We start from the raw sequence: 72,089 nt of genomic DNA on the forward strand, positions 1-72,089 counted from the left end.
ATCCATAGAGATAGGTTAATGATGGATAGCTATATAAAGAAACAGAGTTAGAGACAGATATAGAAGGACAGATACAGAGCGAGAGGAAAATACAGATAGGTACATAGATGAATAGATACATACATAAAAAGATGGAGAAATAGAAATTGTAGATAGATGAATAGATAGATACAGAGGGAGAGGAAGATAGATATAGAGATAGGAGATAGGTTCATAGATTAAAAAATGGGTAGACAGACACAGAGACAGACAGACAAATAGATAAATAGATGGATAGATAATTTACTAATCACTTCATATATGCAATGGTGTTAAGCCCAATAAAGAAAATGAGAATTCCTTTGATTCATCAATAATAGAAATAAGTTATCAAATTAGAGTGCAACACAAATCTGAACAAAGAACTCCATACAGTGAATAAGTGGCCATCTCACCTTTGTTGGAGACCCTTTAATGAAGGAAAACTCACAACCCCTTTTAGCTTTTATATGTTTCCACTTTTAGATTGTTGTTATACTTAAGTGGCTTTCTCTTACATTATCCTGATCCCTTTTCCAATGGACAGTCTTTCAAATACTTTTTACCTTGTCACCTCCTTATTCCTGGGTATTTATGTTTCTTCTAGTGAAATCTATAATAGTGTTGAAATCCTTTGCCATGACATCATACAGTTGATTCACATTGGGTTTGAAGTACATAAATAACTCTGAATCTATCTTCCTGTTAGGGAAAGATACCTTAATTAATTTTTTATCTATTTGGTTTATATAATGTAAAATTCATGTATTACATGTGGCTATACATCTCATCTTCATCTCTTGGCTTCTTTAACGTCTTTCAGGTATCAACTAAGATCTCACCTTTTTAATCTTTCTCAATTCTCTTTAATCTTAGTGTTTTAACTTTGAAACTACTCCAAATTAATCATATATATGTGTATATATATATATATATATATATATATATCTTTTAATTCTTTTTTGCATGCTGTTTCTCCCATTTAGACTGTGAACTCCCTGAGGACAAGGACTGTGTTTTTTTTGTTTTATTTGTATCCCCAATGATTAGCACAGGAGCTAGCACAAAGCAGGCACTGAATAAATGTTGGTGACTTGATGTAAACAACTATGGGTCAATCAGACCATATCTAAAATCATCAAGTTGTATCTTTATATTTAGAAATGAAAAATAGGGGTGGCTAGGTGGCATAGTGGATAAAGCACCGGCCTTGGAGTCAGGAGTACCTGGGTTCAAATCCAGTCTCAGGTACTTAATAATTACCTAGCTGTGTGGCCTTGGGCAAGCCACTTAACCCCATTTGCCTTGAAAAAAAACCTAAAAAAGGAAAAAAAAAATGAAAAAGAAAAAATTCAATGCTTTTGGTCATTTTTTTCATTTCAAAGGCCAGTTCCTTAATAGACCTGCTTTATTTCTGTTTTCATATTCACAGCACTTAGTTTACCTGTTGACATATAGTAGGAACTTAATCAATGAAGGCTGATCAATTGATTTTTAGTTCAGTTAAAATGTTGAGCCTATTCGAATCTAGCCAGAGTAAACAAAGAAACTCAAAGAAAATCTGGAACTTGAAATGTAGTTTAGAATGGTAACCCTTTAAATTAAGTAGTATCAGTAATAAAACTTAGGTTTGAGAAAGGAGTTGAAGCATTGAGACAAGCATCCTTATCACTTCAACTATCCAAACACTTCCAGTTGTATTACTTTCACATAATACAAGTTTTCCCAAATGCACTAGAAGATATGGGACATCTTACCTCACAAAGACCCAAGGACATTGAATATAATTATGCTCCCACTTGAGGAAGAAGGGGAAAGCAGATGGCTTCCTCTCTCTCCTCACTCAGTCTTCAAATCTCTGGGTAACCATTATTTTGCTATCCTTGAACCCCAAGGGTATTTATTTAGGCATCAGTATGGAACAATGGCAACATCATTCTCAGAACAGGAAGACAATTGTCCAGAGAATGCTTTCAATATATACTGTGGAAAATAGCCTTAAGATTTCCACTCCAAATCAATATTATATTCCACATCATGGCAGTGAGGAAGAGGGAAACTAGTTGAAACTTTGCCTTGTGTAAAGAAGATATTAAGGAGCTTTCCTTCAACACCAATGAAGGAATTCTTTAAGGATTAATAATAGCTAGCAACTATATAACACTTTAAGGTTTACAAAGTAAAAAAAGATAGATAGATGACAGATAGATAGATAAATAAATAGATAGATGACAGATAGATGGAGAGAGAGACAGAGAGAGAGAGAGAGATGGGTGAATGGATGGATGTATAGATGGATGGATAGATGGATGGATGGATGGATGGATAGATACATATCTCTATCCATCCATCTATCCATCCACCTGCCCCCTATCTATCTATCTATCTATCTATCTATCTTTTGTGATGTCATAATAACCTTTTGAGATTGGTATTTATTATTATTATTATTATTATTATCTCTCTTTTATAGATGCAGTAACTGAAGTTCAAAAAGGTTAAGTGATTCATCCAGGATCACAGAGCTGATAAGTGTCTGAGGTAAGATTCAAACTCAGGTATTCTTGAAATCAAGTCTAGGATTTAATCCACTATGCAACCTGGCAGCCTTAATCAGTTTGAAAGGATAAGGTCTTGGTCATTGAATAAAGACAGGACACATGATATAGAGAACAGTTAGTAATTTGACTGAAAGATTCAGTCATGTCCCTTGGTCATATAGATATGCATGTGCTCAAACAGTGCATATAGAAGTGAATATAGTAAGTATATATGTGGTATGTATTCATGTGTTTAATGTACATATATTTATGCATATTTACAAATGCAAGTGGGCAGCTGGGTGGCATAGAAGCTAGTTTGGAATGAGGAAGGCTCCTCTTTAGAGTTCAAAACTGACCTTAGCATTTGCTAGCTATGTGACTCTGGGCAAGTCACTTAATCCTATTTTCCTCAGTTTCCTCATCTGTAAAATGAACTGGAGGAGGAAATAGCACAGTAACTTCACCAAGAAAACCCCAAACAGAATCACAAAGAGTGGAATATTATTGCAAGTGATTGAACAATAATGTATATGCAAACATATATTCAATTATATTTGCATGTACACTTATGTGTGTGTGCAAAAGCAAGAATTCCAAAAGTTGGAAAAAGAAAAGGATGGAATCAACAATCAGGGAAAAATTCAGGTCTCTTTTCTTCTCCTTCATCCAAGAAATACTGTATCCCAGAAAAAGACATCTCATTTACTCTCCAGATTTAACCATCAATGGATACTGTATTTTGTCATTGACTTTTTCAGTGTCTATTGAGATAATCATATGATTTCTGTCAATTTTGCTATTGATATAGTTAATTATGCTAATTCTTTTCCCAATATTTAACTGTTACTGAGTACTTGATGTAAATCCTATCTGATCATAATGTATTATTCTAGTGATAACTTGCTATAATCTCTTTGCTAAAACTTTATTTAAAATTTTTGAATCAATATTCATTAGGGAGATTGGTCTATAATTTTCTTTGCTTTGACTCATCCTGGTTTAGGTATTAGCACCATATTTGTGTCATAAAAGGAATTTGGCAGGATCCCACCTATTTCTTCAAATAATTTATATAGGATTGGAGTTAACTATTCTTTAAATGTTTGGTAGAATTCACATGTAAATCCATCTGGCCCTGGAGATTTTTTCTTAGGGAATTCATTGATGACGTTTCAATTTCTTTTTCTAAAATGAGAAGACATTTCATTTAGTAATTATGATAACATTTTAAAATAAAGTTGAGAGAACACAAAAGTACTCCAGAAAGACACAAATGCAAGAAAAGAAGCATCTCCCAGGAAAAGGACTCCAAATAAAAGAGAAGAGAGTTTCCTATGTACTTAAGAGAGAGCCAAGCTTGGAAATCAAGAACTGATCTTTAGAAAGAAGCCTACAGAAGAAAAGGACTCTGTAGTCCTTCAGGTCTAGAGTTATGAACTGCCTTAAATCATAAGGGTTCTCTATGTAGTTATCTCTATCTTCATGCTCCCTTTTCTTTTTTTAAAAAAATATTGTATTTGTTTTGAATTTCACAATTTTCCCCCTAATCTTGCTTCCATCCCCTCACCCCCACAGAAGGCAGTCTGCTAGTCTTTACATTGTTTCCATGGTATACATTGATCTAAGTTGAATGTGATGAGAGAGAAAATATATCCTTAAGGAAGAAACATGAAGTATAAGAGATAGCAAAAATGGCATAATAAGATAATGGTTTTGTTTTTTAAATTAAAAAAATAAGTATTTCTCTGGACACTGATGGTATTCTCCATCACAGATACCCTAAGATTGTCCCTGATAGTTGCACTGTTGGAATGAGTAAGTCCATCAAGGTTGATCATCACCCTATGTTGCTGTTAGTGTGTACAATGTTTTTTCTGGTTCTGCTCATCTCACTCAGCATCAGTTCATGCAAGTCCTTCCAGGCTTCCCTGAATTGCCATCCCTCCTTGTTTCTAATAGAACAATAGTGTTCCATCACATGCACATACCACAGTTTGTTAAGTCATTCTCCAATTGAAGGACATTTACTTAATTTCCAATTCTTTCATGCTCCCTTTTCTAGAGATGAGTGTATTTATGGAAAGAGAGAACTCCGTTTTTAACTGATGAGGTGGATTGTTTTATAGCTATTGTTTTTATGTTGCCACCTTTGCTAAGCAAAAATTACATCTACTATCTGATCATTAATGGGAAGAACATTGGTGGAAACACATGAGCTATAATGTTATGTGTACAGACTTGAAGCTAAGTTAGCAGTCAACTTCTAGAAAATTCAATCTACCTATGAGTATAAATTGGAACAGAAGAGGGTATTACATTTATAATATTTCCCCAAACTCAACAGTATATACTTTTTTCATATTTTTAAGCTGAAATAGCTTATAAAGTGCTTTCCTTCAGTTGCTTTGTGTTCAAAGTTCCTTCTTATTTTTAAATAATTCTAATATAACACAAAGAAAAGCAATTCATGATGGATCAGAGGCCATTCGTGAGTAGGTGATGTTTTAACCATCACTATCTGTCACCCGAGTCTTTCTTTCATAGACTCGATGAAAGACACAGGATGTCTATCATGTGACTTCTCTAAAATGCCCTGCTTCTTATCTTTTCCTGAGTTTGATAGCATGTGGCAGACAGGAGGGCACCAGGAGATTGCTGCTAAGTCCCTCCCCATACATTGAATACATTGTAAGATAAGGCAGAAGAAATCTGGCATTAAGTATCAATTCTTTGTCACACTATTAGATAACAGGTAATGTGAAATAGAGGGGGTGGGTGATCTTTAGGGTGCCTCCCAGCTCTCAGATTCTATGATTCCATGGTGATTTCCCCCTTGCTTTTAAAAATGTAATCAGTGGCATATGGTGTGACCTCAAAAACTTAGATGGGAGGAAACTTGCAATTCCGGGCTTCATAGAGTGAGAACTAAATTTGGGCTGAATCAGGAAAAAGCCTATACCAAATTAAATGATCCATAACACATTGCCCTTTATAGGTAGAGGTGCAGCTTCTGAGATATCAAGAATAGCTTTTTGGGAGAGGATGATCATCAGTGATTGTTACTTTAACATACTTATAATAAACTTACTTTAACTCTCAAAAAAGAAAACTTAGCTTTCGTCCCCACCCAATGTTAGTGAGAGATTATATTGAGATAGCACATGATCAAAGAAGTCCCAGTTTCATAATACTAATAGTACTACTACTACTACTACTATTACTAATAGTGTTTGTCCTTTATTCTCGAAGAAGACCATGACATCAGATGTATTGCCAAGACAAGCACATGAACTGGATTTGAATGAGAGGTTATTGTGCTAAGTCACCAGCCTCAGTTTCCCCTCCAGAGTCATCTGAGTCCAGTGGCCAGATATGGATCAGGATGACAGGAGATGGACTACGATGCAAGGTAATCAGGGTTAAGTGACTTGCCTAAAGTCACACAGTCAGTAGATGTCTGAGGCCGGATTTAAACTCCGGTCATCCCTGACTACAAGGTCAGTGCTCTATCGACTGCACCCCCTAGTTGACCTCCCAGATTCATATATCTGGAGCCAGTTCTGGCCATTGAACCCAATCCTCTGACTTTACATGAAGGAATGGTAGGCTCAGTGATTGTGCCCAAGGTTACAAAGAGAGCATCAGAGGTGGATTTTGGACTCAATCTTTGGATTCCAGAACCAGTGTTCTTTTCCAGTGTAACAGGATGATCAGGGATCCAAGGATAGTGCATGGTGACAGAATTAATTAATAAGAATTTATCTGTTTTTCCCTTGACGAGACAAACACCAAGTCCTTTGACTCAGTAACAGGTTAAAACAACAGGAGGAATTGCATCATTTAATTAAATATGAATGCCATAAAAACAGACTGATCCTTAATATCTTACCTTTATATTGTTCTAGTCAATTGAATAAGCATTTATTAAACACTTACAAGCCATTATGTTACAGGCTGAAATGCAATGAAAGGCAAATATATTTTCTCCTCTCAAGGGGCCTACATTCTAATGAGTAAAATGACATATGAATAACTAGCTGCTTGTAAGTGACAGAAGGATAAGGGAAGGCACATTTATGGAGCACCTGCTGTGTATTAGTCTCTGTGCTAAGATCTTTAAAAATACTATCTTGTTTTATATACAAGGTAGATGGAAGGTAAAATTAGAGAGGAAGGCAATTTCATTTGGAAGGAGCCAGAAGTCTTGTGTAGGAGGTGGTCCAGGAGCAGTTTCCTAGGAAACTAAGAGCTACAATGAGAAAAATCAAGCATGAAGGAAAACCATTGCAAAGGTATAGTGATGAGCGATGGAGTATCATGTGGCAAAAACATCAAGGAGGTACGGGTAGTTTGATCCCAGGGAAAGGAATAAAGTATAAGAAGTCTGGGAAGGCAGGAAGGATCCAGGGTATGAAGAGAGCTTTAAAAGCTAACAAAGGTATTTATATTTGATTTTGGAGGTAATAGGGAGCCACTAGAACTTCTTAAATGCTGGGGAGGTGGGAGAAATGGTAAGACTTTTGCTTTAGGGAAATCACAGCAGCTAAGAGGAGGATAGATCGGGGAGCAATAAAAGTGTTACAAATCATGGCATCCAACGTCCACTTTATAGATGAGAAAACGGAAAAGCATATAGAGGTTCAGTGACCAAATTAAGACTAAAAGTAATTAGCAGCAAAGCTGGGGCTCAATCTTCTGACCCATGACTCCAAGTTTGGTAGGAAAGTTCAGAACTCTTTCTTGCTGGGTTTTCATGATAATTGCTTCGTTGTGGTTCTCTTTCTAACTTTGAATCTTCTTTGTACCCATATCCCCATTATATACGTATGAGTATACCCTAAAACTAACTTCTCTCTTTATATACTTTTTCTTGATAATTACATCAGCTCCTTTTGGGTCAATTATCATCACTCTTCATACTGACATTTGAATCTACGTATTCAACTCTCATGTCTCTCCTGGGCTTCAGTATTGGATGTATATGTATTGTACATCCCTACCTAGATATCCTGTAGGCATCTTGTAAGATTCAATCTTTTCAAAAGAGAATTCAAGCTTTTCCCCACCTAAATCCACGATTCTTCCTAACTTCTCTATTTCTTTTATGGTACAAGTATCCTTCCAATATCTCAGATGTATGACTTTGGAATTGTTCTTGACTTAATTCTCACTCACAACTTCTTTCCCTTTATTATATTCAATCCAAATCCATATTTCGTCAATTCTGTCTCCATAGCATATCCCAGATGTATGTCTTTTCTGCTTTCTTATCACCCCAATTCAATACTTTCTCACCTTTCACCTATATTATCTTCATAACCTTCTTATTGGTCTCCTTCCATTGTTTCTCTGCTCTCCAATCCATTTTACACATAGCTGCCATATTAATATTGTGAAAGCGTAGGTCTGGTCATATTACTCTTCTGCTCAAAAAGCTTCAGTGACTCCCATCATATCTAAAAAAATTAAAAATAACTTTTAAAACTCCTCAAATAAACCACCATAACAAAAATTCTGACCTGTAAAATCTTTTACAATTTATCTTTCCAGACTGATTGTCCTTTCCTTTCCTTCATGAATTCGTTACTCCAGGCAACATGGTTAGTTTTCGGTTACCTAAACACAATCCCATTCCCATCTCTATGTCACTGAACAAGTTTTCCCATATGCCTGAATTAATAAATTTTTATAAAAAGAAGCCAGAAAATAAGCTGGAATGAATCATGGGTTGGGAGCTTGAGAAGTTTGTTAAAAATGTTGTCTTCAAAAGAATAAAAATAAAAATAAAATCTTGGGTTTTTTTCTACTTGCAACTTTTGAGATCTTGGGATAACTGAACCTCTTCCTTTTCAGATTTTAGTTTTGCTCACTTGGAAAATAAGGGGATTGGAACAGAGGATTGCTAGGGTGGCTTCGGATCTAAAATTATCCAAAATTTTTATAAAATGTTTCACTTTTTCCCTTTGTTTCAAATAATGCTGTTCATTAACACCCATATCAGTATTTTTGTCCTATCCACATTCATCAATGTCTAAGTACATTGGAAAATGGAATCCCATTGCCAAGTACCTGCCTCCTAGAAATTATATTATGTCTTTTAGGAAAACGTGATCAATTATTTTAATAGTTCAAGAAGAAATCTTAAGAAAAGACAAAAGCGATTTTCAACATTCACTTTCTCTTTCACCTTTTGTTTCTGGACATTTTTGCTATGTACAATTATCCTATCTTACTGAGCAATCGTGTATTTTTATTAAGCCATCATGTGTCTCATCCCTAGGAATAACGATGTACCTTTTTTTGGTAGGGTATGGATATTGGGGTGGGGTCCAGATCTGTGATTTCACTAATGTGGGTAACTACCCAGTGGAGAAGCTTCATCTAGAGATCAGGGGTCAATAACCCATCTTGTCTGTAGAGGATGTTGCTTAGAACTTCAAGAGGTTACGTGACTAACTAGGGTCACTCAGTCAGTGTGTTTCAGAGACGGAACTCGAATCCAAGGCTTCCTGAGTCTAAGGTGGGCCCTCTATCCCCTATATCATGCTGCCTTACTATACCTTACCTTATAAACTCAAAATGGATAAATATATATTTATATTATACATAATATAAATATATATGCACATATATGTATATGAGTATATATTTATATAAATATACATACATATATGTGCATATATACATTTCTTTCTTTTTGGTAACATTATTGTTTTTTAAACATCATAGGACCCGTCTAATAGACCTTAAAAAATTAAAACATGAGGCAGCTAGGTGGCACAGTGGATAAAGCACTGGCCCTGGAGTCAGGAGTACCTGAGTTCAAATTTGACCTCAGACACTTAATAATTACCTAGCTGTGTGGCCTTGGGCAAGCCACTTAACCCCATTTGCCTTGCAAAAAAAAAAAAAACCTAAAAATTAAAACATGAGAGAAGCATCTGGTTTGCTTGAATTTCTCAATCCAATATATCTTCCTCAATTCAAAAAAAAAGTTACTGGGTCTCTGAGGAATCAAAGAAGATAGAGAATTAGTCAGTTGGTCAATAAACCTTTATTTACCACTGACTATATGCTAGGTCATAAGTGCAAGGAAAAGGAGCAAAGAAGGATATGTGCACAAGAGAGATACTTTTGAGAGGAAGACAATTTTGGAATGAGTAGGTATAATGGACCATTTCATGTGTTCCTTCTCCTTGGATTAAGCCAAGGTCAGGTTGAATGGAAAAGATTTGTGGATGAGAACTCATATTTATGCAGTGTTTTAATTTTAAAAACAGTTACTTCATCTGTCCTTGAAAGTAGGTAGTACAGGTGTTATTCTCATCTTACAGATGAGGAAACAGTTCAAAAGAGGTGATCTGCCCAAATGTTAAGTATCAAAATTGTGGCTGAAAGTCACATATTCTGTATCCACATTCAGTTTATTTTCCATCATATGTCTTCACTATCCAAAGGAGGAAAATATTTTTTAAATAAAACTGCTTTCTAAGCACTTCTTATTCCTGTTTACTTTCATTATTATTACTTGGCTTGGTTATACTCATAAAATATTCTCATGATCCCCAAGAGGGAGTGGTAGAGTGGATGGCGAGCTGACCTCAGAGTGAGGAAGACGTGGACAAGCCATTTGACATCTCATTTAGTCATTTGGTAAGCCAGTTAGTATTTATTAAGTATTTATTAAGTGTTTACCACTTGCTCAGTACTTTCAAAGTCCCTCGGCAGCTATTAAGAACCACAAATTGCAAAGAAGGTATTGATTTACATTGGGAGAAGGAATTTCCTCTTTGGGAATTTCCCACACCAATGAAATCACAGGTCCAGTCTACTAAAAATGTTCCCTAAATATACAACAATTGCTCCTCATGGTCCATAAATCTGCTGAGCAAGAGAATCTGAACGAGAGGATGACAGCTTTGAACTGTGCTATGAAACATTCATCCAGTTGAATTGGTCTACCAGATCCTTTTCTTTCTTGTCAACCTTGGATAAATGGATTATTGATTGTAAAACTATATAAGGGTTTCAAGAATCCTGAGAGTCTCTTGGTGAAGGATGGGAAAGGAGGAGATTATTTTCCATCTAAGCTAGCATTTCATCATTATTCAGAATGCAAATAGGGGAAATTTGGAACACCTGGGGTTAGGAAAAGCTCATTGTAAAAGCAGATTGTGTAAAGAACTTATATTCTTGATTAGGCTAGGGAAGGAACTTCCAGCTCCTCAAATGGTGCCCCCAAAGGTCTGCCATGGTTGAAAAATCCTTCCACTCATCTAATGCCATTGAGTTAAGGTCATTTTCCCAAACTGATTAGACCAAGAAACATCTTTAGTCTTGAAATATGCTGATAAGACTTCTAATGGAATGATGATGCTTGTCCTTTGTTTTTAAAGAAGATCATGAAGTCCATTTCCAAAAGAGAAAACAAATTCATTCTCATAAATGCATTGCCTCTGATAAGGCAAATATTCATTTCCATTAAAGAAGTACCACCTTCCTTCCCAAATACATTCTATTCCTTTAAAAAAAAAGATCAGGACATTAGAGAGTTGATGCTATGACATGTGACACCCTTAAAATAATGGAGTCTGAAAAAAAAAATTTGTACTTAATGTTAAACTAGACACCTGATAAAACTTTGTAATTTTTTTTTGATTCTAGCCTCTCTTCTCTCCAACCCATTTTCCCTTCTAATTGATAATCTCACAAATCGCCATTTGGAAGTCACAAGTCTGATCATGGCACTCTCCTAATCAGGAAAGCCTATTAGCTCCCTTTTTATTTTAGGATTAAATATGTAATCTATCATTTTACATTTTAAACCTTTCATGACTTGGTTCCAGCATCTTTCCACATGTATTTCCCCTGATTCTTCCTCCCATACTCCATAATCCAGGAAAATTAGTTCATTTGCTTTTTCTTATACAAGATGATCTTTATATATCTCTTTGATATTTGAACTGAAGTCCCTTCCCTCTAGAATTCTTAATCCCTTTCAAAGCTTAGCTCAGTTTCCTTCTATTACACAAAAATTTTTCTGGTTCCTTTGGCTGTTTATGTTCTCCTCCTACTTTCAACCTTCCAGAATTACTTTGTATTTATTATATTCAGGGAGTGGAGCTGTGACTTCATTGGTATTGGAAACACCCAGATATGGAAACTCCCTTTGCCAATGCAAATATGCACCCTTTCTCAAATTTAGAGCAGTGGGGAATTTCCTAGGGCTCTTTAAGTACCCTGATACTTAAAGGGAACACTTTCATATGCTCCCTTAGCTGCCAAGTTCATTGGTTCAGGCATAGAACAGCTTCTATAAAACCCGTTTATACATATATTTTGCTTGTCTCCTCCATTAAATAGTGAGCTCCTTTGAGGATAGGGATTATTTTTTGATTTCTTTATATCTCCAAATCTTAATAAATATTCACTAACCAACAGATTAAAAGGCTAAGTGATTCAACGGAGTCACACAGTCAGTATGTTTCAGAATTAGGACCTGAACCCAGATCTTAACTTCAAGATTACAACTCTCCAGTCACTACTCAAACTTGCCCCTTGTTAATTAAATATACATTGCATTTCTTCTTTACTCTTTTTTTTATTTTATATATACTTGTATTTATTTATGTAGCAAGTATGGTTTACTAACTCCAAGTCAGTGACTTTATTTTCCTCTTCGGTTTCTAGGGGCAACTCTGAGAAAATTTGTGTTTCTCCTCCAATATTATTGGGTTAAGCCCCCATTGGTGGTGTTTGACTACTGTTATCTATCAGTGAGAGCCTAGCAAGTTATTCTGTTTAACCAGTTGATATCAATGAATTTTCTTCTACAGGATATTTACCTCAAAGATACAGTGATAACAAAAGTACAAGCATTCCCTCTCCCCAATACCTCAGGGGCATATTCTCTCATAGATCACCTCAGTCACTGGAGAAAGTGAGATCAAACTTTGAGCAGTTTCTCCATAGTATTAGTCCCGTAAAGTTCAGATCCAAAGCAGCATCACTGTTCCGTGAGACCTCTTCTCAGTTTAAGTATAAAGAGTACGCTTTGCTCCTTAAGATATTGTATCCCTAAGATATGGGCTGCTTCAAAATTCAACATGAACTTGCTCCCCAGATTATGAGATTTCCAGATTCCTGGATTCCTGAATGATTTGCCTTCCTGATTTTTTGAAAATCCCATGGTTTTAGATTCCAAATTAATCTCTTCCATCTAAAAAACGAAGGACCATATTGTGCATTCTTATAGCCAAATATTTGCCTGAGGCTCTCTTTCACAACCTATCTCCTCCCCAGACTCTGTCTATTGGGAAGACATTCAAAGGAAAATCAAACTAAGAGAAAGAAAGGGCTGCAGCCAAATATAACCTTTCAAACAAATCCTTATTTCTGGTTCTGTGACTTCAGGTTACTATCTGGCAGATAGCAAACTAGAACCAGAATATCTATACATGCTCCAAAGTGTCCAAAATGCATTTCTATTGCACATCCACACAACTCTCATGAAAACCCTCCAGACTTTTCCAAATGGGAAACTGGCTCAACTGAATACACTGACATATTCTGCATAGCCACAGGGGCTGGTTCATTGGTTGCTCTCTCCATTACATTTATTTATGGACTGATGCATAACTCCAGGAGAATATAAATTCCTTAAGGGAGATAACCCTATTGCTATTTATTTACTTGTTAGCTCTCTTACTAGAATCTCCTTGAGGGGATGAATGATTCTTACCTTTCTTTGTACCCCCAACACTTATCACTTACTGTTATAAAGTAAGCAGATACTTGTTTGATTGATTGACTGAGGACAACATTGTTTTTTGCATTTTTCTGTCCATTCTTCTCACGAGTTCATGTTATACAATAAACATTCAATTATTAATGAATTAAAATGAACATTTATTGTGCATTCCTTATATATCTACAACATAGGAATCCTATGTGTATAAAATTAAAACATGACCTAGAATTAGTTTTATTTCTTCACTTTGTGTGTATGTATCCATGAACACATGTATAAAAACAATTTTATTTATTATTGTACATCTCTCTTTCTCCATATATACATATATATACATATGTATGTATATATACATATATGACTTTTTAAGAGCTCTCATTTTAGAGGGATGATATTCAGATGTAACCAATTTATATTCAGATGACATGTTCATTATTTTTCATGAATTCATGATTTCACATTTAATATTTTAAGATGGAAAAAATCTTCCTAATTGCTTAACAATTTTCTTCAGGGACCCCTATTCATCTTTTCTCAGAGCTCAATCAGCATTCTACAGAACATACTTTAGAAAATGCTGAGTTATGTCATTGTCTCCAGGCACTGGAGTAAATCATTAGCTCAGAGTCGGATAAACTGGAAAGGCGATTCTGGACAGGTATATTTTGATGGGGGAGGGGGAAAGCTGAGTAGGTCTAGTTCAGACCTTTCAGGATGCCTCCTCAGCAGTCAGGGGACAGAGCCCATGGTGGTGAGAGGCACCGCTATAAGAAATCTTAAGATCTTACTTGAGAGGCTGATTTGGGAGTCAGAAAGACCTGGATTTGCTCCAGTCACTTACTAGTTGTGTGATCCTTGGCAGAACAGCTAAACTGTGTGGATGTCAGTTTTTTCATCTGAAAATTGGATTCAATTATTTCCAACATCCCTTACGGCTCTAAATATACAGTCCAATGTGTTAGATACTCTGTAAGATGCTGGATACAGAGAATAAAAAAGACATCATTTCTTCCCTCAAGGAGTTTAGATTATATTAAGGGAAAATCTATTCAATGAAAGTTTATACAAATTATACAAAGTAACAATAGAGACAGAGACAAACAGAAAGACAGAGATCGAGAGATGAGAGAGAGAGAGAGAGAGAGAGAGAGAGAGAGAGAGAGAGAGAGAGAGAAACTACCATCTAGTAGGGAGGAGGTAAGGGAGGAAGGAGAGAAGGATCAAGAAAGATTTTGAATTAGAAGTAGCACCCAAGCTAAGCTTTGAAGAAACCTAGAATAACTAGGTGGCACAATGGATAGAGCTCCTCAGGAAAACCCAAATTTACATCTGACTTCAGATCCTTGCTAGCTGTGTGACCCTGGGCAAATCAGTGCACCCAGTTTGCCTCAGTTTCCTCACCTGGAAAATTATCTGGAGAGGGAAATGGCAAACCATTCTAGAATCTCTGCCAAGAAAACCCTACTTGGAGCCATGAAGAATAGGACTTGACTGAAAATGACAACAATAAGGGATTCTAAAAGGTAAAGATGGAGAGAGCATATGCTTCTGGTGTGACGGACAGTCTGTGCTAAGTCATGGAGATAAGAGATGGAATGACTGCTGAGGAGGCATCTTAGAAGGTCTAAACTAGACCTGCTTAGCTTTCCCCCCTCCCCCATCAAAACATAGCTGTCCAGAATCCTCCTTCCAGTTTATCCGACTCTGGGCTAATGATTTAATCTAGTGTCTGGAGACAATGACTTAACTCAGCATTTCTAAAGTATGTTCTATAGAATGCTGATTGTGCTCTGAGAAAGATGAATAGGAGTCCCCTAAGAAAATCATTCATATAGGAAGAATTTTTCCATCTTAAAATATGAAGTGTGAAATCATGAATTGATGAAAAACAATGACCATATCCATCTAAATGCTTTAGTTTATTTTGATGGGATCTTAGAATAGATGAAATGTATGTTTGAATCTAATGAGACTTTAAAAGCAAATTAGAGTCAGATTATGATGGACTTTATCTAAAAAAATTATTCAGGGAGTGAGGTTTCCAGAAAGGACTGAAGCTATATGATCATGACTATCCCCCCCACCCCAAAATAGATTTCCAATCTGCAGTCATTCTGTTTGAAGGATCCATTTAACATGGATGGCAGCTGTGAGCATGGTTGGAGAGAAGGGGACAAGACTAAGAGGTAGACTTGTAAAGTCTTGGTAACTAATTATATCTATTTGACAAAGGGAATGAGGGATTGAAGATAACTCTTAGGTGGTCGACTGATGGGGAAGGGGTGGTACTCTCAACAAGAATGGGTCCCTGGAAATAAACAATATCACTCTAAGTCAAACAAATCTATGATCATTCGGATGTGATATCTTGACTCCAAGCATCTCTGATGGACCTCTAAGCAGCCTAATTTATCATATACTATTTTGGAACTTCGCGTCACTTTTCCAACTCAACTCAACTCAGCAAGTATTTTTCAGTCTCTTCTTGTCAAAACAATAGATATATAGAAGTACAGCTGTAGTTGACAACACAACTTTCCCGTGGCAAACACTTCAAGAGATAAAATTTTGGAGTGGGGAAAGATTTGGGAAGGGGCTAGAGATGCTGAGACACTAAAAGATCCTTGCTGGGTTGGTTATCAGAAGGGAAGGAAACAGGGCAAGATGACCAAGAAGCCCATCTAGAGTATGGTCATAGGATCATAGGATATGGGCAAGGAACCATACAATCTGGTATGGCTATATTTAGGCTTCATACTAAGCTGAGTTCAATTATTTCTTCCTTTTCAGTTTCAGTGCCCTGTGCCAAAGCACTAAGATCCATGCTTAGTTACGACTCTAGCTAGATGAGTGCCTAAGGGTAGGAGTGAGGGCACCCAGAAAGAATAGAACTAATGGAGTCAACTAGGTGGCACAGTGGACAGAGCACCAGCCCTGGAGTCAGGAGGACCTGAGTTAAATCTGACCTCAGACACTTAATAATTACTTAGCTGTGTGACCTTGGGTAAGTCACTCAACCCCAATTGCCTTGCAAAAAAAAACAAATTAAAACAAGAATAAAACTAATGATAGCTGCTATTTTGAAACCTAAAACAGAGTTGTAGTGTTCTTACTATTACCCTTTGATCTGATAGAAGTATCAATCAATTCAGATTGGTATCCAAAGAGCTAGTCACCTTATCGTGGGATTGTAACTAAATCAATCCTTCTGCTTCTCCATTTGTAAAATTGTAGTCAAGTTTGTGCTCCCTCCTATAAAGACTTTTCATAAAGAAAGATCATAGGACAGCTATGTGGTGCAGTGGGTAGAGCACTGACCCTGGAGTCAGGAGGACCTGAGTTCAAATCTGGCTTCAGACTCTTAATAATTACCTGGCTGTGTGACCTTGGGCAAGTCACTTAACCCCATTGCCTTGCCAAAAAAATCTTTAATAAAAAAGAAAGATCATAAATGAATTGCAATAGGACCCTAGACCTAGAGAACAAAGAAACTTCATCAATCATCTATGACAACAACCTCATTTTACAGATGGGGAAACTGAGTCTCTGAGAGGTACAGTGGTTTGCCCAAAGTGACACAGGTAGAAGAAGATTTGAACCCTTATCCTATGACTTTAGGCATAGTGCTCCTTCCACTTTACCAGTCTTCTTGATAACTCTCATGTACTCTAGAAATATGAGCCAGGATTTTTAGTGTCTTCTGAGCGACAGTGGATACAGGATACAATGGATACCGACCTGTGAATCAACATCTGAGTTTGAATCCCACATCTGACACCTACTGACTTTGTGACTGGGAAAGTTCTTTAACTCCTTAAAGCTCTGGGTCAGATTAAATTATAAGCTTCAGACAAGAGAAAGATGATCAGCATGGAGTTTCCTTATTTGGAGCATTCCTTATGTTAATTAAATCATAAGGCCAATCTACCCATTTAATGGACCAGCATCATTGTTTGAAGAGCTCAAGCTCCATAGTTTGAAGAGTTAACTCTGAAAAATGCTTTATTCTTCACACATTACTTGGATAAAGTCAAGGGCATTATATTTTAAGCTCCCTTGGAGGGGATTTAGAAGGTTCACAACAGTAGACTGAATGATGTAAATTTATTCTTGAAATAAAAACTGGGCACAATTATAGAGGATTGAGGCAGGCTCCCAAGGAGGGCAGAATTCCCCAAGTGACAAGAATCCCTGCCTGAATGTCTTAGGCCACTACTAATATTGGCATCTAATATGTATGATCCATAATCTATTTTTATCTGGCCTCACCAGTCAGAAGTTGGGGAATAATTATGTTCCCTGTATTAATATCTTTGGGCAAAATAAATCATCTGTCTTGGTTATTTTGAAACCCAAGTGAAAAAGGGGAGGGGGCATGTATTTGTAAAATTAATGCTGAGATAGATTACTAACAAAATACCCTTTGTAATGTATAAACCAACATTCCAAGACAGAAGGGACTGCGGTGAAAGCTTCCAGATACCAAATGGCTCCACACTTTCCTATTAAATCAGCCTCTTCCAAGTCATCAGGAAACTGAAGATATATATACATATATATATATATATATATATATATATATATATATGTTTTTTTTAAATCACATAACTTTAAAAACTGTTCTTCCACCCACTCTCCCCCTCCTCTAAATTTCTTTTCCCATCTCTTCTTTACTATGCTGCACTCAATTCTCCCTCTGCCTCTTTGAGATTTCTTCAGAAATCCATTAGAGTTCTGCCTGGAGGAGTAGGACCATCAAGGGAGAACTTAGCCTTGCTCTACTCAGAGCAGATTTATTATTCAATGACCCTCAAAAAAAAGAATCTGTCAGACTTTTCCCTCTGGTCAATCTCTCTCCTTCTCCTTCTTTTCCCCAAATAGGGTGGTAGGATATAATCTAGATTTCAAACTAAATGGACCAGAGAAATCATCTGGGTTAACCTGTTCATTTTTGCATATGTGGAAACTGAGGTTCAGAGAGAAGTTGGGTAACTTGCTTACTGTAACACAGCTCATAATTGTATGAGGTGGTGTTTGAACAGGAGTATTCTCAGGTCCAAGTTTTGCCCTTTGTCTGGGCTCATATCCAAGAGTTCAGGTACTAATTAACTTTTTGGGCAGTTAAAGAGATGATTATAGGGACCAGATCCAAGATTTCATTGGTACAGGGAAATACAAATACAATAGAACATAGATAATGTTAATATGTGGTTTTCTAAAGTACTATGCATCCTACAGGGATGCTTATGTATAGATCAATGGTCCCTTGTTTCTATTTGACTTTTGACATCTCTGCTCTAAAATCCTGAGGTTAAGTGACTTTCCCTTGTCCAAGGTCACTCACCCAAAATGGGCCAGAGAAAAAACTTCAATTCAAGACTAACTGGTTCTGAGGTCACTGGTACCATATGGAAGAGAATCACTTCATAAGATTCCCTTTCACATCTAAAATAAATCACAGATGAATACCTACTTAAACAGAGCAGCAGTCTTTATAATTTAAAGTTCTATCCAATATTCAATTACTAAGCACTTACCATATGCAAGGCTGCATGCATGCACATCGGGTCTTCCTGGCTTCCTGAAACCAGGTCGGTTCTAGGCCATCTAGAGTAATAACAGCAACAAGAATGAGAATAATAATAAATCATTATTAAATCATTTTAAAACATTAATAACAATAATTTATATTTATATATTTTCTACTAGGGACAGGCACTGTGAATTAATACCTTCATTTGGTCCTCACAACAATCTCAGGAAAGTAGGTACTTCATTCTTTTACAATTGAGGAAACTGAGGCAATCAGAGGTTAAATGACACTTTCCCAAAGTCTAGTTAAAATGCCAGAATAGGAATTTTTAAGTGTGTACTATATATAAATATATATTTTAAATTATGCATATATATTTATATAACCATGCATGGGTAGGTGTATTTATATGTAGTATGTACATATAAAGTGTATTGTATGGCCTATGTTGTATATATATATATATATAATTCTATATAATATAGATAATACGAATCTATTCTATATACTATACTATACTATGATATATTATATAATATACAAATATATTCTATATAATATAGGCATATAGGTGGCATCTGCGTGTATGGGGGGGTGCAGGCTTAGTGGATAGAGCATAGAACCTGAAATCAAGAAGGCTTGAGTTCAAATCTAGCCTCAGACACTTATTAGTTTTGTGACCCTGAGCAAGTCTGCTTAACCATCTTTGCCTCAGCTTTCTCATCTGTCAAATGAGCTTGAGCCAGAAATGGCAAATCCTTCCAAATCTGTCAAGAAAGCTTCAAATGTAGTCATGAAGAATCAGACACGACTGAAATGACTGAACAACAAAAACATGTGTGCATATTCACATATATGTAAATATATAATACATATCTATACTGATACATATATACATAAATAAATATATTTGACAACTGTATGGGGGAATGGTTTTGAGAACCTGGAGACAGGGAGATCAAGGAGGAGTCAATTTCTATTGAATTGGTCCTAGCAAGAAGTAACCAAGGTCTAAATTTGAATGGTGCCTCTGGCAGTAAAATAGAGAGAATATACAGAAAAGGAATCATAAATTTAATTTTGGAAAAATCTTCAGACATCATCTATCCCAGTCCCCTCACTTTACAGATAAGGAAATTAAGGCCCAAGGGCCTTAGATTTAGGGATTTGTAGCAGGAAGGGTCTTAGAAGCTCCAACTTTTTTTTTTAATAGAGGAAGAAGCTAAGGTTGAGGGGGGCGGGGCGGTGATCAGGATTAAGCTGGAATTTAGCAGCAGAGCCAGGCATTGAACTCTCCCTCTGAAAGGTATCTCAAGTCTAGATTGTATATTTTCTACATATATTAGTTCTGAGATGTCTGGTAGAATGTAAGCTCCTTGAGGGCAGGGGATCTTCCATTTTCATCTATGTATCTTCAGTATCTGGCACAGTGTGGACATTGAATTAACATGTGTTGATTGAATGACTGAAATCTATCCTCTGACTCTCAAGTTAAAAATCATTTCCACTGTAGCACCCTCTCTTCCCATAGTTGTCACAGTTATTACTGGAAACCATTGCAGGAGATCTCACTCAATATAGACCGGGTGACCCAAAAATCTTAGTGCAAGACTTCCCTAATATTTTGGGGACTCCCTGTATATCCAAATTAACTGGATTTCATAGAAGAGAAATTTTTATTAATGCCATATGTTTCTATAAACAAATGGATTAGACTGGAGGAATTACACCCCTGCCCCCAAAGTTGGACATGGAAAAAATGCTATTTTAGGCTTTTGTCTCATTCCCTTAAAGCAGACCAAAGGCCCCTTTTATCAAGATGCCAGCATTTAACTAGAGTTACTGAACATAAAGTGACCTCAAGGAGAAGGTTAAGGGTGTGGGAGGGAAGACAAATATGTTTTCCTAATTATGTTTTCTTGAGATTAAACTGGATATCCAGATAGTTTTCCAAACTTCAGTGGTTTTGAAGTCAAGGAAGTGAAATAAGCCTCATTGGCTCAGAAGGGAAAAGAAATGAGAGATGAAGACCCTTTTCTTCTATCCATCAGTAGTTCCTTGACCACACCAGGGTGAGATTCCCTTCTTTCCAGCACCACCCATCTGTATCTTTTAATCCTATGTAATCCTTGACTGTGACCTGGAACTCCCTAGTGGATCTCCAAAGTGGATCTGCCCAATGCTCAGGGTGTCTTTCTCTAGGTCTTTTAGTATTTTATGGGTGTCAGAATGCCACCATTTATCCCTCCCTCTTGATTGATAATGAGCCTGCTTCCTTTTCTAATTGCAAAACCCCTTGATGATATCTATCATGCTATTTCCTGCATGCAAATCAGAATCATGTCTCAGGTCTATTTTCACTATGTAATTCTCCATTAGGCTTTTGCTTATCTGCCATTTTGAATCTTCAGAGACCATACTTTTCTATTATGCATGGCCATAAATCTTGGTGGAGAGAACTTGGGGGCTTTAAAAACTGAATTTTATGTCAAGGATTAGTTTAGGAATATGAAAAACAGTGGCAAAGGTACTCAGTGTCTTAGAAGTTGAGGACTGGGTTCAAATTCCAGCCTTGATACTTACTACATTTGTGACTTTTGGGCAAGTTACATGGCCTGCCTGGGTCTCAGTGCCCTAGACTTTTTTTTTTAGTTTTTGTAAAGCAATGGGGTTAAGTGACTTGCCCAAGGCCACACAGCTAGGTCATTATTAAGTGTCTGAGGCTGGATTTGAACTCAGGTCCTCCTGACTCCAGGCCCACTGCACCACCTAGCTGCCCCCTCTAGACTTTTTAAATTGCAGATCAAGTGCTGGTCTGTAATTAGTGTCTGCTTCAATTTCCTCATTTGTTAAATGGAGAAAATAACATTGCCTCTCTCACCAGGTTGTTGTAAGGATCAAATCAGATCATAGTTGTAAAGTCCAATGCCAAGCATATGCTAGGCACTTAATAAATGCATGATTAAAAGAAAAAAAGAATAATTAAAGGACAGCACATGTATAGATAATGGATAATTACTGTGTGATAAGAAGCAAAGAATATGAAGGATTCAGAGAAGCAGGACATGACTTATCAGAACTGATGCAAAGTAAAGCATGCATTAGGAGAAAAGCAATGTAAATGATGACAAAAGCAATATAAATGAAAAATAAACAATATCAATGATAAAAATAGAAACAATGCTCTGTAATCAAAGTTACTGAGCTTGTCCCCTCCATTCTTTCAAGACAAGTACAAAATACTGTTTATGTTGTCTGGTGTTGTTAGTATGTTAGTTAGATTTAGAGGACTAGTAGCTTTTTTCTGGTTTTTAGATTTTAGTGTAAAGGATGACTCTCATGGTAGAAGGAAGAGAGGACTAGATTGGGAATATATACATACATATATATATATATATATATATACGTGTGTGTGTGTGTGTGTGTGTGTGTGTGTGTGTGTGTGTGTGAATATGTGTACGTGTGTTAGGGGCAACTAGCTGGGACAATGGGTAGAGTGCCAGGCCTAAAGTGAAGAAGACTCATTTTCCTGAGGTTCAAGACTGGTCTCAGACAATTACTAGCTGTGTGCCCTTAGACTAATCCCCTATCCTTGTTTGTCTCAGTTTCCCTATATGCAAAATGAGCTAGAGAAGGAAATGACAAACCATTTAAGAGTCTTTGCCAAGAAAACCCCAAATGGGGTGATGAAGAGTTGGAAATCACTGAATTACAAAAAGAAAATAAATATATGTATTGCCTACATATGTCTGTAGATTTAAAACGATAAGTATCCATTTTTTTTAATAAAATGAAAAAATAAAGTCCTGAGACAGGAAGTAAGGAGTCCTTTTTTGAAGTTGATCTGGGATTCGTTTGAAATTATTATTCCCCTTTCCTGTTTGAAGTATATATTTAAAATCCTAGTTTGTTCCAAGGAAATCTTTCCCAATCCTTTTTAATTTCTCTGCCTTCCCTCTATTGATTATACAGCATGTATATACATATTCATCTCCCCCATTATACTGTAAGTTACTTGAGGGCAGGGACTATCTTTTGCCTTTCTTTATATCCCCAGTGATAAACATAATGGCTGCTGTATTTCTTTATAGCCACTTTTAAAAATGCTTATTGCCTGCCATATTTCTTTATAACCGCTTTAGAAGATTTGGGGTTTGTCTTCTTAACCTATCTTGGCTTAGCCTTGCCTGAACTTGTCCTTGTGCCCATATTTCAGCTGAGGAATTGAGCAATATGAGCAATAAATTCATTTTCTAAGCTTCCCTCAGAACAGACCAGAGGGGCCGTACCTTCATCTTGGCTTTGACATTTGGAGTGCCCACTATAGCTGACCCAGATTTAATCCTCCATTTGCCAAACTTACAAATGCAATTTGACCCCCCTCCAGTAACATATCCACCCAATCCCACCAGGATGTTTGTCCTTGGAAATGCCCTGAGCTATGGGATATCTGTATATGGTCCTCCAACTTTTTCATCTTCTCATGGGTCATTTGAATAAATTATATTTGCTCAGTGAGCCAGTAATTGAGTGTTGCATACAAGTGGTGAGGTTGTTACACAGATGTGGAATCCAGCTGTCTAATGTGGTCCTCTAATGTCTCCAACCCTTTTCATAGATGTTTTCCATTTAATAAATTCCAAATTCTATTTTTTGCTGAGTACTTTGTTTTCTTTTTAAGCCCCATGTGATTTTTTGAGGGAAGTTCTATGGGGGCTTTGCTGTTTCCCATGTATTCTTTTCCTAAAAGTAGTCCTATAGAGAAGACTTGAAAGGCTTCCTGGGGCATTTGTTTTAAAGAAATAAACAAACTGACCAGATGACTCCTAGATTTGTCTGTAGTCTCAGAACTGAAAAAAAAATTTATTCCAAGTGGCTTTAAAGATTTAAAAAACATTTAGAAGCTTAAGTCTTGAGCTGGGAGAGATATTTAAAAAGTTCCAGGAACTCTAGAGAGAATGTGAGCACATTAAAAAAGAAGATTGTCTTTGGATGCAACAATTCAGATCCAGACTTGGTTTATTACTATCTGTGTGACTCTGGGCTGATCACTTCCCTAAATTCTCTAGAAATCTATTTCCTCATCTGTAAAATAGATAACTGGGCAAATAGACTCTAAGGTCCCTTATAAAATAAAATCCAAAATCTTATGACCTCTGAAGTTCCTTTTGGCTTTAAATTATGGTGCTTCAAGAAGATGAGTTCAGATTTCATTTTTGAATATATACATGTGACCATGGGTAAGACCATTTCACTGCTCTGAGAGCCTCAGTTCCTACACATTTGCAAAATGGGAATGAATAAACTGCAGGGCTTCCCTTATAGGATCTTTGTAGGATTTAAATGAGAAAATGTATAGGAGACACTTTACATTCCAAAATGTATAGGAGACATTGTTATTAATTTTGTTATTATTGTTATTAATGTTAATAAGAAAATGTAATAAGAATGTTAATAAGAAAATTTAAAACAATTAATTAGCAACAATATTTGAAAACATAATTAATAATGATAATAATAACAAAGAGAGAATCTAAGTCTTCTCATACCACATCTACTGTCCCATCCTCTACACCAACACACTAGTATACCTAATATAGCAGCCTCAGTTTACTAAAATAAGTAAGGAATTTAGAATCAAAGGATCTAATTCTGGGTCTGCTGTTACTATGATCTTGGGTATGTTATTCATGTTCTCTTTCTTCATCTAGGAGGTTCTTGGACTAGGTCATCTCTAAAGTTCCTTCTAAAACCCAGTGTTAGGAAACTCATAAAAGAATACTTAGATAGAACAATCATGAGGATGGTCAATCAAATTTCTATAGTGCTTCAATGATTTTATACCTCTTGCCTTGCTATAGTTCATCAAAATTGAGTCAAGGTTGGACTGTCATTATTTTGAAAATGGGTAAACTGAAGTTCAGAGATATCCAAGAATTTACCCATGGTGACATAGCTACCAAACCCAAGTTCACATTTGTTATTGTTCAGTCATTTTAGTCATGTCTATCTCTTTGCAACCCCATTTGGGCTTTTCTTGGCAGATCCTGGAGTGGTTTGCCATTTCTTTCTCCAACTCATTTTACAGATGAGGAAAATGAGGCAAACAGTTCAGTAACTTGTCCAGTCTCACATTGCTAGTGTCGGAAGCTGGATTTGAACTCAGGTCTTCTCTACCTCCTGGACCTTGACCTCTATCCACTGTACCACCTAGGATTAATTTACTATAATGTTAAGGAACTTCTGGTTCCATGAATTCCGGAGGACTATACTTCTTGTCGTCTCCACTCTAGCAACCTCTGGACCCAGGGGTGTACTCTCAACTGGATTTAGTGCTGAGGAAGTCCAGTCTCTAGGGAAAGGGGACAAAGCTTCTTTTCCTAACTTTGAAGTTCATGACCTTTCAACTCCTGATGGATTAAGAGGTGATTTACTTCTAGCATTTAACATTATTCCAGAATTGTGCTAAGCACTGGGATTACAAAGAATGATGAATCCATGATCTCTGTGATCAAGTGCTTTCATTTGAATGGAGGAGACAACCTGTAAATAATGAGGTACATGCAAGATATCGATTAAGGTTTTTTGTTCAGTCATTTCAGTCTTATCTGACTTTGTGACCCCATTTGGGGTTTTCTTAGCAAAAACATTAGAGAAGTTTACCAGTTTTTTTCTTCAGCTCATTTCACAGATGAGGAAACTGAGACAAAAAGGTTAAAAGACTTGCTCAGGATCACACAGCTAATGTCTGAGGCTGGATTTAAACTCAGGTCTTTCTGATTTCATACCCAGCACCCTTTCCATTGCATCACCTCATTGCCTTTATACTCTTTACGTTCTACCCCTCTACCAAGTACATAGGAAGTAATCTCAAAGAGAAGCCTCTAGTGTTATGACTATTGGTGATTGGGAAAGATCCATTTGCAGAAGATGGACTGGAACTGCCTTTTACCGCTCGTTATGTTCCAGGTCACACAGTGGCTGATAATTAATACACGCTTGTTGATTGGCTCATTGACTGTATCTCCTTGTTGCCATGTTACTGATATAGGATAGGAAGGGACCACTTCAGGTCTACCATATCCAGGAAAGTATTGGAGCCAGTTCTCATTGGCTTTGGAGAAGAACATAAATATTCAGCATCAGAAATCAGCAAATATTATAAGTCAGAACTGAACTTACTGTTTTACTGATTGCCTGGACTTAAGCGTTAGTTATGTGAATTAACCTTAAAAGGATGTCCTGCCTGCATTTAGGAGGGGAGAAGCTATTTTTTAAAACATTTACCAGCATATCCCTAGTTACATCATCAAAACATCAAATCTTCCCAACCCAGGGTCAGTTCGTGACTGGAAGCAGGTCTCACAGTTCCCACATGGCTAAAAGTTCATTTTCTACACCAGGGGAGAGTCTCTATTACAGTCTATTTCAAAATTTCCTTGCTATTTCATTGGGATGTCCCTTTTGCATATGATCTATTGCCTATTGCTTGAAGACTCTTGTAAGACAAAGCATGGCTTAAGTCTCTTTCGTAACACACAAGTTACACAAAGATTGGTTGCTGTGTTTTTTCTTCTTGCTTTTCTTCCCCTCGCACCAGCCTCAGTTTATTTACTTATTACCACATCCGACTTTGCCTTTTTATTCCCTTGCTGCATTCTGACTAGAACAGCTAGGGCATCTCATCATTTTCCTCTAGTGCCATCTTGATGTGGTGGGCATATTTGGTTCAATGAATAGACTCATTACAGATTTTCATGAACCTGTGGACATAATGTACCACCTCTTTTTGGCTATTTCCACCAAACTGGAACTAATTATCAACAGTGGTGCATGATAGAACCTTCCAAACAATCACTGGGATTCTGTGGCCAAGGACAGATGCAATTCATGTGGAAAGGGAGCTGAAGGATCAAGGAAGACATATTCCTTGGATAAAATTGTTCACAAAGGGTTTCCTGATTGTGAGCTATACTGTGGAGAGAAGTATTCTATTAGTTGGAGCTGTGGTGGGTACAAAGAGTCACTTTCCAACATGATCTGAAGCAAGCACTATGTAGCTTATTAAACTCAGGTCAGTGGGTATTACAAAGGGGTCACTTGTTCCAGGCTCCCCACTAGGAAGATAATTTAGTTACTCTGTTTGGTGTGTATCTGTGTCTGAAATGAATTGGTTCCACACATTATCTTGCAAAATTCACAGATCAGTGTAACTGAAGGAAATGAATAAACAACAATAGCAAAACATAAAAAAGAGGATTTGGGTCTCACTGCCATGTATCCCATTTTAGGTGAAACAATCTCAAGAAATAGGAACCAAAGGCAGGCCTCTGTAAGTGCTGGAGGAAGCTATGTAGTGAGGGAAAAAAGAAAGGAAAGAAGAAATGGAAGAAGAGAAAGAGAGGAGGAAAATGAGAACATTCTCTTAATCTCCCCTCCCCTACCATGTCAAACATATCATTCATTCATTCTTTCATTCATTCATTCAAAAAGCATTGATTAAACAGTTATTACATGGCAGGTACTACAATAAAAGAGTTAAAAAGACAAAAATGAAGAAGTTCCTGCCTTCAAGGAGTTTGCATTCTGGTGGTGGTGGTGGGGCTAGAGAGGCAAAGGGAAAGTAGCATATTCAAAGACATGCTAAAAATGCAAACTAATTCAAGGATGGAAAGCTTGGACAATGAATGAGTAGAGCTAGGAAAGGCCTCTGTTAAAAGATGGCAATAGCCTGACATTGGAAGCCAAGGACTTCTTATAGGGGAAGAAGGCGAGTTTTCAAAGTTTGGGGGGGTAGACAGATTTTGCAAAAAGTTTGGAGGTAAGAGGTAGAATGTCCTTCAATCTAGAATGTGGAATAAGTCTAGAATATGATAGTTTGGAACCAGACTGTGAAGGACATTAAATGACAAATAGTATGGTCTCCAGTCTCTTGTATATTAAAGGGTGATTTTAAAAAGAAGGAAAAGAAGAAAATGGAGAAGAAAAGTGGATTGAGTGCTGGGGTGGAGTCAGAAAGGCCTCTGTAGTCAAGTGATCTTAGGCAAGTAATTTGACTTTTGTTTGCCTCAGCTCCCTCATCTGTAAAATGGGGGTGATGATATGCAGATAATACTAGAAGGCTATCAGGAGGAGAGATATTAATATTATATTATAATACATTGATATTAATCCTTAATAGAATATCAGAAAATAACTATCAATAAAAATACATTTGTTGAATTCTCAATAGTGATTTTTCTGTTCTCTCTTCCTTCTTTTCCTCTCTCCTTCCCTCCCTCCTCCATTCCTTCCTTCCTTCCTTCCTTCCTTCCTTCCTTCCTTCCTTCCTTCCTTCCTCCCTCCCTCCCTCCCTCCCTTCCAATATCTCAGATATTAATCAAAAGTTAATTTCCCAGTCTTTCCTCTGTGAATCATCTTCTTTATTCCAATCAAATCATCATGCGTGGTCTGCAAGATGTTAGAAAGCCAATGTAATTTAATGTGGAATACAAAAATTTGAGTAAGAAAGTCTGAGTTCTAATCCTGGTCCTGCAACTAACTTTCTGTGTGACCTTAAATAAGTTTCTCAGCTTCTCTGGGTCTCAGTTTCCTTAACTTTAAAATTCAGCCAGGTGATCTCTGAGGTCCCTTCCAACTCTTCATCCAGGACCTCAGTTTCAATTCTGGTTCTGCTCTATGAGAGTGGACCATTCTCTTCACTTTCATGGGTCTCATTTTCCCCAACTATAGAAGGAGGAAATTAGACTATATGTCCTCTGAGGTTGCTTCCAACTCTCTAACCTAGAATCCTAGAATCTCTTCAAGGTTGTTCAGATTCTGTACGCAGATCAGTGGTGTCAAACTCAGATGACAATGGATTCCCAAGGGCTGCATGCTGATTTAGAAAAAAACACAAAGTATCATCATCTAAGTTAGATTGTGGGCAACTAGATGGTGCAGTGAGTGAATAGAGAACTTGGCTTTGAACTAAATAGACTAATAATCCTGAGCTCAATACTTCCTAAATATTGATCCTGGCCAAGTCACTTCACCCAGTTTGCCTCAGTTTCCTCCTCTGCAGAATGAGCTGGAGAAAGAAATGGCAAACCATTCCAGTATCTTTGGCAAGAAAAGTCTAAATGAAGCCATGAAAAGTAAGACAGGACTGAACAATAACCACATGTTGTTTTGTATTTTTATTTATTTTGTTAAACATTTTCCAATTACATTTTAATATAACTTATGGTCCACAGACCAGATTTTGACCTCTTTCTCCATTAGAAGAAAAAAGTGAAACCATTTATTTATCTATCTGGAAAGAAATAAGTAAATTTATGATAAGTTAGCAGCTAATTTAGGAAACCACAAGGTGGAAATTGTCTCCTGAACCAAGGATTAGCATTGCTTTGGGTAGAGCTGGTGCCTTGATGTCCAGCTCCCTCTAAAAAGATTACAGAGACATTTAGCAGCATTCTGCAGCAATTTAAAGCCAGATAAGTAAGACCTTTCAAAGGAGAGGAAAGAATACAGCAAGTCACAACCAAATGAGGAGAAGGGAGATTGGAGTGGTGGGGGGAACCTTTGGCAAGCAGCTGGTAGGATTTGCTATCATGTTGGAAAGCAATCCCTGTACAAAGGAATTAAAAAAGAAGATATAGATATCATAGTTTAAGAAGTCTATTTGATCCAAGGAAGCAGGAGTGTGCTAATCTTTTAACAGGGACTGGTCTCTATAATCCAAGGACACTAAATGGATTTTACAAAAGTGGGTGAAGCCATCTGTTATGCTGGGACCCCATATATTTTATTATATTGTATTTCTCTTTCATTGGTCTTTGATTACAAAGAATAAAAATCATCAAAAATCATTTCTTTTTCAACTCCTTTCTCCCATACTCTTTTTGGAATATCACCAAATTTGGATTACTCATTGTTAATATTCATTAATCGTAACCCCTACTCTTTCTTTTAGGCTTGTGGAAGTTTCTTTAACAATGAATTTTTGTATTTGAAGATTTAAGTTCCCCTTTCCATAATATAGCAAAGTTTCAGAGAAGTGAAAAGACTTACCTAAGGACACCTAGGGAATGAGGAGCAAAGCTGGGGGTTTATAGAACCACAGGTTATAAAAGCCAGAAGAGATGTCAGATGTTATCTAGTCCCAACACCCTGATTTCCCAGATGAGAAAATTGAGGCCTGGAAAAATAAATTAGCTTGCCCTAGGCCATGGCTCCCATGGTTATTGTGAGGATAAAAATGGAATAGTTTTAAAGCATTTTGTCAACCTTAAAGTGCTATCTATTAACGTTATCCATTTTGCCTGCTTATCTCTCCTTGAGAGGCAGGAAGTAGAAAAGGCAATATGCACAGAGATATATGGAATATAATCAAAGTGAGTACAAAGGGAAGACTAACAATTCAGATGTTATGAGTGACACTTGAATAAAACTTTGAAGACAGCTAAGGATTGATTCTAAGAGTTGAAGCTGAGGAGCGAGGGCATTCCAGTCCCATCCAATGGATGGGTTTTCCTCATTCTTCCTCTAGTGAAGAATTTTGCCTATCCCATTTCACAAAGGGTCTGGTGTAGCATCCATAGTATCCATAGTATCTCATCAAGACCTTGAAAGAAAATAGAAGGAAGATTTGATCTACCTTTTAGGGGAAAGGAATGATAGCAGATTCTAGAAATAATGAGTTACAAATCCAGTACCCCATTACCAGGCAAAGCCAGATGGAGAATTTCAACATTCAGTCTCTGGTTGGTACAAGATGAATGGTCACATAGCCAACAATTATAAAAATCATATTATTGAAACAAAAAATTTGGATTTGGTCAGGGAAAATCTCATTTGCTTGAGCAAAATCACTAGCTTGGCCTAAATGACAATGAGAATGGCCAATTAGATTATCTATAATATACTCTCCAACTTTAAGATTCCATGTCAGAATTAAAAAAAAAAAAGCCTGGTTTCATTCAGTGTCTCTGTAATGTTCTCTATCCTTCAGCCTCTTATCTCCAAAGTGCAACTATCAAAGGAAAATTAAGATAACAAAATGACAAGAAAAAAGGCTGGAGGTAGGAGAATAATAGCTCAAATGGACTGTGGCACTGAACTGCTGAACAACAATTTCAAGTTGGAATGCAAAGTTGTTGAGTGGAAAGAGAAAAGAATCTAGAGCTTGAAACCTTGGATTCATCTTGCCTGTATCTGGCACTACCTGTGTGACCTTGGGCAAGTCCCTGCACTTTGCTGGACTTCAGTTTCTCCCTAAAAGCAGTTTAGCTGAACACTGGCTTCCTTCCTTTCTCACCTCTCGAGTTCTTATAATCAAATAAAACTGATTTCTTCCATGCTCTTTTTCTTTTACTGGTTGTTTTATTGCTTGGTCCTTGCATTGATCTGCATTTGAGGATCTGCATAAAAGGAAAAGATCATAGATCTAACTTGCCCAAAGAGACTATATTTTCTGCCAGCTCTGGAACAATCACCCTTAGAGACAAATAGGAACTAGTAGCAAGGACTTGATGATACTTGAAGAAACCGAGAACAAGGGATATTTTCAGTCAATGAAGACTTGCTATGTGCTAATCATTATGTCAAGAGGTGGGGATACAAGATGTGGTCAATGTGGGGATGGGAGAAGATTATGACATGCCCAGGGTCATCCAATTAGTAAGCATCCAAGGTCACCATTCTTTCCATTCTGCCATGTTGATTTCTTTGGAAATGAAGATCCACAAAAATATCTCCCATGAAAACAGAATCACCCAGATTCCTACAAACTCCTAGACCAACAGAGCTACAGAAATAGATGATGACTTGAGCGTTGGATGTGATGTTACCCCCTTTCCCCCACTCCCAAAATCAGCCACCTCTTTGCTCATTGCTCTGAAAAGGAGCAGCTGTTAGGTGACAGTCCCCTTTCCTGCACATGCTTTCACTGGGGTGATAAGAAGTGAAAAGATTGCTGTGGGCATGCCTATTTTAGGTTGTCAGACTCTGCATGTTGCTATGAGATCTCAGATTAGTGGTTAGGTGGGGACAGGATGTCTTTCAACAGCTGATCAACAAAGCCTGAAAAAGTTATGTCTGTTTCTCAGAAACTGTGTGTGAAGAAAGCGTGAAAGAACTATATTTTTCTTCTAAGGTGATCTTAATGGGGTTTAGTTAGATCCTTTATCCTGTCCCTATTATTTTTAAAATCCCTGTGTTAAAATATGACTGTGTCTCCTTCTGTGTTCTCTGGAGTGTTACTGATTCAAGTGATGTTCATCCCAGGATACTCATCATTTTTTAATTATACTAAAGCATCATTCTCATCTGAGTGCCATTCAGCGTTAATGAGTAACCACAGAGTAATAATGTGTCAGAAGCAGGGGAGGCCATTTAATAAACCAAGGTGATGAGGGGAGGCGGGACATGAGACTACAAGGAAGCAGAATCCATATAGTGGGAGTGGCTGTGCCAAGGAGCTGGTTAACTGGGTTAGCATCTAATAACCTGCAGATGGAAATGGCAGCTCATCATTCCAAGGAAATTCAAATGGGCACAATTGTCACTTTTCCCATTTCTTGAGAAGAAAAGATCTCCTCAAAAGCAGTTTATCTGAACACTGGCTTCATTCCTTTCTCACCTCCCAAGTTCTTATAATCAAATAAAACTGACTTCTTCCATGCTCTCTTTTTTTATTGGTTGTTTTATTGCTTGGTCCTTGTATTTCTTGACCTGCATTTAAAAACAGAAGATCGGAGTTCAAATCTCATCTCTTCAACCTTGAATGAATAGTTATGTGACCTTGAGTAAGGCACTGAATATTTCTGTACCTCAGTTTCTTCATCTGTAAAATGAGGAATATTAAAAGGGGTCTTAGAAGTCATTTTGAAGATGAGGAAATAGACTCAGAATTTCATTAAATAGCGTAAGGTCACATAGAAAGTAAGTATAGGATTCAGGATTCAGACTCAGGATTTTCCTAATCTCCTGAGGATGGAAGATCTTTATCCAGCTCTATGTCCTTAGGACTCTCTTCTTTCCTCCTTAGGTTTTTTTTTTTTTTTTTGCAAGGCAGTGGGGTTAAGTGGCTTGCCCAAGGCCACACACAGCTAGGTAATTATTAAGTGTCTGAGGCCACATTTGAACTCAGGGACTCCTGACTCCAGGGCCAGTGCTCTATCCACTGTGCCACCTAGCTGCCCCTCCTTAGGTTTTTAAGGACATTATGCTTATCTAGTGATAAGTGTTCATCTAGTTCTCTTCCTAGTTGTCTGACTGATCATCCTCCTCTTTTTTCAAGCTCAATCAATCACAAATTTATTTATTTATTATTTATTATTAAATTTATTATTTATTAAGAATTTACTACACAGTCAGAAATTACGCTAGGGAATACAAAGGAAATTCAAAAAAAAACTTCAATGAGCTTAATGGTGGGCATATACATAAATTGGAATATATATGAGACACCTAAACATGTTCAGTTAATTGTCTTGCTATATGTTTCACTCACCCTACCCTCTAATTCATCACCTGCTGCCTGGACTATTAAAACAGCCTCTTTGCTGAGTCTCTTTTGCCTCTAACTTTTCCCCTTTCCATTCTCTTTACAACTGCCAAGTTGATATTTCTAAAGGGTCTGAACATGACATCCTATGGGTCAAAATGCTTTAGTGTACCATAATACTTCTAAAATAAAATTGCGTCGCATCTAGGACCATCTCCAGTCTTCCCAATTCACATCTATTATTGGACCCAGATGGCTCTGGAGGAGAAAGTGAGACTGGTGACTTAGCACAGCCCCTCCCTCACCCAAATCCAATTCATACGCATGTCATGACATCAATTCCCTGATGTCAAGGTCTTCTTCAAGAATGAAGGACAAATAATAACAAAATAAAAGCCAAACTTTTCTGCATTTAAATCTTTTCACCATCAGATTCCAACATATCAGGTTTTTTTATGGGGTTAAGTGACTTGCCCAAGGCTACACAGCTAGGTAATTATCAAGTGTCTGAGGCCACATTTGAACCTAGGTTCTCCTGACTCCAGGGCTGGTGCTCTAGCCACTGTGCCACCTAGCTGCCCTGCAACATATCTTTCCAAGTTGATTTCACATCCTTTCTAATCACACTCCACATTTCCACTAAACTGATCTATTTTCTGTCACTCTACATATGACATCTCATCTCTTACTTCTGGGCTTTTGCCCACACTGTCCCCTATGCCTACAATCTACTTTTTCTTGAAATCTCTAACTCTTCAAGGTTCAGATCAAATGTCACCCATTTGTCACCACCAGAAAAATTGTTTTCTCCTCTCCCATCCTCAGTTTTTAGTGCTTCTCCCAATTGAAATGACTTTATTTTTTAATCTTTGTAAACCTAAGGGCTAGCACAATATCTGGCAAATTGTAAGACTCAACATTTGTTTGTGTGAATGGAATGGAATTCTCATCCTTGATTACATTCATTGCCCAATAAGATGAAGACATATGGTGTAGTGAAAGTTTTCTCATGTAGAAGACTGTTTATGGTCTATATTGACAGAAAAGCTAAGTCTTCTGGAGAGAGATGTTAAAGAGATATCTTCTTCCTCATTCTCCTCATCATCTTGTCTTGTCAAAGTCATGCCAGTTCAGTCAAGTCATTTCTTAAGCTAAGCACCACCACCCTGACCTCTACCATTATCAATATTGCAACTCCTCTTCCTCTCTGAAGCTCTCTGTTTTCCCATTTGTAGGATGGGGGCTTAGAAGAAATGACCTCTAAGATCTCATCCAAGGATATATTTGTGAAACTATGAATAATAATACCAATATTTTTGCTTCTTGGATTTGCCTCAGTTTCTTCATCTCTAAAATGGGCAATGAGGTGGGGGGATAGTAAGGGAAGGATTCAATATTCTCTAAGTTCCCTTCCAGCTCTAGATCATATTATAACTGTCCTGCCTACCTCAGAGGGTTATTGTATGTATCTGGGCTTAATATACTCTGAGATCCTCCCTAGCTCTCCATATGTGAGTTAATGGACTTATTAGATGTGTGACCCTGGGCAAGTTACTTAACCTCTCTCATGTTCAGTTTTCTCATCTGTAAAATGGACATGATAATAACACCTACTTCCCAGGGTTATTTTGAAGACCAAATAAAAGGATATTTTTAAAGCACTTTGCCAATCTTAAATTCTAACTATCAAAAGTAGTAGTATGGACATGGAGATGAACATTCTATACAAACATTAAGGATTAAGGGTTCTCTGGATAGCTTAGTGACCCAAAGGCTAGAGTGCCAAAGTCAGAAAGACCTGAGTTCAAATCCAGTCTTAGACATTAACTAGCTGTATGACCCTGACCAGTTACTTTACTCTGTCTCAATTTCCTCATCTGTAAAATGAGCTAGAGAAGAAATGGCACACTACTCTAGTATCTTTGCCTAGAGCACCCCACATGAAGTCATGAAAAGTTGGACAAGACTGAAAAATGACAGGCCAACTAAGGCATATACAGACATACAAACCTATTTGGACACATATAGATACACAAATTTTAGGACATGTTACATATGCATGTGTGCAAACACATATATAAATGGTTATATGGTCTATGATCCATGCATTTTCTTCTCTTTAGGGAGACTTCATTTTGTTGCTTTGCATGTTTATTAATTTCATACCAAGTCTTGTCTTCTCCCTAGCTCCCTTCCATTCACCCTCAAAACACATAGCCACCCCTCCACCCACTGGGAAGACAAGGCAGAAGGGAAGTTAGATATGGAGATAAGAACATGAGGTCCCATCCCTGGGGTGGGCTGGTTTTGTTTTGGTTTGGTTTGCTTGAGTTGTAGTTGTTCCCAAAATGGTGATGGGGCTGGGGACGATCTTAGCCAACATCCCTAGCATTAAGAGTTTCCTGCATGTGGAAATGAAAGCCAGAACCAGAGACTAAAAATAAAGAGCCAAATTCTCCTTTATTGTGCATTTGGCCCCCTTGGGTAATGAAACACTGGGTTGGGGGGTGGAGGTGACAGGATACATTTAGTCTCTGTCATAGCGTGAAGGCCACTTGGCTTGAAATAAGTAACTAGCCTCCCTATGATTCATTTCACAAAAAAAACAAGAGGGTTTTCTGTAGGAGGAAGGTGATGTTGACCTGACACCAGCAGGGGGTTGAGGGGGAAGGTAACATCCTGAATTGTCGGGGTTTTTCCACTACTAGATGCATTGCTATTGATCCATTCACTCTCTGATTCCATTCCTTGTTACATTTTGTTTAGAAGATACCCACGGGCCTGCTGCTGTTGTTCAGTCATTTTTCAGGCATGTTCCATTCTTCACGACACCGTTTGGGGATTTGTTGGCAGAGATACTGGATAATTAGCCATTTTCTTCTCCAGTTCATTTTGCAGATTAGGAAACTGAGGCAAACAGTGGAAGTGTCTTGCCCAGGGTCACACCATGTTGGTGCCTGAGGCTAAAGTTGAACTGAGAAAAATTTTAGGCCCAGCACCAGTTATTTGCCCTGTTTTACTAATTCTTAGCAACTGCACATATTTTGTGTTTTATAGTTACTTAAGAGTCCATGCTGTTTCCCCAATAGAACATAAACCCCTTTATTATTATCTCTGCATTTCTGACAAGGAAGCACAGTGTGAGACACAGAGGGATTAGGATTGGGCCTGTGATTTCATTGGCATACTCCCATAGGAAGGAAATGCTTTAACCAGTTGGGTCAGTACCTTCTTTGCCATCTCATCTTAACGACTCAGGGTATTGCAAGGTTGTGACTTGCCCAAGTTCACACAACCTACAGGTGTCAGAAATCATTTTCCTGGTCCTGAGGTCTGCTCTCTACCCATTTCCCTCAGTTTGTCTGTGTCTGGCATGCAGCTGGTGCTTCATAAATGCTTGTTGGATTGAATGAAATTGTGTTATGCTGAATTGGAGTAATGCTACCTAGACCATATGCAGGTAGAGTTTATCAACTCCAGTGGTCTTGCAATTTTTGAAGCCCCAGGCCACTTCAGCATATATGACTGGGAAAGTCTTTAAGGATTAAGGACTGTTTTCATTTTTTTGTCCTTGGATCACCATGTCCTTACACAGTATCTGTAACATAGAAAGTGTTTAATAAATCCTTATGGGTTGATTGTTTGATGCTATACCTACCTTCCTTTGCCACAAATCCTTAAGAAGTCTTTTTCTAATCCCCTCTGGCAGTAGTAACTTTGCATTAATGATCCTAGACCTAAAGCACATCGTTTGTGTTTCTCTGATTCAATTTATTTTATTGTTTTTGCCAATTGGGGTTAAGTGACTTGTCTAGGGTCACATAGATGGTGAATGTCAAATATCTGGGACTGATGTGAACTCACATCCTCCTGACTCCAGGGTCAGTGTTCTATCCGCTGTGCAGCTAAGATGATACATTTTATACTTTTTTTTTCTTATGTGTCATATTCTAAAATTTTATTCTAGATTATTTTAAATACTAAAATTCTAAAATTATGGGTCATATTTCTCCTATGACATTATAAGCTTCATGAAGTCAAAGGCCATATCTTACCTAGCCTTATAGCTTCCCCCCCCGCCCCGGGCCTGGAATACCATGATTCTCTGGCTCAGCTGGTAGAGTGGAATGCGTAGATATGAGATATGCAAATATAGCCTAATGTGGTATAGTATTAAAAGTTCTAGATTTATAGTGAGTTCTGGGGTCAAGTCTTCTCCTTCACCTACTACAATTCTAGGAGCACAGACCTAGAACTGAAAAGGAGGTCATCAAAATCAATCCTTTCGTTTTGTGGTAAGAAAATTAAGTCCCATAAAGAAATGATGTGTCCAAGGCCATGTTGGGTACAAGTGGCATAATCAGAATTTGAACTCAAATCCTAGAACCTCTAGTTCAATACGTTTCCTATTATAACATGAACTTCCATTCTTTGACCAAGAAGAAACTATAATAGGGCGTGATTTATACATATATTTATTTTCTCTAAATATATTTAGATACTCTACAATTAAATTATTATGTAGCCAATTCTTTGTCCAGATTAGGAAAGTGAAACCCAGAAATCTCATATATGACATTCTTGAGGTTAAACCTTTAGAAATTGAGACCAAATGTGAAAAAAAGAAGATCATAATAATGTATTTTATGTATTGGTTATTGTGAGCTTTAAATCAGGTAAGGTCCATAAAGAATTAGGTCAACTTTAAAGTGATATTTAACATTGGTAGTTGTTTTGTTATTCATTTGGGAAATGGGCATAATAATACTAATAATATCAAGCTCAGAATTCTGAAGAATGGGCTCTATACAAGGGAAGTGCCATGTTGTTTCCAAGTTTCACTTAAGTGTGGCCTACATCACCAGCAGTGACCATATGAGTTCAAATGACACCTTTAGCTACAATCATAGACATGGAGCTGAAGGGGATCCAAGCGACCTTCTCATCTAATCCTTCTTTTCTTCCCATTTTACAAGTGTGAAAACCAAGACAAAGGAAAGTTATGACTTTAGATCATAGGATTGCAGATTCAGAGCAGGCGAAGACCTCAGACACCTTCTAGTCTAACCCAACCTCTATTTTGTGAATGAGGAAATTGAAGCACAGAAAGGATTACAGATTCAAAGCTGAAGGGAACCTGAGCAGTGGCATTAAACTCAGTGGTGGGGACCACTAATCTGTTATATAAAGATCCCTGCAGGTTTCATACCGAATAAGTTTTAAAATGTAACATTGTCTGTGCTCTTGTATTTTGAATTATTTTGTTAAATATTTCTCAATTACAATTTAACATGGTTCAAGTAACAGTAGGGAGTGTTGTGGACCTCATTTCAGCTTGTAGGGTGGTGTATTTGATATTTCTACCTTAGGGGGGGAACTGAGGACTAAGGAGGCTAAATCACATGAAATTATATGACTATTAAACATAACAATTATATTTTGAACCCATTTAGATGCTTTGAGTCCAAAGCTGGTATTTGTTCTTTCCAATGTACACATATATTAATAAAAGAAATATTATATCTTAATCAGTTGTGGGAATGATCACTCCTCACTCTCCCCTACCTTTCCAGTTTGAATCCACTATTGTTGTTCCTCAGTGGTTTCAGTCAAATCTGACTCTTTGTGATTCCATTTGGGGTCTTCTTGGCAAAGATACTGGAGTCATTTGTCATTTCTTTGTCCGGTTCATTTTCCAGATGAAGAAACTGAGGCAATCTGAGTTAAGTCACTTGTCCAAGGTTATACAACTAGTATCTGAGGCCAGATTTGAAGTCAGGAAGCTGAGTCTTCAGTACTCAGACCCAGCACTCAGCTGTCTTCAGTCCTCCATACTAAGAAAGGAAAGAGAGCAAGCAAAATCACTGGATATAACTATTTTGGTAAAATAAACAACATTTTCCCCTCATAGCTCCCACCCTCTACTGGCCCACTTTCTGGAGAAATTGATCTAAAAGGAACCGGGAACATTGGTCTCCTTCTAATTATCACAAATAGTCATTTACTAAGTCTAATAAGTATGAGAAATGCAGTGTGAGGGATCATAGGAGGAAGGGGGTTGAGACTTTTTTTGAAGAACCCAAGGTCTCTACACTGGAAAGTATGAGAAGACCAGGCTGAGAAAGCCAACGAGTTTTTGTTCCTCCCTAGAACGTAAATCTCTTCTGTAGATTAAGGACCGGTGAGTGAAAAAAGATGGGACAAGCTGAAGTAGGCACATTCTCTTTATTGTATTTATTGTGAAAACGAGAGATTATTGCTCTTTTCCAAGAGTCAACCTTAGTTTCTTAGGGAAAGTTGGATTTTGATTAAAAGTTATGAAGCCTACACATGAAATCAGAAAGGAAGCAAATGACACTTCCAAGAATTTTTAAGTAGAAATGAAGTCATAGGAAACTACTTGTTTCCCATGGTCCTTTTTGCTTTCCTGGTCACCCAGACAGGAAAATTCCATCTCTTAGCAGATCTTGTTTTCATGTGAAGTCAGCCCAAACAGTTCCCCATCCTGTCTGACAGGAGGAAGCTATTTTCTTCCCCTCTGGAAGCTCAGCAAGTCTTATTACTCCCACAGCAAGTGTTTGAGTCGCCACCTTTGCAAACAGCTTTCTAGACATTTAGGAAAATGCCAGATTAAAGAGATTACAGGACTCCCAGACTCGAAGTGTGCCTCACTTCTAACTGTTCTTCATTAAGAATTCAGTCTTCATTAAGGAATAGCAAATAATTGATATACATAAGGAGAGGAAATGAATAGATTATTAGAGATGAATGAATGAATAAATGAATGAATGAATGAAAAAGCATAACACTTACCATGTGTTAAGCATTGAAGATACTTATAAAAAAATAGAAGGGGGAGGAAAGGAATTTCTGTTGTCAAGGAAGTCAGTCTAATTACAAACTTATGGTACAAAATCAGGGTGAATGGCAGAATCATATTAGAAGAGCAGATGATAATGCCAGGCCATCCGAAGATTAGAGGCAGTGAAGATATTAAGGCCTGGTGGTTCTTCATTTCATTGAATGGAATAGAGTTGGAGACTCTCATCCCAGCCAATTCATGAAGGTGGTCACAAAAACTAGACAAATTATGAGGATTCTGGGCCCAAGTGTGAAGGGAAGACTAGAGGAACATGATGACAGAGCATCTTCCCAATATCTAGCCATACAAAATGGATTTTGAGTGTCCAAGAATTGGAAAAGAGTTTGACGAAGGAAGTAAAGAGGGAAAGGGTATATATCTAGGAAGATGTGTGTTGCACTTTTTAGTCTGACGCCATCTCTACCTCATTGGACCCCTGCTTCTAAAGGTATCTGAAGGCTTCTGAGTTCTAGATTTATGATTCCATGACTATGAATCTAGTAAGACCTTAGCTCCAATTCTCATGAGAGACTTTGGATAAGACACACAACCTTTTAGCCTCACCTGAAGTAGTGATCTAGAGGGAGGTTCAAATAAGAGAATGTACCTACTTCAAACTGAACTCAGCTGATACCATGGCCTTTTGAAAGCCCTATGAGAAATTCCAATTGTTACTGTTCTATGCTGCCTTCAGAATGGAAAGTGCTCGAGTCTGTGGGATACAGTAGAAATAATATATATGAAAGGGATCTAGTTTGGTATGTAATGTAACGTGCTACAGTAATCTAACTTCTGATTTTGAAACCAATCATTTCTATTGAGTGAAATAGATAAACACATATACAAAGATTTATAGAATCATTTGAATATTTATTGATTAATATTAATTACTGAATTAACTGAACATTATTTGAATTAATTGAATATTATTTGAATATTATTTCTTAATCATTGAGCATATATATGCATACATGTGTATGGATTTTAATCCATATTCTGCTACTCACTACTTGTGTGTGACCTTGGACAAATCGCTTCATTACTGTGTATTTCCTTTTTCTCAACTAGATCAGAGTGTGTATCAAACTCAAATAGAAATGGGCATCATTAAATTGTACCATAAAGATTCGGAGAGACCTTACATTAACTTGGGTTCAAAATATTATTTGTTTTTTAGGTTTTTGCAAGGCAAAAGGGGTTAAGTGGCTTGCCCAAGGCCACACAGCTAAGTAATTATTAAGTGTTTGAGACCGGATTTGAACCCAGGTACTCCTGACTCCAGGGCCTGTGCTTTATCCACTGCACTACCTAGCTGCCCCCTTGGGTTCAAATTATAATCTTAATTGTGTTTTATTGAATTTTTATTGATCTTTCTAAATATTTCCTAATTACAGTTTAATCTTTGGGGATATTGAGGACCACATACAGCAGCAGATGATGGAATCTCTGGATTAGATTACCTCTAAAATCTCATCCAAATCTCAATTCTATGATTTTTTGATTTGCCCAACTGATCCGCACAGTATTATTCTTAGAACCCTCCAACACAGATATCAAGCTTCATTTTGAAAGTGAGTTATTTGTGAACCTGCCTTATCTCCCCTACTAGATACAAAGCTTCTTGTGGGCAGAGTTCCATATAGAGGTACTGTGTGTTTACCTCTTCAGCATTACCCTGGCTAAATTCATCACCCAGTTGGCTACTGGGTGTTTTGTTTTATTTGGCCACAGCAACACACTGTCCACTTAAGTTCAGGGAATTGTGATCTGAATTGGGGCCCACTGAGGAAATATTAGAGCCATGAATTTTGGAGTATTGGGTAATATCATGGCTAATGTGCAACTTTGAGAAGAAACCAGTTCTCCAGTAGGAAACCTCTACCTCAAGAGGCTAAAATGTTAAATTCACCAGTAGACCTAAATATGGAATGGAACAATACCCTCACACTTCAGGTGGTTTTTCTCTTCAGAGTGATCATTAGCCAGAAATGTCCTCAGGCTAAAATCTTGGACAATAGGTGGCTAATGGAACACTAAGCCACTTGTAAATTATTAACTGTAGCATAATGTACTAGAAAGAGTTCTCCACCTGGGCTAGAACACTAATCCCAATCTTTATGAACTTTGGAAACCACTCTGGCTGAAGTTTACTTATATGAAAAAGGGGGATGATAATAATTGCATTTCCTTCGTCATCTGGTTATTGGGAGAATGTCCTGCAAATGTTGTTTACAAAGTTATATAAATTTATAAAGCTATATAAATGGATAGTAATAGTCTTATGATTGTTATCAATGATAATAAAAGCAATCATGGTATAATAGATAATCCACCAGCTTTGTCATTAAGAAGACCTGGGTTCTAGTTCAACCAATGGATCCTGGTTCTCCAACCCTGGGCAAATTACTTAACCTTTCTCAGTGTTTAGTTAACTCTAATTCTACAAGGAGCACAGAAGATGCTGGAGACACAAGAGAATTTCCTTATCTTAAATTAAAGAGATTGTAGACCAAGTCAAGTCAAGAAGCTATCTGCTATGTGCTAGGTGGGATTGCAAGATGATGCCTTTGTGGATAGAATGCCAGATCTGGTGTCAAGACTCATCTTTCTGACTTCAACTCTCACCTCAAACACTTGCTAGGTGTGTGACCCTGGGCAAGTCACTTAACCCAGTTTGCCTTAATTTCCTCATTCATATGAAGGAGAAGGAAATGGCAAACCACTGTAGTATCTTTATCAAGAGAACCCCAAATAGAGTTACAAAGAGTCAAGATGGAACAATAAAATACATTTGAATATACATATAAATATTGATATGTATTTGTGTATATACATCCATTTGTCTATATACATATATATTCATGTATGCATTTGTATACACACAATGATAATCCATATTCTACATACACTCCCACATGTGAATATGTTTTTATATGTGATTACATAAGTCTATGTATAGACATATGTGTGAATATATATATATATATATATATATATATAGAGAGAGAGAGAGAGAGAGAGAGAGAGAGGGAGAGAGTAAGAGAGAGAGACACAGAGAGAGAAGAGGGGGAGAGAAGACAGACAGATAAAGAGAGGTAGAGGCAGAGGCAGTGTTGTCTAATGGATATAGAACCAGTCTCAAAGCCAAGAAAAACTGGGTTGCCATTCTGCCTAAAATACATACTATCTATTTGGGTTTTAGGAAAATCAATCTCTTAGTCCTCTAAGTAACATTATATATACCAAAGAAAGTGCCAATGTGTATTGGAGGAAGGAAATTCCTTACCATGGAATTCCCAATATCTGTAGAATCATAACTCTAATCCCCATGCCACATATATAGACTATCCCAAAACTCTTAGTGCAATTTTAAACCATTAAAGCATAAAATTGCAACAAGACTGATGAAATACCATGTGTAGGCTGCTGTATATATGTCTGTGTGCACACATGGCCATCTACATGCATATGTATCTATAAATATATGAACATAATTTGAACATTTATATATATTTCTGCATGTATGTATATCTATGTCCTACATATCTTCTCCAAAATATAAAATTGTGATATAGATGATCCACATCTTTATTTAACGATTTCCCATTTTCCTGAGTTAAAAAACCTTGTTTGAATGTTATAGATTGAAGCCGGTCACTTCTCTCAAGCATATCTTCATTTCTATCCTTCTTATCTGGAATTCATTTCTCCCAGTTGGTCATCTGATTGTACCCAGACAGTTGGTTTTTGAATGTCTCTTCAGTTGGTAATCAAATCTATCTTTTCAATTGAAATTTAGCCAACTTCACTTACTTTGTTGCTATCCAGTGTTCACCAGATCTAGTCAAAGTATTGAAAATGTGCCTGTTCAAAGCAGTCTATGCATAATGTATGAGTCTCTTGCCTTTCTTTACTTCTTAATGGTGAAGTTTTTCTTCAATATATATTATGTTGACTTCTCTGATGAACTTTGGAAACCCAGGGTAGTATCTTCAACACCCTGACTGAAGTTTACTTATATGAAAAATGGGGATGATAATAATTGCATCTCCTTCTTCATCTGGTTATTGGGAGAATGTCTTGCAATTGTTGTTTACAAAATTATATAAATTTACAAAGCTATATAAATTGATAGCAATATTCTTATGATTGTTATCAATGATGATAATAAGAGCAATCATGGTGTAATGGATAATCAACCAGCCTTGTCACTAAGAAGACCTGGGTTCGAGTTCAACTAATAGGTACTGTATCAAAACTGCTGCATCTCATATCAAATGAGCTCACCTAATCTAGAGGATTTGCTGAAGTTGTTCATGTACCTTCCTTATTTCTTCATTTTCTGCAAGAGATATTGACACATAAGACAAGGGAATAAGAATTTCTTAAACACCTACCAGAGGCTGTGATAAGCAGTATAAAATTATTATTTCATTTGATTCTCACAACTCTGGGAGATGGGTGCTATTTGTATCCTCATTTTATGAATCAGAAAACTGAGCCTAGTGACTTGCTGAAGGTCATGTAGGTACTGTCAGAAGTAGAATTTGAACTCAGGTCTTCTTGATTTCAGGTTTAGTGCTCTATTCATTGGACCCCTAACTGCCTCAGAATCAGTATTCTTTCAACTGTATTCTTCCATGCCCCAAAATGATTACTGACTGGTGGCCAGTCTAGCTTGATGATGAACCTTTCTCTAATTATAGTGACTGATATTCAGGTAGAATACACAAACTTTTGCTAAGTCTTTACTTAAAGCCTTCCCAGTTGGACAGAAGCTGTTGGTGATTATATACTACTATCATTGAAAACCCAAAGTCACCATCACACCATGATGAACCAGTGGAATGTCTAATTCTTTATTAACCCTGACAGGCAAAGGAAAGAAATAATTCTTGGCCACTGTGGCCTTTATATTCTATTTGAGGATATCATACTCATATGTGAGTCAATTAGAGAACAATATATAGAATAAAATGTTGTGACCAAATGCTTATTGTGCAAGAATGAAGTTCTCAGGGAGGTCAAGACAAGAAAAAATTGGTATAGCCTTGACTGGTTGGGGATTCATGGAGGAAGTGAAATTAAAGAAGAATTTTGAAAGCTATGCATGACTCAGGAAGAAGAAAATTGCTGCGGAAAAAAGGAGAAATTATTGTACGATAGGAGTTGGAAAGAACCTTAGAAGTCAGGAAGGGGAACCTCATTTACAGACAAAAAAAAAAAAAGGACAGTACTGAGGGGCAAGTGAAGGGCCTACCTGTATACCAGAACTAAAGCCTGAAAAATATTTTAACTGAAGGTCTACTCATAAAACTGCAAAGAATACTGAGCATCTTTGTGCTATCATAGTATGATGGATTTAGAGACAGATGGGACTTTGAGAGATATTTAATTCCCTCATTTTACAGATGAAGAAATTTAGTGTTCAGTAAGTACAGTGATTTGTGCTAAAGCAACGTGATGTGACCAAAGTCACAGAGGCAGTAAATCATAGAGGCAGGATTCTCTCCTAAAACTTCTTCCCTCAAATCCAAAAATTCTTTTCATTCTATAATAGTTTCCAAATTATTTTTGACTGGAGAGCTCTTTCTTAGCCTGGAAGTTCATTGGGTCTATGCTAATCAGCATTGATGCTTTGCACTACACATTTTTAATCTTCCCTCTTTAGGCAGGTTGGTTTCCCACTTCCCTCTCTCCTCCTCCCCCATTCCAGGGGGCTTATCATCTTGAGGAAAGACTCATTGGCTGATTGACTTCAGCTCTACAACAGCTCAGAATTTCCAAACAAAAGAGATACACCAGCTTCAGTTTCCCATGAGCAGGTGTGTGGCACTATGCCCAACCTCTCTATTCAACTATAATGTAAAGTTATTTAATAACTATAACATCCCAGATATTCCCCTGGACTACTGGTGCCCAATCTGTGGCCAAGAATTTAGAATTCGTATTGGTCTGATCAGTCATAGTCAGACACACTGTCATTTGTCTCAAACAAAGTGATGTCATTTTGGTCTTCTTTGATAATGAAGGACAAGAACCAACCAACCAACCAATCAACCAACCAACAATTATTTGAGTTGAAGGGATCCTCATGAATGTTAGATCTTTGCATTTTCAATTTTCCAGATAAAGTCCTTGTACCGTATTGATTTCCAGTAAGATATTGGCTTAAAAAATACTGTTCTTTAAGATAAAGGCAGAAATTAACTGGTGCATTTGAGCAAGGACATTGATTCTGAAGTTGGAAATCAATTCCACAATGTGAATAATTGATTAGTACTTACATTTTGAAATGTTTATTCTACTTCTACAAAATATTTTGGATGTTATTGCCTATACCAAAGCATCCTCAATGGGGAAGGAAGCAAGATTCAATGGAAATAGTGTTGGATGTGGTGTCAGAGAAACTGAATTGAATTCTGCCACTTAACCAGCTGTGTCATCCTGAGCAAACTATCTAAATTTCCTGGGTCTCATTTTCCTTATCTGTGAAATGAGAAGGGTTGGACTAGATGGTCTTTAAAGTTTCTTTCACTTCTAAAATTATTATCACCTACAAACCTATTAGGTGTCACATTGGCCCAGATTTTTATGTTAGCATTGTGAAATAGCCTCCATAGTTCCATACCAACAAATACAAGGCTTTACTGTTTGAAGTCTAATACTGGAATCTAGAAAATTTTACCTTATGGTAGAATATCTTTCTTTTTTCTTCTTTTTCCCTTCTCTTCACCTTTTTTTCCTTCCTTTTCCTTCCCCTTCTCTTCCCCAATTCTTCCCTCCATCTTAGATTCCTTTTTGCTTTCTTGTTCCTCTTCTTTTCCCCCCTCCCTTTTCTCTCTTTTAAATAAACTTCTAAATGTTAAATTTTCTCCAGAAATTAGCAAGAGATAAAGAAGTTTGAGGATAGTCCGAAATATAATGAATATTTATTCACTTTACATGATGCTTACCTTCCTCCCTTCCCCTATAGATTCAAATCTTGGATTGGTCAACCCTTCTCAGAGAATGTGTCCTGAGGATGCAAAAGTGGTTTTGATTTTTTGGTTTTTTTCATTGCCATTGAAAATTCCAAGGACCTTGGGTAAGATGAAAAAAGCTAATCCCAATTCCTAGCCACATTCTCATATGTGTAATGAGGCTGACTGAGCTAAAATTTCCTCCAAGATTCCAGATGAATCTGTTGCTGTTTTGTTTTGGGTCATTAGATCAGTGTCCCATCTCCAGAGATTGTTATGTATGGTTACAACTATGGGTCTCAAGAATGTAGAATCATATTTGAGGCAGGAAATAAATGAATATAGATACCATAAGTCCTTCTTTTATGAAAATGAAACATTCCTTCGTTTGATTTAAACCTGATGTCTTGGTGTTTTTCATGTCTATTAGCAAATGGCATTAAGATTGAATTTCCTGGAGCAGTTAGGTGGTACAGTGAATAGAGCACTGGTCCTGGAGTCAGGAGTACCTGAGTTCAAATCCAGCCACAGACACTTAATAATTACCTAGCTGTGTGGCCTTGGGCAAGTTACTTAATCTCATTGCCTTGCAAAAACCTAAAAAAAAAAAGATTAAATTTCCCCTTATATTTCATGGGAGGGACCCAGAATCAATTAATATTGTCTAATCTTATCTCAGTTTTATACTTTCTTCAGTATTAAGTGCAGTTCTCTGCACACAGAGGCATATAATAAATGTTTGCTTCATTGAATCAAACCCTAATTTATGAATTTTCTAACACATATTTTGGGATGGATATTAAAACTTTAAGGCGGCTAGGTGGTGTAGTAGATAGAGCACCAACCCTGGAGTCAGGAGTACCTGAGCTCAAAACCAGCCTCAGACACTTCATAATGACCTAGCTGTGTGGCCTTGGGCAAGTCACTTAACCCTATTGTCTTGCAAAATGCTAAAAAAACATTTTAGACCTTTACAAGTACCTTTTATAAGCTTTATTTTATTTTCAGATTAGATCTGTGATTTCCTTCATTATAAGGCAATATATTTGACCCATGCTGATCAGCAACTGTCCTGCAATGTATAGTCTTAGGGCATTCAGAAGATAAGGGATTATCCAAGATCATAGCCAGTATGTGCCAAAGGTGGGACTTGAAACCCAGGTCTTCCTGACTCCACAGCTGTCGGACCTGCCATGATACCATGTTGACATCCCTTTATTTCTTATGATAAAAAATCCTCATACAACTTTAATTAAGCTTTCAATGTGGATGAGAGGCAGTTTGGTTTAGAGCAGAATCACAGTCTGAGAGATCTGTGTTCCAGTTTGTGTATATGTTGGAGATGGATAAATGATTTTAACTTTTGGTGTTAAATACTGTAAAGTTACCAAGAAGTTGGTGATCTGAGTCTTTATCCCAATGAAATATCATATCTAGTGTCCCTACCACCACCTTTTCTCCAAAAAACAAAAAAAAAATGAATTAGGGAATAGAATTGAGCAAGGTAAATTGGAAACAAAGCAAATTAGAAACCTCGTCCCATTGGTTGGGTTTCAGCAAGAGCCCTTTACCCCCCCCTTAACATCTCTATGAAACACTAAACCTGGTTTGCAAACTTTTTAACAAAATTATGCCATTGTGAATCTATTTCCTAAGTGGTGTCGGAGACTTACCCCAGAGTTCCTCCCAAAAATCTTGAGCAAGCATGGATAGTTTGAACAAGACTCCTTTTAAAAATCTCTCCAAAGGTAGGCTTGTGAAGACCACCAGAGACCTGGAGACTTCACAGACCCCATATTACACTGGGAGAAAAATAAAGATCTCTGCTACAAAGGAGAAAAAGTTGTGATCCCACCAGTGATTACTTCAACTGAAGTGAAAGGAAATATCTCTGACCCCTCCATCACACCTCTCATTTCTCACTATGGTAAGAGGTGGCAAATTATAATAATAATTTTACTTCTCAAGTTGCCCCTCTATAAAAGGAACCTACTGGGGAGCTGCAAGCATCTTCTCTCAGATAGCTCCAGGAGGTGATATTCTTAGAAGGAAAGAACTGTGAACAATGAATCTTAACAATTCAGCCAACTTGTGATCCTTCCCTCCTGGTGAGAGGAAAGAAAAGGTATAAACCTGAATTGGAAAAATTACCTTCAGTGGGAATGGCACCATACAAATAAGGCCTTTGGATTGTAGGATCCTCTGTCTAGTTTTGGAAGGGACCTAAGATGTCATTTAGTCTATGTCCCTAGGCTACTGATATTACGTAAATTAAGCACCAACTGTGTGCCTATCATTTTACTTCTAAGGAAACTGAGGCCCAGAGAGATTAAGCATAGAATTTGAACTCAAATTCTTTGACCCCCAAATTCAGCATCATTTGTCACTTTATCATGTTGCCTCCAAAATGTTGTTCAGTTGTGTCTGACTCTGTGACCCCATTTGATGTTGTCTTAGCAAAGATACGAGAGTGGTTTATCATTTCCTTCTCCAGCTCATTTTGCAGATGAAGCAATTGTTAAATAAACTGGATTAAGTGACTTGCCCAGGGTCATACAATAGCAAATGTAGGAAGGCAGATTTGAACTTAAAAAGATGAGGCAAGCTGACTGTAGGCTCAGGATTCTATCAACTATGCCACCCAGGTTTCTCCAAAATTATAGATGTACATAAAATGACCAAGTTCAAGTACATATAAATACTTTGTAAACAATTTTAACTGTACTTTTGTGGTCCAGGATTGAATCACATTGATCCAATGGTTTTGGATCAAGATTGGAGCAATTTTATAGCTCAAGGGTCTCAATCACTGTAATATTCCCCAGGGTTTTAGGAGGATATGAAAATTTCCTCATTCCCCAGTAGCTAGGACCCTTTTCCCCTAAACTACTTTCCATTTTTTATCATCATCATCATCATCATCATCATGAAAATAGTAATCAGCATTTATATAAAATATCTGAGTCAGCATTGTAATATATATATGAACTTAAAATGTAATTAAGATATGTTTAACATACTAAATATAAAAGAGAACATAGATAATATCAATATGTAGTTTTTAAGGACAATTAGATAATACAGTAGATAGAATGCTGGGCTTGGAATCAGAAAGACTCATCTTCATAAATTCAAATTTAGGTTCAGACATTTACTAACTGTATAACCCTGGACAAATCCATTTCACCCTGCTTTCCTCAGTTTCCCCATCTATAAAATGAGCTAGAGAAGGAAATTGCAAACCACTCCAAGTATCTTTGCCAAGAAAACCTCAAATGTGATTATGAAAAGTTGGACACAACTGAAAAACGACTGAATAATGACAGCAATGTTTTTAAGTCAATATGCCTCCACCAGAAATACTTATGTTTAGTGATCCCCATTTCTATTTGGGTTTAATTTTACTGGTGTTGGTCAACCAGTATGTAAAAACAGTCTGGCAGTCATACCCAGCAAGGATACTCTTCTGCTTCATACAGAAGCTCACCTTGTGTTGAATCAAATGGAAATGGTTACTTGTCTGGCAGTGGTATATCCCTTAGGGGAGAAGCACTGATTTCTCTTGGACTGGCTAATCAGAAACCTTGTCAACAGCCTAAACCTTAGTTTTCTGGACCAACCAATTCTTTGGATAGCTTCTCTAGTTTTTTTTGTTTTGTTTTGTTTTGTTTTTTAGTTTTTTCCCAAGGCAAACGGGGTTAAGTGGCTTGCCCAAGGCCACACAGCTAGGTCATTATTAAGTGTCTGAGACCGGATTTGAACCCAGGTACTTCTGACTCCAGGGCCGGTGCTTTATCCACTACACTACCTAGCCACCCCGATCTCTAGTTTTTAAAGGAATATCACCCCAGCGACTTGCTAATGCTGCCCCTACCACAGTACAACTAGGTGGTACTATAATGCACAGAGTGCTGAGTCTGGAGTCAGGAAATTCATCTTCCAGAGTTCAAATCTGGCCTCAGACACTTACTAGTTGTATGAACCTGAATCAGTCACTTAACCCTGTTGGCCTCAGTTTCCCCATCTGTAAAATGCGTTGAAGAAGGTAATGGCAAATCACTCCAGTAACTTTGCCCAGAAAAACCCAAATAGGGTCATGAAGCATTAGATACAACTAAAAAGATGATTGAATAATGAAAGCTCTCACCATAGCTACCATCTAAACATTAGCTGTTAATATTAGTAAAATTCAATGAGTAGTTCCTCTCCTAATATAATACTGAAAAAATTTTTGACCTCCCTTTAACTCATTTCTATATGTACCAGGTTGCTTCACTGTTCCACAGAAAACCACAGTCAGTGTTGACTCTCGCAAGGGAAAATTGGGGAGTAGATGGTTTAACTCTCATGTCTCTTCACTTCCACTTGTGTGATCTCCTCCCCCTTTAAATCCTTTGCTTTTCTACCAGACCCTCTATGGCCTCCTGTTGCCCTTTAGATGGGGGACAGCACATCTATCTATCTATTAGAAGTAACTTTGAAGGACCTGGATCCGAATCCCTCCTTGAAGGATTACTGGAAATGGGGCCACCATAGACAGCTCTCAATCTGTCTTGGCCTTAGAGCCCTCAAATGTAAGATGAGGGGTGTTGGACTAGATAGCTTTTGACAACTTTTTCAGTTATAGATCCATGATCTTATGATGCCTCATCAGTGACGCAAGCTCTGGATTTTCCCCCAAATCTTTCCCTCTGATATTGTAACTGTCCTGTCATCTGACCCATTTCTTCATACCCTAATTTCCTCATCTAGCTAGCTCAGTCGATAGAGCCCTGGCCATGGATTCAAGAGGGTGGTAGTTCAAATGCAGTCGCCAACATTTACTAGCTGGGTGATCTTAGGCAAGTCACTTAACCCTGATTGCCTCACATTCAGAGTCATCTCCAGCCTTTCTGACTCATATCTGGCCACTGAATCCAGATGGCTCTGGAGGAGAAAGTGAGGCTGATGACTTAGCCCAGCCCCCCTCATTCAAATCCAATTCATGTGCTTGTCATGGCATCACATCCCTGATTTTTTTTGAGAATAAAGGACAGAGATCATCATCACCATCTCATTCCCCAAGAGGTGATCATAGATTGTATGGGGACAGAGATATCATCTTCCCCCTACGTATTAAAAGTTATATCAGTATCTCTCAGATAGGAGGATACATGTCGAAATGTATGTGCCCAGGGGCAGCTAGGTGGCACTGTGGATAAAGCACCGGCCCTGGAGTCAGGAGTACCTAAGTTCAAATCCGACCTCAGACACTTAATGATTACCTAGCTGTATGGCCTTGAGCAAGCCACTTAACCCCATTGCCTTGCAAAACCCTAAAAATAAATGTATATCCCTTTAAGAATATTTGAGGAATAATAAAAACCAATATTTCTATAGTATTCTAAGCTTTATGAAAGAACTTTATCCAATCTAACTTATCTTTAAACTTTATCTAACTTATCTTTAACTTATCTAAACTTTATCTAACTTATCTTTATCTAATCTAATTTAATCTAAATAAGGAAGGTACAATATGTACCTGATTTTAACCAGCTGGTGACCTCCATTCCCAAACTACCTTCTCCTTATAGAATTATAAGAGCAAAATAATGATGATCACAATAATGAACATGCTAACTAGCATTTCTTTAACACCATACACTGTGCTATGTGATGTATAAATTTTAATCTCATTTCATACAACACTATTGTATAATAATTGTTGAGTCATTTCACTCATATATGACTCTTAGAGATTTCATTTGGGGTTTCCAGTACTGGAGTAGTTTGCCATTTCTTTCTCCAGCTCATTTTACAGAAGAAAAAGACTGAGACACACAGGGTTAAGTGACTTGCCCAGTGTCACACTGCATTTCAACTCATAAAGATGTGTTTTCCTGATTCTAAGTCCAGTTTACTATCCATTGCCCCACCTATTTGCCCCATTGTAAAATAATCAGGACTATTCTTACCATCACCATTTTTATAGTTTAGGAAACTGAGACAAACAAGTTAAGTGAGTTGCTTAGGGTCATACAGCTTAGTGTCTGTGGCTAGATTTGAATCGCTGAGTCTACCCCTCTATCCACTGCCCTAAGTGCCCCCAATATATTCGATCTCTGTCTCTTATATCCTTCTATATAGAAAAATCTAAACAGAGAAAAGGAGAGAGAGAGAGAAAGAGAGAGAGAGAGAGAGAGAGAGAGAGAGAGAGAGAGAGAGAGAGAGAGAGAGAGAGAGAGAGAATAAGGAAAGAGGGGAAAGAGAAGGAAAGATGGAGAGAGGGAGAGGAGAGAAACAGAAACAGAAAAAAAGAGACAGAGACAGTGACAGAGAGACATAGAGAGTGGAAAGGAGGAAAGGGGGAGAGAGAAAGATCTAGCTATAACAACACAGTGATATGCTATATCATTATGTCAAAAGAGTATGTCAGTTTCCTTAGCTATCATGCTATGGATCTGGCCTTTGTTCGGGGATCCTACTTTCTTCCACTCCAGAAACTGAGGGTTCTATTTTGAATAATTTGCCCAAAGTCACATCAACGCCTGAAGTTGAAGTTCGGCCTCAGACACTGGTTGTGTGGTGCTGGACAAGTCACTTAATTTCACCTAGACTTTGTTTCCTCTTCTACAAAACAAGAATAATAAATATACTTAATTCACAGAGGTATTGTGAAGGTTGTATAAGGTCAAACCTTAAAGTACTCAATCATCATTCATTTTTTATTGCTATTAAGTCACCCAGACATATTTATTTAAACAAAAAATAAATATAAGGGTATATACAAGACATGAATCGGCTTGGTCCTTACCAGTCCCAAAAGTCCCAGCCGAGATAGTCATCGATCTGCTGGGGTGAGGTGCAATGAAACCCCCTCGAATTTAAAACTGAAACCAGTTTCGCTATTATATGAACAGAGAAAACAGTCAATTTGATTAACACAGGCCCTACCTCTTTGCAAGAATTCTGTAAATATTTGTCAACCTGAATTGCAGTTTCTAAAGAGAGAAAGAAAGCGATATTGAGATGTAAAGAATCCAAATGAAATCAAAATGGAAAACATATGACTTAACCAAACATAAATATCACATTTTGGAACAATAGATTTCAAATTTGAGACAGTGGTTTAGATCCTTGGTTGACAGGGTAATATACCCATTCATTACCTTTGTGCTGATAACTTCTCTGATAGATAAGAGATGGGACCTCAGGTAGGTCAATTAATCTCTCTGAGACTCAATTATCTAATTTGTAAAATGGGGCTCTTATGCTTGTATACAGCAGGATTGGTGTAAGGATCAAAGGAGAGGCAACCTGTTGTATTGGATAGGGTGCTGGACTTGAAGGGAAGAAGCACTGGGTTAGAATCCTGACTTAGACTCTTGCTAGCTGTATGACTCTGGGCAAGTCACTTAATTTCTCTCATGTCTTTTCCTCATCTTTAAAATGAAGGACTCCATGGTTTCTAAGATCCCTTGCCATTTTAAATCTGATCCTAGGAAAAGCATTATGAAGACCATAGGTCATCAGATCAATGTTATTATTGTAGTAACTTGGTACAGGGAAAAGGTCACTAGATTTGATGTCACAGACCTTAAATTTAGATCCCACTTCTGTGACTTACAGTCTGAATGACCTTGAGAAAATTACATAATCACTTTGGGTCTTGTTTTGTCATCTGAAAAATGAGAGGGTTGGTTTCTGCTGTCCCTTCTGGCATTACAGTAATAATAATAATAATGATTATTATTATATTATGTAATGCAATAAAAATAATGATAATATCCCACTCTCTATGATCTCCTATAAGCTGATTACAGGGGTTCCATCCAACATACTAGGTGTCTTGCTTCATTTTCTTTGACATTTTGAGGACACCAATGGATCATACATGTTTCCCACTGGTTATCTGCCCTTCAATCAAATCACATGGCAGTCCCATCTTTGTATTTATTTTTTTTTTGCCTACACATTTCTTTGATTATATCTCTTGCCCTGTTCTCTGTCAGAATTCCCTATTTATGATATGTCACAGTATATATGAGGTGGGAGAGGAGAATATGAGCCAGTTGTACTTATCATCATTATCACCATTGACATCATCACCATCATCTTCGGGCACGTCCATAAAAGGAAGTCTAACTGAAAGAGTAACTGAACTGAGCTACTTAAAGGCAAGTTATCTTTCAAAAACTCTTTAGTAGTTGTGAAAATCCTACTAATAATGGAAGGCCAGAATGATGGTTTCTCATGGGTTAAACATAGGTGGATACCACCCACCAGTGACTTTCACTTCCTCCAGGGTCTATTTAATGTTTCATCTTCAGTTCATTGTGATGGGAGGTTATTTTCATTTAATCTGTTTACTGCTCCTGGCTTTTGGTTTTCAGTCCTGTGGTATAGCTAGAGCCATAACTATTTATTGTTTTTTTAAGATTTAAGAGAAGCATTTCTCCATGTTGAGGTCTACATTTGGACTAAGTTTTACTTTTATATTCAGTTTCCATCTTTTCCTAGCATCACAGGCATTTCAATCAAATGTCAAGATGGTTTTGGAGTGGTAAGCAAGAGAAGTCAAGATTCCTTTCTATCTACTCAAATGGCAGTCCCCAAACTTTATCTACTACTGAGCCCCAGAGACATATGGAATTGGGCTTTCAAGATCTGAGAAAAGAAGTGGATATTTTTAAAGGGAAGGGAACCTAAAATTAAGAAAACCAGATGATGGACTCTTGCGGAACACAGGACCAGAAGAATAGAACGTGTTTTCAACAGTTTGAATGAGCAGGCAAAATGTTTTCCAATGCAAAGATTTAGATCACATTAATCAGTCTGGTTTTAAATCCTTCCTCTGTCATTTATAATTTGTATTACATTGACTAAGTTGCTTAGTCTCTTTGGGCTTCAGTTTCCTTATCTATAAAATGATGGGGTTGGATTAAATGACCTCTAATGTCCTTTCCAGCTGGCAATCTATGAGCCTATGATCCTCATAGAAAAAAATTGGATTGGATGACCTCTCAATCTTATGTATGTATATATATATATATATATATATACATATATATGTATATATATATTTAAACTTTCAGTGTTTCAAGTTACTTCATCTATTAATTTAAGTTTTACTAGATAATCTATCGTCTATGCAGTTCTATCATACTGTGATTTCGTAATTCTAGGGAAAAGGGAAGTTTTTGAAATCACAACATAAGAGGCTGTTCTCTGAAGACATCTGCCCCCAAGATCTCACTTAGCATTAGAGACTCACATTCTTCTGGTATGAACAAATCTCAGATGCTATGTTTAAAGGCAAGGAGTTATTGGAATAACTGTGGGTGAATACCTTGTGAAAAGTATTGGATATGGATGGAAAGAGGAAAATAAAACTATCTAGAAACCAGAAAAGTTTTGCTTTCCTCTGTATTTATGGATGTGAAGAAGAGGAAGAAATAGAAATAACAGTAACAGGAGAAAAAAGGAAGGATGAAGGAGACAGGACTTTCTTGCAACACTGAAGGCCCAAGTTGCCCTGACTATTTTGGGGGAGTGGGGTGATTAGCTAATCAAAAGGAGAATTTGACTTCCTCAGCCAGTTTTGTTGCATCTAACAGGATGACTGATTAAAAATAAAGTATGCATTATACCATAATATCTTCAGGGAATAAAGGTATTTCAAGTTCAAACAAACCAACAAAAACCAAAAAAATAAGGAATTTGACATAAGGAAACTGGTTAAAATTCCCATTTGGTTGTAGTCACTTTCATTTTCTGGGCCCCCAGTATTTCATCTGCAAATGAAGAGAAGGTATCATCATGATCTCAATTCTGTGATTATAAGATGAAGGGAAAATTGATTGAGATTTGAGGTATTGCTCCTTGTCTCCCCTGCCTATCACTTTTTTATGAATTAAATTACAAAATTAGAATTTCTCAATACCATGTTTTTCTTCCCTCCCCCCATATAATTGGAGCTCTAAATGTTTTTAGTGTGATAGACTCCTTTGGCAGTCTGGTGAAGCCTAGAATATTGTTTTTGAATCCATAAAATTATATAGGATTAAAAATTTATGTATTTTCAGGAGCATTTATGTTCTCTCCCTCCTACTGATCCCCCATTTGAGCCATAAAGCCAAACAAAAAACGAAAACTGACTCCATCATAACATGGGAAATTCAGAAAAATGAATCACCATATTGGTCATGTTTGAAAATGTATGTCTCTCTGTAGTTTATGGTCATCATCTCTCGAGTAGGATGGGATATTTTGTCTTAGGTTTTTGTGGACTATGGCTTATTTCATTACCCAGAGTTCCAAAATTTTTCACAGCTGTTTTCCTCTCCAGTATTTTCATAGAAAAGAAATTATGATAAGTTTTTTTTCCTCACTTAACTGAATTAGTTTATAAAGATATTTCTACTTACCTCAGAAAATTGCCCATTTTATCATATCATATGGCCTAATAATATTCCATTACATTCAAATACCATAACTTGCTTAGCTATTTCCTAACAAGAGGATGGCAATTAGATGGCAATGGAATCAGGAAGATCTGAGTTCAACTCTGGTCTCATACTTACTAGCTGTGTGATCTATACAAGTAACAAACCTTTTGCCTCTGTTTCCTTATCTGAAAAATGAGCAGAAAAAGGAAATGACAAATTTCTCCAGTGTCTTTGCCAAAACAGATGCAAATGGAGTCACAAAGAGTTGGACATAATTGAAATAACTGACGAATAATAATAAGAGAATGATCTTAAATATTTGCCTCAGTTTCCTCCTCTCTAAACATTTATTAAACTCTTAAAAAATACAGGGGAGGAGGAAATGGCAAACTCTTCTTGTATTTCTGCCAAGAAAACCCAAATGGGGTCACAAGAGTTGAAAATAATTGAGATGACTGAACAACATTGAAAAGAGGCTACCTCCTTAGTCTCTGAATTTTGTCTACTATGAAAGAATATGTAAATATTTTTGTACACATTGGTCCCTTTACTCTTCCTTTGATCTCTTGTGGGAATATAGGTCTTATGTGAGGTTCCCTCAGTCTCCTTCACTGACTCATTATTCATATCATACCTCCTAACTATGATTATTTCTCAAAATCATTCCCTGAAGCTTTTTTCTCTTCTCCCTCTGTACTATATTTTTTAAAAAACCTCATCAGTTCCTATAGGCTAACTATCATCTCTAGATATCAGTGAACTCTCTCTATATGATATCAGTTGTACATATACAGTGATGTTTAATATATTTCTCTATTGTGGAAACTGTAAGAGAAAAATTAGAACTAAGGGGGGGGGGAGAGAGAGAGAGAGAATGAATAAGTTTTTAAAAGTGAACATGGCATGATTTTCTCTGCCTTCAGACTCCAAAGGTTTTTCTGTGAATGCGAATGGTATTTTCTTTTACAGGTCTCTCAGGATTATCCTGATCACTGAACTGCTGAGAGGATTGTACATTTCCATGGAGAGGGGAGAGGAAAAGGGAGGGTGGTACAAAAATGTGAAACTCAAAAGCTTGAAAAGGATGAATGATGAAAACTATCTCTGCATATAAAATAAAACATAATATGCCAAAAAATAAAGAAAAGGAAACTCCTGGCAAGGAAAATCTTCTACCAATATAAGGTTTCTCTACAACTTCTCTACAATTTAGTCTTAGTAAGTTGCTTTGGGCCCTGAGAGCTTAGCTGTTTTGCCAAGGTTTCTCTGCCAAAAAAGTGTCAGGGAATAAATTTGAACCCAGGTCTTCTGGATTGTGAGAGGGGCCTCACTAGCCACCATGCCATGGAACCTTTCATGTGCATTAATAAAAATGATATTAATGTAGGTCTGCCTCCATTATCCTCTATTGCCCCCGATCAACTTTGATGTACCCTAGGTGACCACCCATCTGAACTAACTCTTCTCCCATAAGACGATGACAAGTCCACCTACTCATGTGCATGAGTCCTTCATACGTGGAATGTTTCTATCATCTGCAAAATGAAGATAATAACAGCTACAGATCCATCTCACTTAGTTCTCTAGGGGCCACCTGAGGTAAAACATTTCTTAAACTCTCAAAAAAGCACAGGGGAGAATGGGAGACAGAGGTTTATATTTAAGAGGCAAGAAAAACCATGTTGAAACATGGTGGCAAATGCTTATTAGTTGTGAGATTCTGGGTGACTCGGTCTAATTGGAATTCAATTTCCTCATGTATAAACTGATAACCATAGTAGCACCCACCTCACAGGACTAGGGGGAACCAAATGAAATCATGGACATCAAGTATCTAACAAACCTTAAAAATACACAATTATTTATCTTAGGGATTATAAAGAAAATATGGTAAACTATATATTAAGGGGGGCGGCATCAAGGTAGGACAGTGGATAGAGCACTGATCCTAAAATCACAAAGATTCATCTTCCTGTGTTCAAATCTGGCTTCACACACTAGCTAGGTGAGCCTGGCAAGTCAACTAACCCAGTTTCCTCCCCTGTAAATTGAGGAGGAAATACCTAATCATTCTTTGCTAAGAAAACCCCTAATAGGGGCAGCTAGGTGGTGCAGTGGATAGAGCACCGGCCCTGGAGTCAGGAGTACCTGGGTTCAAATCCGGCCTCAGACACTTAATAATTACCTAGCTGTGTGGCCTTGGGCAAGCCACTTAACCCCATTTTCCTCGCAAAAAAAACCCTAAAAATAAAAAGAAAATAAAAAAGAAAACCCCAAATAGAGTCACAAAGAGTTGGACACCATTGAAATGAATGAACAACAATGATAACATGCCATAGGGGTGACCAGGTGGCTCAGTGGATAGAGCACTGGCCCTGGAGTCAGGAGGACGGGAGTTCAAATCTGACCTCAGACACTTAATAATTACCTAGCTGTGTGGCCTTGGGCAAGTCACTTTACCCCATTGCCTTGCAAAATAAATCAATCAATAAAAATAATATGCTATATACATATATGCAATATATGTGTGTAGATAAACTGTTTATATCTAACCATTAATAATACATACTATTTTACATAATACTATTACACAGTATTTCCACTATGTAATATATATTAAATTACATTTAGTATATTGTATAGTATATCATATACTATATATTTATGATATGTAATAACATATATCATAGTATATACTATGTCATAGCATATACTATAAGTCATATTATTTTATACTATAACATGCCCACTATAATGTAATATACTATATGATAAGCACATTATATATTATAATAAAACATGCAGTATTATAGCATAATTATATTATAGTCAACATGATTAAATATCTAATGAATAAACAAATAGATCAAAGAATAAATAATTAAATGAGTGAGTGATAAATAAGGGAACAAATGAATGAATGAATGAATGAATGAACAGACAAATAAACTCACAACTAGTAATCCCCCCCACAGATATGTGTATATATATATGCATATATATATGCATATATATATATATATATATATAATGCCTGATTCTACAGACATACGTCGCATATTTATATAATAACACATAATTTTAAAAGCATCGTCCGATTGTTCCAGGGGGAAAAAAACAATAAACAAGAAGTTATTTTTCCTGATGCCTTGTCACAGAGCTGTTTATCAGCAAGGGAACAAAACTTCGCAAAGGAAATCAACACAGATGCTGTATCATAACATATTGAGGGTTTCAACAAACTGTAGAGACTAGCTGTGCATTTGTCAACATTTGGTGAAATTTTGCCCTTTTTTTTCAGATGTGGAGATGAACATATTTTCTCCCAAATGCACACATTCATCTCTTCGCAAGGGAAAACTTTTCATGGCTATTATGAAGGAGTTTCAGATGTGTTTTTTTTCTTAGCTGAAGAAATTTTGATCTTGTAAGATTTTGTAGCAACATCAAAACATTTTCCCCCAAGAAATGGTGTTCTAATTGGTGGTTGGGTTGCCAGGCAACACTCCATTAAACCCATAATGTAGATGAAATAGAATAACATTTCACTGAAGTACTATTTATAATATTCCTTCAACAGGAAAAGTTCCTTTTGGTCATTTTAATCTTTTCCCTAACTCAGGTGTTTTGAATTTGAATCTGAGTCCATCATGTATAATGATTTCAAGGGGTCTGTGGACTTAGATGGGAGAAAAATAAATCTTTCCCCCCATTAATATTGGTTTCCTTTAAGTTCTCTTCACTTAATTTTAGAAGAAGGGATTCATCCAAGTGTCAAAGAGACACTCACACAAAAAGGTAAAAAAACTCCTCCCCCATATAATATTTATCAATTGTAAATTTACCTTGACCAAGAGAAAAAAAGATCAGCCTTGAAGTTAAGATAAACTTGATTCACAACTACCCTTTACCTCCTAAGACTGTGTGAACTTGGGCAAGTCATTTAACCTCTGAATATTCCTAGGCAACATTCCCAGACTCATCTTCCTGAGTTCAAATCTGACCTCACATGCTAGCTATGGGATCCTGGGCAAGTCATTTAACCCTGTCTGCTTTGGTTTCTCATCTGTGCTGGAGGAGGAAATGACAAACCATTCTGGTATCTTTGGTAAGAAAATCATAAATGGAGTCACAAAGATATTTTTGTGATATATTTCAGAAAAGGCATCAATCATGACATTTCAGGACTTCTAATAAAAAATGCTCAACCAATCAACATGATTCAATTAATAAACAAATAGACCAATGCATAAATAATTAAATGAGTAAATAAGGAAACAAACAATCTGAATGAATGAATGAACAGACAAATAAAAAGTATAAATCTGTATTCACAGATTTTGTAGCAGAGAATTGTAGCAGAAATTGTATCAGGGAATAACTCAAACTTTATGCCAAAGTTATGGCTATATTTTAAACTGAGATTGACAGATTTTTCATCAGATTGATTTGAGATATATTCTACTCATATTCTTGCCCTAAATATTGTTGAATTGTTTTTCAGTTGTTTCTATATGACCCCATTTGTTTTGGGGTTTTTTGACAAAGATACTGAAGTGGTTTTCAGCTTTCTTCTCCAACTCATTTTACAGATGAGGAAACTGAAGCAAACTGGGTTAAGTGACTTGCCCAGGATCGTACAGCTAGTTAAGTGTCTAAGGCCAGAATTGAACTGACAAAGAGAAGTTTTCCTGATCTAGGCCCATTACTCTGCCCACTGTCCCACCTAGTTGCCCTCTCCCCTTCCATATTGTACATATCCAAGCACTTATCAAATCTTGACATTGCCATTTTCATAACATCTCTCCCCTCCATTCACACAGCCCCAATTTCCATTCAGGCCTTCATCACCCCTCATTAGGAGTATTACAGTGGTCTTCTAACTTGGTTCCTTGCTTCAAGGGATGTCCCAACTTCAATCCATCTTCTACTCAGTCAGGGTGATTTTTTTCAAAAGTATAGGATTGTATCAGGCTCCTGTTCAAAAATCTTTTGTGGCTCCTTCCTCTCTTCAGAATTAAGTATTAAGACCTCTCTTTCAAATGTGATCCCTTTCTATCTTTATGTTAGACTTACTCTCTATTACCTCATACACAGTCTAGCTACCCTAATCTAAGTTTCAGTTTCTTGAAATTCCAGACTCAAGCAAGAGAACATTTATCGTGGAAATAAAGCAAAGACTAGAAGACTGAGAATGAAATTAGCATCAGTCCAAAGGAAATATCTCATTAACCACTATGTAGTGAATGGAATAGTTACAAGCAAAATTAAAGAGAGGTAGCCTTTGCAGTCTAGTTTCTCCTTCTCAATGTATCTGTCATACTATCCCACTCGCAAGACATTACTTACTAATGGAGGAGACAACAAAGAGAGAATACATAGATTCTATAACAGATTACATGCATGGACCTACATGTGTTGCACATATATACATGCCGACATATGTACGTCCAACCCATATATGCCTTAGATCTTTTTTTGTGACAATCTGTAGCCATTATGTTTCTTATTTGTTATTTACAATCATATATATTCATATAGATGAATGAGGGAACAAATAAAGAATTTATTAAATATATACTATAGGGAAAGCTGCTAGAGACAGAGAAAAAGAAGAGAATCTCTACTTCCTGAGATCTCGAATTCTAATGGAGGAGGCATGGAAAGTTCCAGCTGCAAGAAAAATGGAAAGATCTCCTAGGTCTTAGAGTATTAATAGCAAAGCAGATGAACAGGTCTCTTGTTTCACATCATTTCCACTAATACAATCAGTTTCTGTTGTGAACCATCTGACATTGCCAAGGATGATTAGAACATTCTTTCCTTGCTTTTCAATGGCTGTGTTGTAGCATCAACAGGAGTAGTTACCAGGTTGGATATGTATTGGAGTTGCTTTCCAAGATGATGGGGCATTAGATATCCCTAAGACTCCTAGAATTAGAATCCTAGACTATCTCCATCTGGATCTTGGTGGCAAGATGGTGATGGTGGTGGTACTAGTTCCAATTACCCTGGCACATGAAGCCTCCTGTTTCCTCCCTCATGATGCCACAATTATTTATATATGAAAATCCCTAAATATGATAAAAATAAATAATAACCAATATCTATATAACACTTTAAGGTTTGCAGAGCACTTAATGAAATAAATATTCTCAAAACAACTCTGGGAGAAAGGTGGAATTATTATTAATTCCATTGCATTTAACTACCAGATCAATATAAAGCAGTTTTAAATAGGTGAGAAACATTGGAGCTGTGGTTCCTATTAATATTACTAATTCTTTTTAGCAAACTTCTTGTTAATAAGAAAAATAGAAAACTTTTGCTCCATCCTTGTTGAATAATGATTTCTAAATGGAGCCCACATCAATGTGGCTTTTTTTGTATTCAGGTTCTTTCTGAAAAAACAAAAAGCTGATTGAAGTCAAATAATATAGTTTACAAGGAAGGTTGAAAATACAAAAGAATTAGATAATCACTGGCATTTTAAAAATGCAAATCAAAGACCTTCAATGAGTATAGAAAGTTTCTGCAGAAGTAGCATATACCCAAGAATAATTTGAGACAGCAGAGAATAGAAACTTGATTTAGGAAGTGAGAGTATGACCTTGAATATTTTGAGTATGGAAAAATTTGTAAAAAAAGCAAGACCTTTTCCCCCTTTGAAATGGCCTTAAGACATGCAATACTACCGTACACAAAGAATTGATTAAGATTCAGCCAAAAGTCAATAGAAAGGCACATGGTGGATACAAGGAAGTAACATGACATAATGAAGTAACATAATGAAGGAAAATGAGGTGTAAATAATGTCATACTTGAAATATGTATTTGAAAAAGAAACTGGGATGGTCAGTCAGGTGTTGAGAATGAGGGATAGCCAAGAGACAAACCACAGGTTATATCAATAGTTCTATAGATGTCATGTGGTATGGTGGCAGGGGTGGAGGGACACAAGTTAGAGTCAGGGTACCTGGATTCAAATCTTACTTCTTTTTTCTACCTGTATGACTTGGGGGCAAGGCACTTAACCTCTCTTGGTCTCGGTTTCCTCTTCTGTATAATAAGTAGTTTAGACTAAATGTACTCTGAGTCACCTTTCAGTTGTGGATCTATGATTCTATAGTGCCATGGCGCCTTTAAATAACAGAAGAAAGCAAGGGAGGCCATTGGGTGGACCTCCTCCAGTGAATTCATGGGAGAATATGGTTGAGATTTGCCTAGGGTAAGAAAATATGAATGAGCAACCATTACTATAGAGGAAAGGAAAGTCTACCATGATGATATTAAAGAGCCATTTGGGTAATTATGAAAATTAAATATAATACATAAATGTGGAGAGATGAAATAAAAATTAATGCTGCATAAAATATTTCTAGTTCTATTAGGATACCAATGAAAATTCAGGGTGTTTCCACCCACATGCATAAAGATAGAAAATATGAAATATATCATAAAGTCAGCAGGTATCTTGGATATCCTTTGGTTTACCTTTCTTAAATGGCTTCTATGATTAATAAGACTAAATTTCTTTAGAAATTGAAATGATAAAAAAGTCCTTTTGCTCATATTTTGATACCAGTCAAAGAAGAAAGACAAAACAGCATGAAATGATGAAGAAGTACCTGCATCGGTGATGAAAATTCACTCCCGATGATTACTTTCAAGAGTAATTTCTCTTGGGTAATGCATGGACCTAGTTTTATAGCTCTCCAGGGTGATATCTAATGTAAATGAAGCTACAAAAAGTGGATTATCCTGGCAGGAAAATATTCAACTAATAACACAATAGGAACCAACCCAAAGCTTCTGGGAAAAATTCTGGAGGAAAAAAAGTTCCATTTTTTGAAATTTATTTTAATGGTATGCAATGAACTTTTCCCCCCATTCCATTTCAATCAGAAAGCACTGAGAGAAGTCCAGGAGGTGAAAAAATTAAGAAATTCATTTAGACGAGATAGGAACCAAACCAAGGAACATTGGTTTGAGTTGTGATTATGAGGTGTGTCTTGGGATTCTGATATTACTTCTAGCTATGGTCTGTAGTCAATGAAAGGGGACTAAAGATTTCAAATATTCCAAGAATTTGGACCTAAGGTAAGAAAATGTCACCTTTTGATATTGAAGTCAATAACCGATGATAAAGTCAATGGTCCCAGTGGATAGAACATCAAACTGAAGTCAAGAAGACCTGAGTTCAAATCCAGACTCAGAGACATCCTAGTTTTATGATCCTGGGCATGTCACTTAGCCTCTGTTTGCGTCAGTTTCCTCATCTGGTAAATGAGGAACAAATGTCAAAATATTTGTAAAACACTTTTGTAAACCTTAAGGTAATTATATACATGCTAGCTGTTATTATATAGTTATCCGTTATTTCTCCTGAGAGAATAGAAGTTCCATGAGGTCAGGGATTGTTTGATTTTTCTCTTTGTACTTAAAAGTTTGTGAATAGATTGATTATCTAATTTACAAGGCCAGATCTCTTCACTTAAATCTTGACCATTAATTAATAACAAAATTTAATTGAATTCATCACCATAGTTCACATTTATATAATATATATAACATATAATATTATTATAATATATAATATAAGTCTCTGAATCTTTGAATGTATTATAAAAGATCCCCCTGAGCCCAGAGACTAGGAATCTTGAGTTCTGGATGAGATTCAGTCCTGGAGGCACTGGACCTCTAAAAAAGGGGGGTTAAACTCTTCTTCTTATTTTTCTTCTTCTTCTTCTTCTTCTTCTTCTTCTTCTTCTTCTTCTTCTCCTTCTTCTTCTCCTTCTTCTTCTTCTTCTTCTCCTTCTTCTTCTCCTTCTTCTTCTCCTCCTTCTTCTTCTTCTCCTTCTTCTCCTCCTCCTTCTTCTTATCCTTCTCCTTCTTCTTATCCTTCTTCTTCTTCTCCTTCTTCTCCTTCTTCTTCTCCTCCTCCTCCTCCTCCTTCTTCTCCTTCTCCTTTTCCTTCTTCTTCTCCTTCTTCTTCTTCTTCTTCTTCTTCTTCTTCTTCTTCTTCTTCTTCTTCTTCTTCTTCTTCTTTTTATCTCTATCTCTTTACCTACCAGAACCCTCCTTGTGGGAAAAAAAATTTAATTTTAAGTTTGGCCCAAATCCAGGGTCTCCCCAAAAAGAATCAATAGATTCTCTTATAGAAAGGTACTCTGTATAAAGATAGATCAGGTATAGGACAATTATTTATTTCTTCCGTACAAAAGAAATGCTTAAAACATGAAAGGCTCATTAACAAAGACTGAAAATAAGACCGTAAACCCTGTTCCAATCATATTATCCCAGATATATTTAAAACATTAAAGCAAAAAGCACTTTATGGGATAGCTGTCATTTTCCCTTCACCTCAGTTTTTCATTGTCTGAACAATTCAAGGCTCAGATCTTCTAGCAAGTCAGGGGATTGTTCCGGCTCATCCTCCCAGAAGGGCACCATTTCAGAAATTCCTTTTGCTGTCAGCAGAGAAATCTCGCAGCTCCCCAGCTCAAACTCATAAAGTTACCATCAAGGCTAGAAACACCCATCTCAGGTTTATCATTTGGTCACCTGTACTCAAAAAAAAAAAAAAAGACATAAGAAAAGAAGCAGAAGTAGTTATAACCTTGGGATTCAGTCCCAGGCTCACCTTGAAGCCATGGGCCACTAGAGAGAAGTCAGGGTCAGAAAGACAAAGAAAATCCCTCCCTGATTATCATAGAAAGTTTAAGAGGGAAGTCCCAAGTCCCAAGAGAATATTCAAGAGAAAGGAAAAAGAAAGGAGCAGGTCTGCCTGTAGGTGATTCTGTCTGCTCAGTGATCCATCCTCTTTGACATGGGGACCCTCGGATCCTATCATAGGAACCAAGAAACCAGTAATTAGTGGTGTTCAGTTCAACTCAAGTTACTCCATTTGTGGTGTTGCAATCCACATAGCTTCATGTGACCCTTAACAATCGCCCATGAGACTAGAAATATTATTTTCCCTATTTTATGGATGAAGAATCTAAATATCAAAGGGTTTAAGTGACTGGATAGCATCAATGTCAGGATTTGAATAGAGTTCTTACTGAACTCTATTCAAGTCCAATAGTCTATTCATTATGCTGCACTGTCACTTATCATGTCCTTGAAAGGAGGAACAATAACAATGTTCTCTCTCCTCTTCTCTCTCACTATCTCTCTGTCTTTGTATTTCTATCTCTGTCTATTTCTGTGTGATTTCCTTTTTCTCTGTCTCTCTTTCTTCCCCTCACTTCCTCTCTGTCTCTTTCTGTATCCTTTATCTTTTTTGTCTTTTGTGTCTTATCTTTCTATCTTTCTGTCCTATCTGCCTCTCCTCCTCTCCCTTTTTCCTTTCTTTATTTCTCTTTCCCTCCCTTCCTTTTTCTTCATTTCTTTCCCCTTTCCTTCTTTCCTTCCTTACTTCTCCTTCCTTCCCTCCTGCTCCCCTCTTTCCCCTCCTCCCTCCCTTCTTTTCTCCTCCCCTCCCCTTCACCCTCCCCCTCTTCCACTCTTCCTTCTCCTTTCTCTCTCTCTCTCTCTCTCTCTCTCTCTCTCTCTCTCTCTCTCTCTCTCTCTCTCTCTCTCTCTCTCTGTTTTCCTCCCCCCCTCTGTTTCTTCCAACCTCACACAAATTTTTTTTCTTCGAAGCAATGAAGCAAAATCCTCCCTTACCTACTGTGACCTTCACTGTTACTCATTAAGGTTGGATTTACAACCACAGTTTGCCACTCCTACCCAGTTGGGGTAGTTTACTAAAATAAAATATTTGCCTTAGATGTGTGTGTATGATCTAAATTTGGATCCAAGTAGATAAGATAAGGAAAGTCCCAGATTCAACTTAGGTTTTATTTAAAATACCTTGCTATAGGTCCCTTAGTGGTAAAATAACAGCAACAGGGCTCTGCCAGATTCTTGAAGAGAGATATGAAATTAAGGTAACAACTCTCAAAGGGCTTTCTTAATATTGCACAACTGTTAGTTGGTGATATTAATCACAACCATCAATGGTTGCAACTGTTTACTGTTCATTATTTTTGTAGCATAACATCCAACTCACTTCAATTCAACTTAATACAGGGGAAACAATGATTCTATAATCAGAAAAAAAAATTCAAATCCCATTTCTGATGCTACTATCCATGTACCCTTGTTAACATTTAACTTCTGTGATCCCAAGTTTTCTCATCCTTAATCCATGGATTAGATGATCTCAAAAGTATGTTCTGGTTCTAGTTCTATGATCCCCTGAGCTGGGTGTCTATGCTAGGTACTAGTGATATAAAGACAAGTATGACCCAGATGTTTTCCTCAAGGAATTTATAGTGTAATGGAGGGAAGGACACAAACAACTGTGAGATGAGGAATTATGAAAGAATAGCCATGCAGGAGGAGAGAGCTGAATAAAGTGCTATAACAACATCTAAGAAGGGAGCAATCCCTTTTACTGGAGTGCATCAGGAATTGGAGATGAAGAGATCCTGGGGTGGTAGTAACTGAGTTGGACTTTGCAAGAAGAGACAGACTTTACCAGATGGAGATGAGTTGGGGAGAGAAAAATTCATCTCAAGCTTGGAAAACCATGTGAGCAACGACAAGGAAGAGGAAAAGAATCATCATTTATATAGCGCCAACCATATGCCAGGTCTATAGTAAGAGCTTTTAAAAGATATCTTCTTTGATTCTTACAACACTCTGCTAAGTAAGTGCTATTATTATCACTATTTTACCATTGAGGAAACTGAGATAAGTGGGTTAAATGGCTTGTCCAAGGTCACAGAGTAAATATCTGAGATCAAATTTGAAAGGTCTTCCTGACTCCATGTCCAGTGCCCCATCCATTATGCCACCCACTGTTTCATGTAGCAGGTACAGAAGGAAAATAATCATCTAATTTGTCTATAACATAAAGTAGGAGAAGGAAGAGTATCACTGTTAGGAGAAAGATGAAAGTTAAAGTACCTAAACAGATGGGAAAACAATGATTTCATCTTGGCTAAGGGAGGAAAAGCATCCCATGGATACCGATGCTCATTTGGAAGGAGTTTCTAGGCAAGAAGAGCATTAGTAGACAATGGGAATATCGAATACGTGTGCTTGAGATGAGAAAAGAGAGGAGAAATACACAAAAGGAGAGGGAGATAGCACCTGGAGAACCTTGAACTAAAACTGAACTGCTTCAGAAAGCAGAGAAACCTACTTTGACAGATCATTGAAGAGAAAGAAGTGCCATGCTGAAGGGAAGAAACATCCAGGCAAGATGGTTGCAATAATTGGTTAAGAGATGCTATGTCTGTGACCCATCATACAGGTGACAAGGCTGAGATACAAAAGAAATGAATAACAATTCACATTTATACAGTGCTTTACAGTTTGCAAAATGTGCTATCATTATCTTGTCATTTTGGAAACAATAATACGTATGTGTGTATATTTATCATTACCTTGGAAACACTAATGTATACATATGCAAACATATATACAAGTTTATGTGTGTGTATATATGTTCATATTTTTATATTCATCATATATATGTGTGTGTATATATTTTTATTTTTATCATGAATTTGGAATTTTGTATTGGACCTGTGATTTACTAGGCTAAGGCACTCCAGTGAGGAAACACCTCTATTAATAGACAATAACAATGACAATTCAATTCATATCTTTTTAGATTTTTTTTGCAAGGCAAATGGGGCTAAGTGGCTTGCCCAAGGCCACACAGCTAGGTCATTATTAAGTGTCTGAGACCGGATTTGAACCCAGGTACTCCTGACTCCAAGGCCGGTGCTCCATCCACTATGCCACCTAGCCGCCCCGCAATTTATATTTTTACAAGGTTTCCTGGTACATTGGGAGGTAAAGAGATCTGCCCAGGTTGTATAATCAATATGTGTCATAAATGGACCTTCAACCCTCATATCCCCAACTGAGGTCAATTCCCTATTCACTATGTCATGATGTCTTTAAGTACAAATATTATCTCTATTTTTCTGTTAAGGAAACAAAGACTCAGAGAGATAAAACAAGTGATCTATGATCACATAGCTTATTCATGGATGAGGCATGATTCCTTACCAGTTGACCCTGCCTGGATGTCCGAGCCCCTACCTAAGACTTCACATGATCAATCAATAGCCAGGAAGAACACAAGAACACAGTAGTAGAATTCAAAACTCTGGAACCTCTGTCTTGTCTTGTCTTGACTTATACATGGCATGTAGGCCAAGGATCTTGAGTTTCTCACTAGAAAGATAAATAAATGTAAAATTAATTAGAAATGAAGTTCCAAAAGAATTATTCTTATAAAAATAAAGAGGATACACAAAAATAATAGTTCCAAGCCTTTTCCACTTTTCAACTGCTTTTGGTAGAAAAGAAGAAGAAGGAAGGAGAAGGAGAAGGAGAAGGAGAAGGAGAAGGAGAAGGAGAAGGAGAAGGAGGAGGAGGAGGAGGAGGAGGAGGAGGAGGAGAAGGAGGAGGAGGAGGAGGAAGAGGAGGAGGAGGAGGAGGAGGAGGAGGAAGAGGAGGAGGAGGAGGAGGAGAAGGAGGGGAAGAGGAGGAGGAGGAGGAGAAGAAGGAGGAGAAGAAGGAGGAGAAGAAGTGGGGTGGCTAGGTGGTGCAGTGGAGTACCTGGGTTCAAATCCGGTCTCAGGCACTTAATAATTACCTAGCTGTGTGACCTTGGGCAAGTCACTTAACCCTATTTGCCTTGAAAAAAAGGAGAAGAAGAAGAAGGAAGAGGAGGAGGAGGAGGAGGAGGAGAAGGAGGAGGAGAAGGAGAAGGAGAAAAAGAAGAAGAAGAAATAAGAAGGAGGAGGAGGAGGAAGAAGAGAAGAGGATATTAGTGGGAGGTAGGGTGTCATCTTTCTCCTGGAATTTGTGATCTCATTGAAGGGATATCAAAGGTCAAAGGTGTCTTTGGAGAGATCTCTTTGAAGAAATGTCAACATTGTCCTTGAAGAGTTGCCAAAGGTATCCTTGAAGAGATCACTTTGAGAAGATGTCAACGGTGTCCTTGAAGGGATGCTATTGAAGAGATCATTTCATAGGGAATTGACCAATTGCTCTCAATTCATGTCAGAGACTATAGACTTAGATATGAAAGGAGCTCTCAAAGGCCATCTACTCCAAGTATCTCATTTTAGGCATGAGGATGCTAGGCTAAGTGATATGCTTAAGATCATATCAATAATATATTTCAGAAGCAAGATTTGGACGCAAATTCTTTGATTCCAAAGCTAATATTCTTCCAGTCTTGTTATTCTCTCAGAGGAAACTTAGAAAATTGTCTGCTAAAAGCTACTGCTGCTGATAACAGCAACTGGCCTGTTTATATATTGTTTTTAAGGTTTGGTCAAACATCTTACTTCATTTGGACCTACAACTACCCGTGAGAAGGGTGTCATTTGTAATATTCTTTTTTGTTGTTTTTGCAAGGCAATGGGGTTAAGTGACTTGCCCAAGTTCACACAGGTAATTAAGTGTCTGAGGATTTCAACTCAGGTCC

General features: G+C 37.2%; 1 long non-coding RNA gene across 1 annotated transcript; it reads right to left on the reverse strand.

Moving 5' to 3' along the window:
* Positions 1 to 7,627: 7,627 nt before the first annotated feature.
* On the reverse strand, positions 7,628 to 54,009 carry LOC141511771 (uncharacterized). Its single transcript, XR_012475396.1, has 4 exons — positions 53,950 to 54,009; positions 38,898 to 39,166; positions 18,849 to 18,918; positions 7,628 to 8,017 (listed from the first exon to the last, which is right to left on the reverse strand). It is a non-coding gene; the product is annotated as an uncharacterized LOC141511771 (long non-coding RNA).
* Between the last annotated feature and the right edge of the window lie 18,080 nt (positions 54,010 to 72,089).

This window comes from Macrotis lagotis, chromosome 2 (assembly GCF_037893015.1).
Source record: "Macrotis lagotis isolate mMagLag1 chromosome 2, bilby.v1.9.chrom.fasta, whole genome shotgun sequence".
In the NCBI taxonomy this organism is placed as follows: Eukaryota; Metazoa; Chordata; class Mammalia; order Peramelemorphia; family Peramelidae; genus Macrotis; species Macrotis lagotis.